General features: G+C 39.9%; 1 protein-coding gene across 1 annotated transcript; it reads right to left on the bottom strand.

Annotated features, from left to right (window-relative positions):
- Positions 1-415: 415 nt before the first annotated feature.
- Positions 416-54,143, bottom strand: IL23R (interleukin 23 receptor). Its single transcript, XM_040978396.1, has 11 exons — positions 54,040-54,143; positions 52,599-52,704; positions 50,760-51,056; positions 44,464-44,587; positions 30,560-30,720; positions 29,052-29,197; positions 22,230-22,386; positions 9,811-9,900; positions 7,433-7,535; positions 4,063-4,153; positions 416-1,634 (listed from the first exon to the last, which is right to left on the bottom strand). Exons 2-11 carry the CDS (start codon positions 52,666-52,668, stop codon positions 999-1,001), a joined length of 1,875 nt encoding a protein of 624 aa, XP_040834330.1. The 5' UTR covers positions 52,669-52,704; positions 54,040-54,143; the 3' UTR covers positions 416-998.
- Positions 54,144-56,791: the final 2,648 nt, after the last annotated feature.

The raw sequence follows: 56,791 nt of genomic DNA on the forward strand, positions 1-56,791 counted from the left end.
AAAACTTTTACAGGATCACAAAAATTCATAAGGCAGAGAACTCTGCTGTGGATCATTTCACAGCTTACAACCTGCGTTGTCTGTCTAAGGCCATTCCTTTCCCACATTGTCCTGGTCGGCACTCTCATCTCCCATCCTAGTTCTTACTGACTATGGCCAACAGCAGCACGGATTGAGAGGTTCTCTGTAGATCTCAGCAGAAAGATATGTGGTAACCAGTTTGTGATGTTTGCAAGAAACGTGGAGTAAAGGCAGGTGGGACAAGCATTTGCCATGCCAGATTTGGACAAGGATCTCTTTTTAGCAGTTTCTGATACATACATAATACATGGTTAATAACAAAGAATAATCACATCTGGATGACCCTGCTACTTCTCACAGATTTTATTACAGTGTAAAAAACCACACCACCTTCACCACAGGAGAAAAGTGCCATCCACTCTTAGCCAGAATAGAAAGAGCAGTGTTAGGCATTCTATATTTCACTGTTTTACAACTCTGCCACACCAAAATCACATTAATGAGAGATCAAATCCCTGATCTGTTCCCTGAATGGAAAACAGTGGGAAAAAATAGCGCAGCAACATATCAATTAGCTGTTTCTCTACCCTTATTTTAGGTCTATATTGTTATCTACCCAAGAGAACTGAAAGTCATAAAATGAAAACTGAGCTTAGTTCTCCCACAGCGTTTTGATTTTAAAGCACTGTTTTCAGTGTTCGATTTCTCACCACATATTTTGTATCACGCGTCCTTACTTTATACAGAATAGAGGGCTTCTCTGCCCATTTTGTGGAGGGATATAAAGAGGAAAAAACCAGTACTTTAAACTCAGATACGGGAACGCTACTTTTCTCCAGATCTTGAAGCATGTTCTTTCTTTGGACCTTAATTCTCTGATGTTTTCAAAAATAAGAATGAATTGCATTTCTCTTGAAGAGGAGATTCAAGTTCCAGCTGCAAGGTAGCTGTTCCATATAGTTTTTGACCACACAATTCTACTTTTCCAAAAGTAAAATTTTCTTGAAATTGTTTTCCAAAATATTTTGTGGAAAATAAGAATGAGGAGAAGGCAACTCCTTGTTCATGATCCCCAAGCAGGAGACAAATTCATCAGGTAGCAAGGTCTGTTCTGGCTCAGTCTCATTGGGTGTACTGTTTCCCAAAAGCATGCTGGCTCCTGTATCTACTGAGTTTTCTATGTCAGGATGACTGCATTCCCCTTGGTTTAAAATCACGCTTAACTCTTCAAAAAGCAGTGTGTTGCTTAGAGAATTCATGCTGGAAATAGAAAAAGCGAAATGTGGTTGTGTTTTAAACCTGAAATCCCTTCCCAGGTCTAAGGTGTTGGCTGGTGTTTCCAGAGTTGAGGAGGCTCTCTCATCACTCTTGGTGAGAATATTTGAAATCTGGGGTTTATATCCAGTGTTGAGGTCAGGAATGTACACGAGTGAACTGGCGGACAGTGAGTCCTGCAGGCAGCCGTGCGTCTCCTGGAATCCTGTGCTCCTTTCCTTCCCGGCACCTGCAGGCTTGCGTTTTTCTGAAAGAATGATTTCTCCTATCTCTGTAATCACAGGATCAGCATATGACACTTGTTCACTCAGGTCAGCATTCATTAATTCACTTTTGTCCTAGAGGGAAAAAAAAAAAAAAAAACATCAGTTTTACAAGAAAAAAAAAAAAAACCCTTTAAAAGACCAAATGAGTAATTAAAAAAGTACTGAAATTCTGCTTTCCCTGAATTTCCTCTTCCCCCTCCTTTATCTGACATTATTTATCTTCTTCTGTGAGCTCCTTTTTTGTCTTCTAAATCCTTATTAAAATCTCCCATGAGGAGACTGCAGGAAACTAATAGTAAAAACAACCCATGCCTTAACAACATTTCTTGTTTTAAAAATTTTTAGAGAGAAAGAAGGATCTCATTTATCATTTGGGGACCTTGCTAAAGTTGGAATGTTTCTTTATTTTATGGAGCCTGTACCAAAAAGATACGTTGCTACTTAAGCCAAAGAAAGCAGGGAGAGGCGTTTTACCTATACACTGGAAATGAGATTGTGGTGTTTTGTGCTGAGTTTTTGTTTTGCTTTATTTTTATTTGAAAAAGGAAGGTACGGAGAGCAGAGAGAGAGGTCTTCCATCTGCTTGTTCACTCCCCAAATGGCCACAATGGCTGGAGTTGGGCTGATTGAAGCCAAGATCTAGGAGATTCTCCTAAGTTTCCAAGGACTTGAGCCATCTGCCGCTGCTTTCCGAGGCCATAAACAGGGAGCTGAACTGGAAATGGAGCAGGTGGGACCGGAATCCATGTCCACATGGCACGCAGGTGTTGCAGGCAGAGGCTTAATGTGCTGCACCACAGTGTCAATTCCTGTGCTGAGGTTTGAAAGGTTGAGCTCTGTTTGTAATGATCAGTACTGGGGTGACAGTTTCAGGCTGATGACTCCCCTCTGGACTGGAAATGGCCTGGAAGAGGCCTTTCAGCAGGTGTCTGCCTTTCCAGGGCAATGACTCCCACATGACATAATTATAAAATTATAGCCACCAGAATGTTTATACGTCCTTTCCAAATTGGTCTGTGGAAATCAGTGTTACAGTATTTGGAGGTGAGGCCTTTGGGAGGTAATTTAGTCATAAGAGTGATAGCCTCATGAACGCATGGGATAAGTGAAAAACGGACATGAGAGATGATCTCTTTCTCGCTCTGCCATGTGGGAAAGCACCCTCTTGCAAGAAAAACCTTGCCAGTAACCCAACTGACTTGCACCTTGATCCCAGATCTCTCCCTGAACTGGGAAGCCATTCAGTCTGTGGCATTCTGCTAAGGCCATCCAAGCAGGCTAAGACACCATTCTTTAGTCTCTTGGGCAGAAAACAACTTCATCAGAAGAAAACCTGAGGCTCACCTCTAATTTCAGGAGCCTGGAAGAGGGAGAGAGGTAGGCACAGGGGAGGAGTTGAATAAGGTGGCAAGGTTATCATGTCTCTAGGCACAGCCTCCACTGGGAACTCAGTGGGCTTTGACAAGAATAGCATGTTGGGTGAGGATTACTGGAACAATACTAGAAAGGTGGTGGGGATCAGACCTAGAAGGCCTTGGGTTGGAGGATACAGACTTTGTTCCATTTTGTTGACCAAACTTTCAAACTTATTTTTAGCCAAGGAATCCTTTGTTCAGATGATATGGGTTTGGGGAAAGATTTGGTTAAAGGCTCACCAAAGCTTTAAGCAGAACCATTTATATTTGTTTTGCCAAATATTCTGTCTTCATACCCAACATGTTGTCCTCATTGCTTTACCTTTGCTCATATTTTCTCCACTTTGAATGTTCCCTTTTTCTGCTGAACAAGTCCTTCTCATCTGTCAGTGTGCTTCTTTCCTCTCCACTCCCACTGTATGTTTTAGGCTCATTTCTGTCTCTGTGTACACAGAACTGCATGGCAATGCCTGGATGTGATGGCTGATGCACTGACTGGATTGTGAGCCCCTTGTTTGCAGAAAAGATAGCAAAAAATAGAAACACTCACAGAGCAGATGCTGCCCCTCCTTGGAAACCAGTGAAAATCCCGTATCCCCAGGTCTTCCTGATGCATGCCCTTCTTTCCTCTGTTCAAATGGAAGCTTGGCATGCAACCCTGGTGACACCATCTTTCACAGGCTTCTGACATTAGTGTTCTTACATGATAAGGAGTCTGAAGAATGAAGCGATACCCTCCTTGGGCTCACCAACTGCTCTATCTCATGTGAAACAGAAGTGCATCTGAGTCATGGAGGCTCCAGCAGGGTGCTTTTCTTCCCCACTCCTTTGTCTCTCTGAAGATATTTACCAATGCTTGCTCACCACGTGACTGCTGCTCCTGTCTCAGAATAGTCCCCTCCATTTTTCTCTTGGAATCTTCCTTCCTTTGATTTGAAATGTGTACAACTTAGTTTGCACATGTATTTATGACTATGTTAGTATGTCTATACACTTACTCGTTTGAATGAGGACATCTGTATTAATAATTAGACCATACTTTCGGTCAAATGTCACTGAGACTTAGTTTGATAGTTTTTGGTTACCTGTAGCAATTTCAGAACATTACTGTTTTCCATATTAGGAATATCTTCGTGGAGCCACTTTGGTATTAGCAGTAAGATTCTTCTTTTAATTCTAAAAAATTAAAATGACACATTAAACTGATATCATTTTAGTATTAGGAGATTACAAAGTCAACTTGACTGGAAAGTATAGAAAAAAAAATCAAATTCCTGAAGTGTAGGTGAGGAATTCATTCCACTGGGGAGATAGTGAGGTGGAGTGTAGATGGCAGGCCCAGCAAAATTCTTGTCCTGTAGTTAAGATATACATACCATTGGACTTCAGGAAGTTAGAAGAAAGTGGGATTAAAAGATGATTGTGTTTTAGTGCAAAAAAAGAGGAAGAAATTTATGCATAGGTGAGATCTTCAAAAAGTTCTTGAAAAAGGTGGGTACTGTGGCACAGCAGACTTAGATCACTGCTTGCGACACCTGCACCTGTATGCAGTGCTTGTGCATCTCCTGGCTGCAGCCCGGGTTGCTGTTGGTATATGGGGAGTGAACTAACAGAGGGACAAATCTCTCTCTCTCTTTCTTTCTTTCTCTCTCTCTCTCTCTCTTTCTTTCTCTCTTTGTGTACTTTTCAAACGCATAGATAAATAAATACCTTTTTAAAAAAGTTCATAAAAACTCACAAGAAAAAAATACGTGGATTTCAAAAAATTTTGCACCAAAAATGAAACTTTCAATTCCACTTTTCTGTAGACTTCATGGAGGACCCTTGTGGAGTCTCTTCTCTACAATTCTAAAGTGGGCAAATCCTGGAAAAGGGCCTATGTGTATGTGGATAGGCACATAAATAATACAAAGTATTAACTTGCTTCTTGCTTGTACTATTGGGTACTTGACAATAAAAACTGACATGAAGCTTCTCATCATTGCTGCTTATCCATTGTGATTTTAAAAATCATGCACTTCGAGGGCAAAGATAAGAAAAAAATTTCCAATTCAAGGACTAAAGTTTCTCTCTCAAAAATAAAAAGCTAAGTGGGAAGCTCGTGGACTACCTTTCAGGTTTTCTTCCTGTTTCTGTTCATCTCCTCCTTCTAATGAGCAATAACAGTTCAGTACACTCACACACGAGTTACGAAAGTGGGAGAACCACCTTGTAAGTGAAGTGGTGCACACGTTAATTTTGGCAGACCACTCTGAGCGGTATGGCATAACTTGAGAAATGTAGAGGGTATTTTTCCAAGGTGTTTACAACTGCATAGTATTAAAGAAGAGAATGTTACTTAGTGAAGTTCTATAATTCAGGTTCCTGTAATTCTCAGTTTCATAACTCTTCCAGATAGGGCTGCAATGGCAGTGTTGATTCCAAACTTGCTTTATGTGGAGGAAGTAGGAGCTTGGGGTGCTTGCCTTGCAATTGTGTAGAACACCAGGACCAGTTCTTCTGTAGCATGTGTGCTTCTTAAGGCTCACTGGAGACAGTACGATGTGCAAAAGGGAGAGAAGCTGTCAGTTCCCACAAACAGTTCCTCAGTGCTGATGTTTTATGCTTTGACTCTACAAACTGATTTGAGCCAGAAGGTTGTGCCAAGAACTTAGAAGGGACTAGACTAATCTCAGGCCCGTTTGCACATGTTGGGACTATACCCAGGAACAACAGATCAGCCTTGTGATCCATTTTACGGGTTCTCTAAGGACGTTGACTAACAACTGAATGGCTAAATGAACTTCACTAGTCCGGCTTGGCTTTGAACTTTAGGGTAAATGATTTCTTTTCACATATTCACATAGTATTTTAAGATTCAGTCCGCTAAACTGATTCACACTTTCTGTATCTCCAATTAGACCAAAATAGTAAGTCTATGCAATAGTAACACAAGTTTGTATAGCATGCTGATACTTTGAGAACATATTTACTTATACTTATCTATTCTTGCTTTCATTATATTTAAAATCTTTTTCCTCTGTTGTCTCATTTAGTTTTGTTTTTGATATAAGGCTTTTACAAGTAGTGTATGGTCTTATTAAGTATTAGCATCTGCTCATAAGTAAAATGATTATATTAGAATTATCTCTAGTTTCTTTCACCTTTTAGAAGCAGTACTTACTTAGATATTAAAATTAGCAAAGGATTATACTGATTTTCTTTGTTATTACCATACCAGGGGAAAGTTTTTAGGTTAAACTTTGTAACAAATTTAATGTTGCTCTGTAAAATTACACTAACCAGGACATCTTTGGATAACTGCAGAAATATTGATATTTTATGCGGCACTGATTGGGAATTAAGATAACCCAAAGGATTTTGTAATCAAGTGTTTTTTAAAATCTAAAATAAATAAATAAAATTCCATGTCAGTTTGTCCACCTTACAATGACATCAGGAACACATTTAATAAAATGTAATCCAAATTTTGCAATATTGCCAAAGTTCTGAGGACGAAGCCTATGTAGACAAGAAATCATGAGTTTGCTTTATTTAGAATAGCTCATTTAAAGTCGTTATTCTGCATATTGATTATAAATTTAAACAAAAGTAATGGAAAGAAAGACTCAGTGTGAGTTTGGCAAAGACTTGCACATATGTGTCAAAATCTGTGACTCATTGGTTATACTGGGAGACTGCCACATGAAACAACTCATCTGTTAACAGATGAGAAATTTCCATCATCCAGAAAATTTTAGAATACCAGAGGCCTTGCTTTTCTTAAAGTTTCATTTTCAACAATAAGGCATATATCTTTGCTGGTACCATATTGGAAACACAAACACACATGCACACACACTCGAATGAAGGAAGCTAAGAAGGGGCTTTGGGCCTATATGATAGAACACCAACACACTTAGTAGCACAGTGACAATTCAAGCCTTGTCTCTTTTCTCTTCTTACACATTTAGTGGATTTATTTGGTAGAACTAAAGGCAAACCGTAACAAGTATTCTACAGAATCTAGTAATAGTATCAGCTATTACTAGAATAGCAGATAGAACAGAATAGAATAGAATAGAAAAGATTAGAATAGAATCCAGTCATAGTGATAAGCTAGAAGCACAGTGAACAGACTGTATAGTGCAGGAGAGAACATGAGTGTTGGTGTCAGTTGGGTCTACACTCCTGGCTTAGTGCTAAGTGGCTGCAGGCAGAGGACCGAGCCTTGCTCTGAGCCTCATGTCAGGCTTCTGGAAAACGAGCCACAGAGCTTGCTGGCAGGGCCATTGAAAGGACCAAATGAAGCACTTTTGAACAGAGTTTGGTGGGGATAGATAGGCTGCTTTTATTTTCCTCCTCCTGAATCAAAATGTTCACTGATTTTTTTTCCAGTAAATACCTGGATTTATTACAATTTGGTGACATGTTTGTATAGCCTAAATGGAAAGTAAAAATTATACAAAAACCTACCGAGTTCGGAGAGATCTGTTAAATATCACAATCAAAGAGAGAATTGACAACAGAACAGCACAGAAGACCATTCCCAACAGAAGTCCAATGTCTTGTCTATTGTCTAATGGAAGGAAAGAAGAATAATTTTAACTATGCATTAGTGTTCATGCGATATTGGGATCACCATCTTCCCTACTCTGCACAAAGTAAAGATCTTGAAGGAAAGGGGGAAGCAGGAAGCAAAGTCACCTTTTACCTTGAGCTGGAAAGTGACTGCTCCTCCAAGCCGTACTCCCATACCTCAGGAAACAGCCACTGGCTTCAGAAAATTGGGCTGCACAATCTAATATCAGTGGGTTTCTAGCAATTCATCTCCAGCAAATGTGGTCAGCTTGTGCATACATATTTTATATAAATATGTTTTGTGGCAAACCTTATTTGTTCTGACACAGGTGAGAATTTCCAATTCCTTGCATTAGGACATCAGGCTGACCACAATCATAACTGAGGTGTTCTTTTTAATCTTTTGTGCACAATAAGCAACTTGTCATCATTCTTCAATATTTATTGTTCATGAATTTTTTTCCTTCTAAGAAAGACATTTACTCTACTTGAATAACATCCCATAAAAAATAACACTTGCTATCTGTCTTGCACATGGACTTTTAATGAAAGTAATGATTTATCGAATTTTCAAGTTCAAGTAATTAGTGTAATTTATTCACTATGGGTTATCCAGCAGGAGCATCACATTTTTTACACGGGATGTGAAAAGCCCTATCTTCAAATATCTGTAGAAGGTAGTTGACACATGGCTTATACATTGGAATTTAGAAGTCATGCTGAGGTTTGGTCCCCTATCCATTACTCCTGCCCACCCCTCCTTCCTGCAAATGTTTATCAGATACTTACCACATGGCAGACACTGCATTGACCCAATCCTATTTATTCCCCATCCGTGCCTACAATGCACTTGCTGGTCTCCAGCCCCTCTTCTAAAGCAGTTGGCTTTAATTCACCCCCAAATCCCAGTGTTTCTCTAAGGGCAAAAGAGCCATTGCTGAATATCTCAAACATAAATGGTGATGGTGGCAGGTGGGGGAGAGGGGAGAAACACCAGCTTGAGTGCCTAGAGGAGGATAGAGCGCTCACAAATTAACATGGCTAACACATAGTCTAGGGAGGAGAGAAAGTGACCACCAGCACCCCTTAAGATACCTGAGTTCAAACTGAGCTCTGTCACAGACCAACCCCGTGACCCCGGGCCATACTTTTAAACTCACCAGGGCTCAGGCTTCCTACTATATAAAAGGAGATCATAGTGCAGACCCAACAGAGCTGCTGCGATTTCTAGAATTCACAGGTCCCACAGAGATATCCAAGCACAGGTCTGTGTAGACATCTGCAGTTAGGGATCCACACAGAACCTAAGCACAGCACGTGGCTTGCAGCTGATGCATGTCTACACATTCAGATTGCCCATACCTGCTCTACACTCCCCTCAGGGACCTACCTCCACCTTACTCACTGTCTTGTCTGTAGCTTTTCTCCCGTTTTCTAGCATAGAAGCCTCATAAAGACGGGGATTTGGACATATCCTTCACTGCTGACCCTCCAGCACCCAGGATGATGCCTGGCACATAGGAGTTGCTGTGTGAATACTTTTTGAAAAAAAAATAACCAAAAATGCAAATAATATCAATTGAACCTGAGAAAGTTCTTGTACTTTCCTTGCTTTATTTCTATGCAAGGAGATGGCTTGATGGCAAAATAGTCATGCCTGAAGATCTTTTTCATGTGTCTTATTTTTCCTTATACAACCTGGTCTAATACATATTTTTAAAGTCTAGAATATTAATATTTGCTTCTCAATAGAAGATGACTTATACTAACAAATGAAATCGGAGCTGATTTTTATAAAAGAACAAGTATAAACTTCAGGATTTAAGAGAACCTGATTTGAATTTTTATGTGTTGCTTAGCAGCGGCATGACCTTGAATAAGTTCCTCGATTCTCTGAGCTTCAGTTTCTCATCTGCAAGTTGGGTATATAATAACTTCCTGGATTGTTTCAAAGATTGAAAAAGATGTTGTATAGGAAACTCCCGGCACATAGTAGATGCATAATGACATTTTAGAAAGAAGTGTTGTGTTTTGAGACACAGCACCTATCAAAATGAAGGGTATCGAACCCATTGTGAAAGCAGTCGTATTCCATCCAAACTAACCAAATTGACATAAGTAGTCGGCAGTTGGTCAATTATCTTCCTATAGAAAGCATTTAATATACCTCATTATCCAGAAACTTAAGAAGAATCAACGATATTGCAACATGGAGGGTTTAAAACAGGCATTTGCTAAAGTGAACCCAAGAAGCCCAAGTGGTGTTCTCTTACCAAAAGTAAGTTGTTCTTTAAAGATGGAAGCCACCAGAAGGCCAGGATTCTGAGTATTGTGGTGAACTGATTTTGGCATGACCTGGGAAACTTAAACAAAAGGAAAAGAATCTCAGCTTGTCACAGTTGGCATTGCAGCTGTCCAGTTTCTCCTCATTTAGAGGTGGCTAAAAGTGAACCTGAAACTTTAATAGTGTTGGAAAGCAAAAAGCAATGGCTCTGTGTGTGTGTGTTCTTATTTAATTGGGTGACTCTCAAAGAAGGAAAAACAGCAAGGACAATGAAAAAGCTACCTAGGGTTTGTGAAATTTCAAGGCGTGTCTCCGAATATCCTGAGGCATGTAGGCAGCAAATGCTAAGCAACGTGGATTCATCGAGCTGGAAAAAATGCACAGTGACTGCTTTGGCTTGATTCTTTTCAACAGATAACCCAATCAATTTTGCATTTCCTTAAGGGCCTCCAGGATGAGTTACTTTCGCCTTTATGCAATCTTTGGGGAGCTGCTCACCATCTTTTGGCTCCCTATGAGAAGCCCAATTTTGATTAGCAGATGCTCTGGGTTGTAACATAGAGGTGGAATGTCATTAAGGACTCCTCTCTGCTTTTCTCCTGCAAAGAGCATGGCCAGCCCTGTCTCATCATCAAGGCCAGCCGGGCCCTGCTAATGAAAGCTTCTGATCAGGGTTGGGAGAGCAGCCTTGGCAGCTAAATTTCTTTCAATCCGAATTCAAAAGAGTCATGCAGTGGTTTTGCAAGTCTCCTCCCTCTGGATCATTAAAAGCGCTCAGAGGTGAATTCAAGGACACAATTCTAGCTGACATTTCTGAAGATGGCTACAAGCTTTGGATGCCTGAAAATGCTTCAAAGCCTATTTATTCAGTCAATCTATTTTCAGGGTTCAATTTGCTCTTTTCAAAAAGTGACTTTTGCAGCCGGGGAGAAAGCTGTGACTTGAGGCATCTGTCACCGAGCTCTCACGGGCTACGTGGACTAGGCACTCTCTTTGAGAAAAGGATCACACGTGTCACAATGAAAAGGGTCCGACAGGTCTTTGGAAATTTTTGAAAAAGTCTAATTTGAGTGCAGGCCCAGGATCACTTGAAGGGTATTTGTATGGGAACAATGGACCGAGGATTGTAGGAGATGAAAACATCAGAAACTGAGAAAGCTCTTTCCTGTGCTTTTATTCTGGCTAATCCAAAGTGAGCAGAGAATGTTTCCTGTGAGTTGTGACAAACCAGAAAGTCTCTGGCTTCTTGATGTTTGGCTAAGTTTCTTTTGCTCCCTGGGTGTGCTCTGTTTCAGATGCTGCGGGAACAGTTATGTCCTAAAGCCAAGGGCCAAGTTGATTTATCTAAATTAGTATTTATGGGTCAATGTTCGCTCTCAGGGAATTCAAGCATATTCTACATTATCCTGAAATTTAAGAATGTAAGTATTACATTAAAATGTAACATAGCTTTCAATTTGTCAGAATTGCGGGATTGTAGCATATGTTGCTATATTATCTTTGTTTTAACTGATTATTTTTAAATTAGTATTTTTTATTTAAAGTTGGTCAATGGTATTACTGACTTTTAATGTAGGTTAATGTTATTCCATTGTATAAACTACAGGTGGTTATTTGGCAATGAAACCTGGCTCAGTTACTAACACTGCATAAAAATAATTTTAGATCTGGAATGGTGCTTTATTAGCCCCCCAAAAGAATAAACACAATCTTTGTGAGTCTGTTATCATAGTTTCAAATCAACCAGGAACATGAATTCAAATTATATCAAGTAAGTCATTTAGAACAAATTCTTAATTAACACAGGGTAATTTCACAAACCATCAGATAGCTGAGCAAGATTACTTACAAACACGATAACCAGAGAAGAATCAAGTCTATGACAACGATTATAGCACAGGACTGAGAAGTCACACAGAGAATATTCTTCAAGGCATACTGCCACCAAGTGGATAGGCCATTTCTTCTTAAATCATACTTACCATACCTCATTATAAAAACAGCACTGTCATAAGGGAAAACAGGAGGAAAAAAGAACTACACCTAAGCCCATCTCCCGGATGTATTTGCTGACAGCATTTTCTAAGATTTTTAAGCATTTTTACATTTTTACAAAAGCATCCATACAGTATGATGTGAACACACCCATCTAACTTTTACTACTGGAAAGCACTGGATATCAACCAGTTGTCATCATCAGTGTATTTCCTAAAGTGCTAGAAGAAAGTGCTGAAGAAGGATGTTTTCATTATTCGTTTAATGTCTGTGGTGTTATGCCCACACGTGACAATTTTATATAGCCTCACAGCAGAGTTTTATGGGACACTGGAGTGCACTCAGCAAATGCACGCCATCTCCATTTTAGGAAGAGTTTTTGTATAGTTTATACACTGACAAGAGATATCAGTCCTACAGGAGACAACGTGTAGGGAATTCATAGTGGTTTCAAACCAGAAAGTCTCTTCTCCTTGATTACATTGTTTGACCCAACCAACCAGGCTAATTTAATCAAATCCGGTTTTAGGAATACTGTAATGTTTTCCTTTTGGGGGAGGGGGCAGGGGTTGGTGCAAAGTTTATCTCCTCAGCTCTGCTCTCTATCTTGGGCAGCATCTTTGTCATCTTTTCTAAGTGAACACTAATGTACTTTAATCATGTTCCAAGTGACTTTAGTTACTTTCTCTCATTTAATAATCACAAGAATCTGGTCATGAAGATAATAATACTATTCTGATTTTATGGACAAGGAAACAAGGATGTAGAAAGAATGAGTAACGTGTCCCAGTGTCTAGGTGGAGACTAAAGAGTGACAATTTCCATTTAGTTCTGATGCAAACTTTGTCCTAGTCATTAATCCCATTAATTAACACCCTCACTTCTGCAATGAGACGGAGTGTGTGCCACGCAGCCAGGCAGCAGGCGATCGCTTTCAGGATGAGGCTAAACCTGGGCCCTCCAGGAGCTGACCATGATGACCTAGAGTTACCTGTCCTTGCTGGGCTAGTTAGCTTCTTCTTAAAGAAAAAACAATTTTCCTTGATTTTGCGAACAATATATGCTAATTCTAGGAAGCTTGAAAAGCAAAGGAAATACAATTTCATGTATGTCCGCAAGCTAGAAACAATCTTTTTTTTTTTTAATGTTGGCTGTTTTTATCTAGGTCTGTACTCTAGCGGGGATGACACTCTTTAATAAATGTTATATCCTATCTTTCTTTTCACTCAATATTACATAGCAAACATTTCTTCATTTTTAAAAAAAAACTGTTCAAAACACCCTAGTGTTTCATTATGCTTCTATTGTACATACTCAATGATACTTCTTCAGTGGTACCCCTCCTGAGAAAGGTCAGGACTAAGTGGTCCCAAACCTTATCACCAAACTCGGATGAAACAATTCTACCATGTGACGTAGCATGGCTCTGGGCAAGCTGCTTAACTCTGTGACTCAGTTTCTTTATTTGTGAAATTGGTTAATAGCAGTGCTGCACTCACAATGTTTGATGAGAGAGTTCACATCAAGCGCTAAATACCGTGTTTCACACAATTTAAAACCTTAAAAGTATCAGTTAATACTGCTGTCAGGCTTTTAGATTGAGTCTGAGTTCTTACATATTATCACTCTGGGTGGACATCTTCACATGTCTTTATTTCCTATGACTAGACTTCTACAGGTGGAATCAATGGGCCATAAGGTATAAATATTTCCAAAGTTTATTTACTCTCATTTTTGCTAAACTTACTGGGAAGGGCACACTAAGTGAGTCTGCATTATGAACACACTGATTGGAGCTAGCAGATGAAGCTGCTTGGACTGTTCCTGCAGGAATTCTAGATATTCACAAAAGAGGAATCATATTACAAAGGGTAAGGGGTGTATTTTTAAAATTATTGAAGCTTTTTCCTCTATTCCTTTTTTCTTAAAGCACAAGATTTCTTTTTTGTTTGTTTCTAATCTTACTTAAATAATTCAGGTTTTGGGGGCTTGGTACAATGGCTCAACTGGCTAACCCTCCATCTACAAGGAACCCATATGGGCAAAAGTTCATGTCACATTTTGGCAGCAACATTTCCCATCCAGCTCCCTGTGTGTGGCCTGGGAAAGCAGTTGAGGATGGCCCAAAGCCTTGGGACTCTGCACGCACACTGGAAGCTCAGAAGAGGCTCCTGGCTTCAGATCAGCTCAGCTCCGATCATTGTAGGGATTTTGGAGAATGAAATAGCAGATGGAAGATCTTCCTCTCTATTTCTCCTTCTTTCTGTATATCTGGCTTTTCAATAAAAATTAAACTAATTCAATAGTTTCACAGTATTTAAGTGTTATTTTTCCAAAGTAGGGTAGTTCAGTTCTATGGTTGGAATTCAACATTACTGGACCAAGGGCAGAGATTTGACCCTAGCCTGTATCAATTAGCAAGGCAAAAACAATGACCACATATAACAGATAGTCCAGAAGCCCAGGACAGAAGAAAGCATATGTAACAGCAGATTTACTACAACATCTTGCAAAACAAGTCAAACAGTGAGTCATTTAGTAGATGATGTTATCAACCATATCAATTAAGGATGTCAGAGTATACATAGCATACTTGACATTGTCTTTAATTTTTATTACTGGATGTTTAAGTATCCCATGCATATAGAGACAAAATAAGAAATATGTATTTGAGCAATAATATTATTAAAGAGAGAAAAAAAACCTGGAATGATGCAGTGGTTCAACAGGCTAATCCTCTACTTGCAAGTGCAAGATCCCCCATGGGAGCTGGTTCATGTCTGAGAGGCTCAGCTTCTGATGCAGCTTCCTGCCTGTGACCTGGGAAAGCAGCAGAGGATGGCCCAAAGCTTTGGGACCCTGCACCCACATGGGAGACCCGGAAGAGGCTCCTGATAAGCTCGGTTCTAGCTGTTGCAGCCATTTGGGGACTGAACCAGCAGATGGAAGATTTTTCTCTCTGTCTCTCCTTCTCTCTGTAAATCTGCCTTTCCAATAAAAATATATTTGAAAAAAGAGAAAGAATAAGGGAAGGAAAAGGGAAAGGCAGCAGCCACCCTGCCCTTGCGTACACGATGGAGAACGGCCCGATGTCACTGCATTGACTTCTACCTGCAAGAATGGTCAGCTGCCATATTTACCTGATGTCAAGAATTCCTCCAAAGTGCAACCTTGCTCTCAACCTCTGTTACTGAGTATGAATAGTCTAACAGACATTTTTTTTTTCTATTCACCTTGTGAGAATATTCTTGCTTATGAGAATTCTAAAACAGGTATGAGGCAAGCAGAACTTCCCCTTGCAGAAGGCGCCAGAAAGCAGAGACCACACAGCCAGCAGTTTGCAGTGATCCAGAAGGCTTAGACCCAGTCAGTCAGATGCTTCTCTCCTCCAACTGTCAGACTCTGAGTGTGAAAAGGGTGACACACAGCTTCAGGAAGCAAGCTAGAATTCAACATGGGTACCGAGAGTCGGATGGTAGCAGCACTGGTGAGTGTGCAGCCCACAGGGGAGGAGAGCCAGCTGCGGGCCTCGCCAGCCGCCTTCCGAGCTGCAGCTGGCCGTGTTACAGCTCCTGCTAGCAGGCGAGTCCCACTCGTGCCATTTGGCCAGTCTCCTTACAGACTTTCAGCTCTCTTTCCAACAATTTCCTTTCTGATGCACGTAACCAGATTTTATTTCTTTTGTTCAGTTATGCCTAGTGATCCTGACTAGTAAAAGTGTGATTGTAGGTGGTAGGAAGTTGATGGGGGAAATGTGGCAGGATAAATAGTGTACTAGGGGGAAATCCTTATACCTGTAAAATTGCATCTTGATAAAATAATAAAAGTTATCTAAAATAAACAAATAAATGTTATAGTCCCAAAGCTGTCCATGTTCTAATCCCTAGAACAGGTGAGTAGGTCACCTTAAATGGCAAAAGGGACTTGAAATAAGACAATTATCCTAGTTTATACGGGTGGATCCAATACAATCACAAGGATCTTTATAAGAAGGAGGCAGAAGGGTGAGAGTCAGAGAAAGCTCTGCTTTCGGCCTGACTCCCGGATGGGGCTGTTGGTCCAGGAATGCTGGCAGCCTCTATTCTGGAAAAGGCAATGACACTGATTGTCAACAGAAACAACACCCTGCTGACATCTTGGTTTTAGCCCAGTGATTCTGATTTTTTTTTCTCACACCCAGAACTATTAAAAAAAAAAAAACTGTATGTGTTGCTTTTAGCTACTAAGCAGCCAGGAAATTGTTTCTTACTTGCAGAAAAACTTAATCCTTATTATCTCATAGTGCAATTTAAAACTCAGAGAGACTACAAAAGCTTCAGAGGTTTTTTTTTTTTTGTAATTTAGGTTTTATTTACTTGAAAGACAGATTGAGAAAGAGACAGGCAGCTGGATCGACAGAGCTCTCCCACCTGTTGCTTCTTTCTGCCAATGGCCTCAGCAATCAAGTAGCCAGGGTTGGGGAAGGCCAAAGTCAGGAGCAGAAAACCAGGTTCAGATCTCCCATGTGGATGGCTGGACACCAGCTACTTGAGCCATCCCAGAAAGTGCATTAGAGGGCCCGGCGCGGTGGCGCAAGTGGTTAAGTCCTCGCCTTGCAACCCTGGGATCCCATATGGGCGCCGGTTCTAATCCCGGCAGCCCCGCTTCCCTTCCAGCTCCCTGCTTGTGGCCTGGGAGAGCAGTGGAGGACGGCCCAAAGCTTTGGGAACCTGCACCCGTGCGGGAGACCCGGAAGAGGCTCCTGGCTTCGGATCGGCATAGTATCGGCCCGTTGCGCTCACTTGGGGAGTGAATCATCGGACGGAAGATCTTCCTCTCTCTCTCTCTCCTCTCTCTGTATATCCGCCTTTCCAATGAAAAAATAATAAAAATAAATCTTTAAAAAAAAGAAAGTGCATTAGAAAGAAGCTGGTATCAGAAGCACAGCCAGAACTCAAGCCCGGGAACTCCAATATGGGATGTATGAACTCCTGTCTTGATAGGCCGGATGCTCACCACTTTGAGATGTTTTATTCTATATAGAAACCTAGTGTTTTTTTGGGGGGGGGGGAAACATGACCTGAAGAAGACTGAGTGGAAATTAAAGAGTTACAGCAGACACATGTAAAGGTTAAGACATTGGATGTCTATATCCCACACTGACTCTAGCTTCCAATTCCAGGTTCCTGTGATTGGAGAGCCTTGGAGGCAATGGTTATGGCTCAAGGAACGAGATCCCTTCCCCCTAGTAGGGAGACCTGGATTGAATTCCCTGCTGCCAGCTTCTGCCCACCTAGCCCTGGCCATTGCAGGCACTTGGACAATGAATTAGTAAGTTGGCAGTGTTATCTCTCTTTTTCCTTCTCTTTTCCTCTTTCCCTCCCTCCCTGTCAAATATATGAAAAATAAAATAAAGTGATTGTTAAGAATCACCATGTGCCTGTATGTCTAATTAGCACAGTCTTATAATGCAGATTCTATATTATAATCCATCTCAATATGGATGAGTCACAAATCACAAAATAATTACAGATGATAGAATTTTTGAGCCACCATCTAATTTGCATTATATTTAGTATCACATTTAGTTCTGATGGCCCAAGATTAACTTTTTCTCTTTTAGTCACTAAAAGTCCTGCAAAATTAATGAGAATCTCTAAGGACTCAGAGGTAATGCAGGAACCAGTAGTGTTTCCTTTGGGAAATGTTTTTCAGACATGTAGCAATGGCAGCAAGTTAATTAGCATGCACTGTGACCACCCTCCCCACAGGCCTCTAACTCCCATTATGGAGAGAAGGGAGCCTGTGCTGCAGTTTCATTCTAGAAGGATCTGCTGTATTGGGCAGAAGTGAGAAAACTGTCCTGTTTCCAAGGCTCCATTTCACCTTTCTCACACGAGCAGTGTCTAGTGTCTAGTGCTCAAGGTTCAGTGTGGGTTTTCCCACTGACTAATGATCTTCCTTGCAGGGTCCTTCTGCCCTGATTTTTTTTTTTTTTTTTTTTTTTTTTGGTATCCAAGACTTTATAGTAACTGTGCAGGCTGGTGGATCAGCTGGTCTCAGCTGCAGCCTGAATCCAGAGGGAGTGCAAGGTCTGGGCACAAGGGGGCACTGTGCAGCAGGGAGATGAGCTGGGGCAGCTGTGCTGCTTGGGACCCTGTGCTGACAAGCTGTGTGAGCAAAGAGGAAGCATGGGGGGATCTCAACATGAGAGACGACTTCCCAAGAGTCTCCCAGCCATCCTCCTCCGGCTCCTACAAACACTTAATGAAGGGTTGGACAACTGGTGTCTCCTTTTCCATCCATGCGCCCTGCCTATATCCTGTATTATCCTTCATGACACTTCTGGCCCCATATAGGGTGTCTGGCCTCTAGAGCAATGGTTCTTTTTAGATTTTTACTTGCTGATTTTTCCATAGTCTTGATTGTCAGTGATGTAGTGTTCAGCCTGCTTGGTCTGTCCACTCACACCCCCACTTCCACAATGGCCAAGAAGAGTAATCTTTGGCAAGTCTTTTACCTCCAGAAAGTTAGAAACCTCAAGACTGGGTGATGGACACAAAAGCCTTCCTGCTTGAGGTCAGGAATGCTGAAATATGCTTTTAGGAATTAACCATTTTCAATAGAATCTGAAGTGGGCAGTTGCTGGCTTTGATTTCCCTTCTGTTTTTTTTTTTATTTTAGGCAAACTTTTTGTCCATTCTGTGATTGTTCAGCCAAAATGGCAGACACTGGCTAAGGATATTTGAGAAATGTTGCATTAAAGGAATAACCTATCATTGTGGTTAAGAGCAGCACTCAGGTACGGCACCGCTGGGCACACCTGCCCCCAGTGCCTCCACTTCTCTTCTGTATTGTGTGAGCAATACCTGCCTTCACTCAGTTCCTCCTGTGTGAGTGGGAAGGTGTTGATAAGCTTGGAGCTGCTCTGATCATTTCAAAAAAATCTTTCTCCATCTGTCACTGGCAGGGGTTCTTGCTCAGCACTGCAGAAGGACCAGCGCCCTGGCACTTCAGGTGACCCAGAGACGTCACCCTGAGCTGTGCTGCTCTCCTGCATCTGGGCTGGTGCGAGAATGCAGCAGATATGCCATGCAGTGGTCCAGCACGTACACTTTTACTTGTATGTCATCCTCATCTCAGATTTGTGCCTCTCAGGGTTCCTAGAGTTGTGGAATTTCAAAGTAAACCAAAACCTTTATAGAAGCAAACCAAAACCTGCTTCTATAATTTGTATTCTGACCAAGGTTGGTATAAGCAAATGGTACTTTTCTGATGTATTCGCATAACAAACCCTCTATTGGAAATGAAGCTGTGCTGGTTCAGTTTTATTACCAGCAACTGCGTACGAGAGGACTAGGCCAGGTGACCGATGGGGTGGAGGCAGACAAGGTAAGACCTGCCTGTATTTCTCAGGAAGAAGATTGGCAGAATAATAAATACTGGGAAAGCGCTGAAATCCCACAGCCTGAGTTATCCCCAGCTCTACCATCTCCAAGTTTGGTAACACTTGACAAAACTGCTGCCTCCTCCAGGCCTCACTGGCTTCACCCACACAGTGGAATAAGGATCATGCTGCTTCTCCAGGGTTGCAGTGAAAAGGGACAATTGAGAAGTGAAATGCACCTTATCCAGCTCCCAGCGCACAGAAAGCATCCAACAAGTGTTGGATCTTACTGACTTCTCCTGAAGCTACCCAATGGTCCAGCCCTTACTGATCCCCTGCTACCATACTAAGATAGAATAAAGTGAGTGCTTGCTTAAAGCCGGATGTTGTATTCTGAAGAACTGATTTTCTTCCTCTCTTTCTCTCTCTATGTTTAGTATAGAGCTAAACTGCAAATATTCTAAGGGGGGAAAAAAGAAAGAATGAATCTGACATGTTATTTCTAGCCTTTCCTGCAAATGAGTTGGTTTGGTTTCTTACTGAGGCCAGGTTTCTAAAGTCTGAGAAAACTAGGAGGAGGATCCGAGGCGGCAGGGACAGCAGTACCGCCCGCCTCTACTTGGCAATTTGTCCCACAGTGCTAGTTGGGTAAGATTTTTGAAGGCACATGATATTGCGATGACTCACAGCAGTAATGCCCACACAGGAATTCTGGAGACTAAAACAGGAGACTTCCGCAGTGGGGGAGCATTCCTGCCTGGGCTCTGTTGGCTCCCACACAAACCTTTCATTGTGGGGACAGTTTGGCTGCCACAAAACCTTTCTATCAAATACGCTGGTCAACCAATATAACATCAGGGAAACTTCACCTTTTTGTTTTTTAGCCATTACCAGAAATTCCAACTTCAGCTGTGACATCTGAATCTTACTGCTTTTATTATACTTTGATTTGCAATGTTGTGTAGTTACGTAATGATTATGCTTGGTGTTTAAGGTTTATTCTCTCTGGAATGAAACTTCCTGAAGGCAGGGATTTTGTTTTGCTCTGCAAGCATCTAGCAAGCGCTTGACGCATGGAGAAGTCTAACTAGGCGTTTCAGGAGTGACTGAGGGAGTGTTGGTCCTTTCATGATGCCTTTTTAAAAAGCAATCAACATTACAGATTTATTATGAAGCATATTTGGCAACAGACATCTGCATTTTAAAACGTGTTTAGCTTTTGAGCAATGATTCTTCTTTAGACATAAAGAAATGAAGCGAGTTCGTAATAAGTCAGATAAGTTCGGTGATAGTGAAAAAAATGGAAGTGACCGAATTTTTATGACTTACTTATTCATGTAATATGATTTAAATAGAAAATGATCAAATTATAATACATTCATAAATTGAAAGGATATGCAGCCTTTAAAATGGTCTTAAAAATGGTCAATAAGGTAGATTAAGTAAGAAAATCAGGATATAAATCAGTATCAATCAGTAGAAAAATCAATACATAGCATCAATCAGTAGAAAAATAAGTGAATAGGAAAAAATTTTAAATGTAATAGCAAGTACTTTACCATAAGCTTGTACTGCTTTTGCAAACCCCAAAAATGAAGAAATATATCTCAAAAAGCTTTAACGTTAGCACTTTCCATAGCATATATTCACTGCTCCTCATTTAGTGTCTTACATAGAAATTTGCATTAAGAAATAGTCTTAGATAAGATGCTAAATCTAGATGAGTCAGAGTTTTCAGGAGGACTGAGCTGATATTTTGCCTTTTAATAACTTTACTCCTTTGGGAAAAATGCCTTTAAATTCAGACAACTGAAGAGCAAGTGTGTTGTTCTTGTTCCCTACCTCCTGACATTTAAGAGCTTTAAACAAAGACCATCCTGGCATACAGCATTGGTGGTCTGAATGGTTGGGTCTCTGCTGCTCACATGGGAGGGATGGATTGGGTTTCAAGTACCCGACTCTGGCCCCAGCCCTGTTGCAGCTGTTGTGTGCACTTGGAGAATGATGCAGCAGGTAGGAGTCCTGTCCACCTGATGTTTCTCTTTTCTGTCTCTGCACCTCTCAAACAAATAATAAATAATTTTAAATGGAAATACTTTGGGAGAAAAAATAAAATTCTTCCTTTAATGTAGTTTTAAGATGTGGACAGTAGGGGGCGCTAAAAGAACCTTTCAGCTCACTTGATTTTTGCTCCCTCTCATTAGCTACTACTAACGATGCCAGAGCATTCCTGTAACATAATCTTAAGATGTTATAATAATAATAATGATATTAACAATACTGTGATTATGCTTAAATCCTTCAGCATTAAGAAGAAAGTTTTAAATCCAGTGCATAAACTACCTATGGTAGGGAGGTGTCTTCATATGAACAAGGTTGTTATTGAAGCATTATGACTGTAATAAAAGATACATTTTATGATTCTTACACTTGGTTAGTGTAACTTGCTAATTACATATTCCATTGGGATCAGATGTTATAGAATTATTTGAGTAAGTGGATATAAAATAAGCCAACAATATTAGGAATACAAAAACGTCTAAAGATAAACAATAGCTAGATACTATGGTTGGGAAAATAATTAATCTCATGTTACACTGTTTCAACTCTTTCAGATTGGTTTACATGCAGTAGCTAATCAATATTTGTTGATACTATTTGTGTTTCCTCTAGCAGAATGTATTTTAAGAGATGGTCTGAAGAAGCTAATGTTTTAAATATTTTTCTTGACAAGATCTTTGATTACTGTATACTCCACATTCACACAGGACATTTGTGGCCGTGTGAATTTTGAGAAACCTTCCCTTCCCACCATGGAGTGGGAATGCTGAACATGAGTTTTAAGCAGACAGCCCCATGTGCTGAATGTATGAGAACTGTTGAATCCACCGCAGTCAGTCTCAGTGAAATCAGGATGAAGTGACAGTTGAAATATTTCCACCTGACCTGTAAAAGTTCTGCCAATTCTACTCTAAGTCAAGAAGGAAAAAAATATGCAGTTAGAAAGGTATAAACAAGCAGAGTAGGAGAATAAAGAGTACACTCACTTGTTTCCGGCATCTTATGAATGAAGGATGAACTCCAGGGCTGCCAGTACTTGTTGCCTGTTTGTTGACATCTCACTTGAAATACGTAAGTAGTGTTTGACTCCAAGTAGAACTCTGACTGCTGCACATATGTAAAGTTGGCGTCAAATTTTCTAACCTAAAATGGATGACAAAACAGTGAAAACACAATGATTGTTCCATCAGCAGATGTGTACAAGCAACTGCACTCTTCCAAGAACTCTTTCAGAACCTGAGGAAGCAAGACAGAACTGACCACTGCCTAAGCAAATGTTCTTCAAAACCTTCATGGTAAGACAGAATCAAAATTATGAGTTCATTTTAGTGCAAAAGCCTCTAGCAAGATCTGAGAAATATCTATCATGAGAAAGCTAAGCATCGATTTCAATTTTTTTGGCACCAAAATAAGACTCATTAATTCAATTTTTTCATGAACATTTTGAAGTATCCTTGTAAGACATGGTCACATAAAATCAAAAACATATTTAAAACACTAAAACTGTATTACACATTGCTTTGAGCTTGACAACTGTTTCAAACTTTTCAATACCAAGGAAGTCCAACCTGTCATATTTTCTTCATAATGAGGGGAAGGAGAGATTTGCTAACAATTGTTAGATTCTTCCCTTTCTGTAGTGGAAATATAGTTAAATAATTCTTCCAGAAAAATGAAACAACTTTACTTCCTAACGATAACTTTTGGAGAGCTCTACTCAGTTAAACTGAGTTTATTATAGGTTAAGGCAGATTACAAGGCCTAATACAGGAAGCCTCCATAAAGTTCAGGGAAAATGTGTGTCATGAATCAATTATGCATAGAATTAAAAGTATTCTTTCAGGAACCTCAACTGAATTTGAATTGTGGTAATGCAACAAGGTGGAGAAATCCACCATGGGGAGAGGGTTCGGGGAGGGGTGGGGGGAATCCCAGTGCCTACAACACTGTGTCACATAATGTAATACAATTAATAATAATAATAAGAAAGCATTCTTTCAGGAAAATAAGCTCATGTTCATTGGTTGTGTTTGAACAGGACTTTGAGACATGATGTTGAAAAGGGCCTCTACCAGAGCATGAATTCTTCACAAATCCAAAGAAGAGAAAAAAATATCAAATGTATGCTAATGTTTGGGTGGAAAAAATGATAATAATTTTGATGTCCTATAAAGTTTATGGAAGCACTCCCCAAGCAAATTTGCTTACAACTGGGTAATTGAAGAAGGGATGAAATCATACTGAAGGTGACTCCCATGGCTACAGTTTTTCCCCCAACCTGTGAAGAAAATAATTATCCCTGCTTAGGCTTCGATTGCAGAGAACAATTCACAGAACAACAGCCAGAACCAGGGACACCTCAACAGCTTCCTCACAATGCTGCCTGAAAACTTAGGGTTGAGCAAAGTTTCCATTTGATGGACACCGAACCTATTGAGCCCGAACTGGCTACAAACACGAATAGAGTTTTCAATGGGGGATTTTTAAACATGGGTCAAGATTCCGAACCTTGTCTTTAAAGAATTGCAACAAGAGGTGAAATTTGGTTTACTAAAACCATGTGAGGACAAAGCACAATGCAAGCAATGGCTACGAAGAGTGCAGGGTCCCAGTCAGAGCAGGTGGAGAAGTCAGGAGCCAGGACTGTGGCAATGGCGTTGGGGACTCAGGGTATGTTGATCACGGACTTGCTGGGGGATACAACGCCATAGAATTTGTTTATTAGCAGTGTTTTGAGAAATGTAGACAAATATTTAGCAGAAAAAATACACAGGGAAAACTTCACAACAGAGTCCTTGTGAGCTACAACAACATTCCTTCTCATTTCCTCTATCAAATAACAACAATTTGGGAAGAATTTTTCTAATTATGAAGATTGATATTCTTTAAATATGTACATATATTGTTATTTATTTGAAAGAGAGGGGAGACAGACAGACAGGAAATTTTCATCCATCGAATACAGCCCCCAAATGGTAGCAGCAGGCAGGTGTCCCTGAAGCCAGGGGTTTGGGTATCCTACCCACACCTCACGGGCGAAGGAGGAGCAGTGAATATTCAGTTTTGTGTGGCATAAGCTAAACTGCTCTTCATATTTTTAAATGGTTGGAAATGGAAGAAAGGCAAAAAAAGAACTTTCCATTATGCATGGAAATTATGTGATATTCAAATTTCATTGCTCTGAATAAAATGTTATTGAAACAACTCTATTTACATATCATGTATAACTGTTTTCACAATACAAATACAGAGTTGGATAGCTGGGACAGAACCTTATATGCTGCAAAGCTTAATATGTTTTTTAAAAAGAAGTTTACCTACACTCTTACCTAGGTTATGTAGAGAAAGAAGTCATTAATCTCATGACTTAATTTATAGTCAAGACTTCCCTGCCTTGCTATCACTGATGCGAGACACTGTGGAAAGCAAGTAATAATAATAGCAAATGCTTCATAAATTATCACACTCTAGATCTTATAAAATCAGTGGAGATACAAAAATTATAATGACACAGCCATGTCTTCTAGAATCTTCTTCTTCTGGCCTGGGGAAACAGAAGTAGGTAAATGCCCTTGAAACAGTGCACAGGAGTGGGCATCATTTGCTGCTGGCAGCTGAGAACTCTACTTTGGATGAGAGTCCATGAAGATGCTTACAAGCAGCTGGCAATGTGGACCGTGGTTTGGCGGGTCTAAAGAGGTATTCAAATTCTAACCTGCAGATGTTGAAGAGGCCTGGGGAGTGAATGAAAATAGCAACAGTGTGACGAGAGAGAAAGTATAAAGGGGATGCCCACATTTAGGAAACAGGCAGGTAAGAGTAACAGCAGGGCTATTCTTTACTGTTAGGAAAGACAGTGCAGTCCTAGCAGGGACTAGTTCTAACCTAGAACTTGTGGTGCAGTGTTTTCTTGATTACATGTTGTGGAACCTGCTACAATGGCTCATCTCTTTTCCTTGTCTTATATCCTTGGCCTTTGCCATGCAGCCTTAAGGATCCTGCCAGACTGACTGCATTTGGCCATGTGGCTTCTATGGGCCAGTGGACTATTGGTCCACACAGGCAAGCAGAAATCACAAATGTGTCGGAAGGACTGGGATCAGGCACTCTTACTCTCTGCCACTGGCATAAATATGACGTAGTTCCAGGAAAGGAGTATTGACACGTGGAGGAGAGCTCATGGTCAGGCCTAGCTGAACTGCAAGCATAGGTCCAATCTCAGCTGTACCAGTAGAACCCTCCTTCCATCCTCCGACCTGGATGGTGAGAAGTGAATGTTTCTTGCATGTCACTTCAGTTCTTTGGCAGACTGTAACCAATGATTTTAGCACTAGAAATCATCTATTTGTGTTGTGTGCAGAGAAAAGCCAGGAAAGGGCCCGGTAGAGTAGCCTAGTGGCTGAAGTCCTCGCCTTGCTTGTGCCAGGATCCCATATGGGTGCCAGTTCTTTTCCCAGATACTCCACTTGCCTTCCAGCTCCCTGCTTGTGGCCTGGGCAAGCAATAGAGGACGGCCCAAAGCTTTGGGACCCTGCACTCATGTGGGAGACCCAGAGGAGGCTCCTGGCTCCTGGTTTCAGGTCAGATTAGCTCCAACCACTTCAGCCACTTGGGGAGTGAACCACTTATCTCTCCTTCTCTCTGTAAATCTGACTTCCAATAAAAATAAATACATACATATTTTTTAAAGCCAGAAAGTCTGTGTAATTGAATGAGGGAAGAGACCTAGATGCCTTGAAAGTAACCCAATGCTTGCACATCAGAAGTCCACCCAACGATGGACTTCCAATGGTGGGGGAGGTTCTGTGCCTGGGAACATTCCTGTCCTGTGTGATAACATAGTAGAGGAGACACAGCACTTGGGAATCTTCCTGGAATTAGTTTCTGTCCTCTCCCCGAGAAATCCCAGGGCAATCTTCTGGCCCAAGACTCCGGGATCTTTCTGGCTGATCGCACTGCGTCACAATCCTCACCCCTCAACCCCAGTCATTGGGCGAGCATTGTTTGTGTGTACAGCCTTCCATATGCCACAAGAAGGGTAGGGGTAGTCACAGTGGGGAGGGTAGTCATAGTGGGGAAGAAATCACCCTACACGCATAAAATCTCCAATGCAGCCGTGGGGGCACTCAGTTTCCTGCTGAGAAACCAACTTGATCTGTTATCAAGCATTCCCGCTTGCTTATCTCCAATCTCTCTCACTGAAATTCTTGTCCTGCAGTAACACAAGGGTTTCCATATCAGCCACCCCGGGAAACAAGGGTAATCCGAGCGACTCCATTGGCAGACTTGAGGAACGTCTTAGGTACGGCTTATTTCTCTAACCTTTCCCACCTGTCTTGCTCAAGGGACAGCCCTGGTCTCTGTTGCACCCTCACGGGCAGGGGGCGAGCAGTTAAATGCTCCGGGGCGCTCTCTGCTTGAAGACGCCCATGCTAGGCTAAGCCAGGCACAGAGTGGGGACGCATGCCGCCGCCCCCAATGTCCATGCTCTGTAGACACACCATAAGTGCACACACGCCACTGCACGTGGTCAGCCCCATTAGCAGGATCTTAACAGACTCCAACGCTTACCTTTTCTTTTATTCTTTCCATCTTTTTTTGTATTTTAGGAGATTTTATTCCAGCGGGGCAGGAACCGGGCAGGGTGGTGGGGAGATGTGGAGGAAGGGGCAGGAGGGGGTGGAAGGAGGCCAGAAGGAGAAGAGAGAGCCCACCTGGGGGCCTTTATGCCATTCAGGTGAGCCTGCAAGGTGTGGGGCTGGGATTGGGAGGGGTTGAGGGCAGGCTTTCTCCGCCCTCTGACCTTCTTCATCTTGCTTATGGCCTGACTGGAAGCTGTTTACTGCCCTCTCCATGTGCTAATTCTAGCCAATGTTTTTCTCTGCTTTTGCTCTAGGAAACCCGGATTTGGATTTTGTGGGCTGCTGGAAAGGTTTCATGTGTTCTGTGCGGTCTTTATGAGTTCCGTTGCTTAAAGAGCACAAGAGTTGGAAGGCAGAGCTGTCCTGATTGCGCAGCCCAAGGCGTTACCCATGCCTTTGCGGTGGGGCTGGGGTTAACAAGCTCACTGTGCTGCCCGTGGAAGTACAGCACACATGATTACAGCCTGCACGTGATGCTCTGGCAGTAAGTGGTTGTGATGCTGGTGTGTGCATCTGCTCCACTGTTTGTGGTGATTTTGGCCTCTCTCCTTTCTGCTTATAAAAGCATGTTGGCTCCGGCGCAGTGTGCCGTGCCTCCCTAGGCTAGCCTCGGGCGGCTCATGTTTACCATGCCTCACGGTTGCGTCAAGTGACTGCGCTAAGTTTGTGTAATCGCAGCTATGATGTTTGCACAATCCAATTGCCTAACAGCACATTTCTCAAGATACATTCCTGTTTTAAGCACAAACAACTGAGATTCCTTTTTGTTTTTAAGCATTCTTATAGCCTATTTCTTCTTCACACCAAATAAAGGGATTTGGCGTTCTTAGTATCTCCCCTTTATTGTGTCATGACAGAAAGGCCTGCAATGGAACATGTCACTTAATGCAGAATCTGACTATTGCATTTGGATTGTTTTTGAAATTTACCCAGATTTTCTACAAGCAAAGGGAGTCCAGCAGGATCTTCACCTGGTTACTGACACAGTGGCACATGAACTGCTACTTCAGTGCAGTCAGACAACTGTAAAATTCACATGTGGGTTAAGTGAGAAAGGTAAAGGAAGCCCTTAGGATGCGTCAGTAAATCAGAGCAGCATCGCCCCCAGTGACCCCCAGCATCTCACTGACATTCAGAACAATGAGGCTGTAGCAACAGAAGCCTTTGGAATCACGTGACTCACCAAAAAAGCACCAAATTACATCTCATGGATGTCTTAGTGTGCCAAATACATATCATTTTATTTAAGCCCCTGTACACTGCTAACTCACAGCTGATAATAACTCTTACATAAATAAAGTCAGAAAATATTTTTCAATTGTGCTATACACCAGTTCGTTGTACTTGAAAACAGTTAAATGGCATTTGTTTTTCCATTATGGTACATCAAATTGGAATTTTTTCCTAAAACCTATTAGTGTTCCTGAACAGGCCAAGCTAATGAGTTTTGATTGCATTGTTATAGATGTTTGATTTTATTAATGAACTTTGCAACCATGCCTCCCCGAAGATACCTATTTCTGTTCATGTTTAGACATGGCCAATTTGTTGGGGTCGTGAATGTCCAGCCCAACCAATCATTTGGTCTGATCCTGCCAAGGCAATTGCAGGCATGGGTCAAACTTCACGTGATTTTCAAGTTGATAATTTGTAAGGACTGAGCTGTATGAATCATGAATACCCAGCGCCCTTGGCAGTAAAACCGATCCCATCCTGGTAGATGTTCACTTTTACTTTAAGTTCTTCTAAGACTAAGATCTGTACTAACAACAAATCTTATGCTTTGAATTGCACATTCTTATTGAAAAAGAGAAATCCATAAATCTAAATTCCCTTTTTTGAACAATTTTTACTTCCCTGGATGCCTGTGGAGTTTTGGCATGGACTACTTAGATTTCATATCCACGATCATTGTGTTTGAAATGCAGTGTAAATTTTGCTGCCATGGATTACAAGGAGCTAAGTGGACAGATTCCCCTGAGCTGAGATTTGTATATTTAGCAGTTTGTAAAAGGCAAGAGGATTTCACAGGAAGCAGTTCTGTGTTTGGAAGTATACGGTAACCACTATGGATCATTCTAAGTCTACTGTTGCCCCCGACAGCTGATTGCTTTTCTTTTTAAATAATGAACACACATATTAAAGAATTATGGAAGTTTAACTTACATTCCAAGTTTGATTTTTTGTAGCCCTGTATCTCATTTCACAGGAAACCTTTTCAATGGTGGTTTGACTATTCCAGTAAACGATAGTCTTAGGCACTGTGGCGTTTATGTTCTCAGCCCTGACAATGATGGATGCAGAAGGTATCACTAGAAAAACAAAACAAAACACAACCTAGCAGTTTAAAACCTGCCTACAAGAAACTGGTGCATTTTTCGTCAGTACATAGACATGCTAAACCTCAAAAACAAAAAAATATATATGATCTGATTAATGATTAACTTTTTATTTGCTAATTTATTATGAAGGAGCCAGTTTGTCATTAAGGAAAATCTATTTCTATCATTCTTCATTTCTATTAATCCTAATTCTAATAGCTCTTTCTTTCCCTTACCTGCCACCTCATCTAATCCTAACAAAATTCCAGGCCTGAACTTATTAACAAAAGGTATATGTAAAAAAAAAAATTTCTCCTCTTTCCTGATTTTGCATCCAGTTCACAAAATCTGGTTTGGCAATATGTTGGATTAACACTCTGCTTTCACAAAAATGTTCCTATTTTATGTAGCAGGGGAATGTATATAAATATAGCAATTGTTTAATGATGGTCACCTGTTGAAATCATTCTTAACAGTAACAGACATCAGTTGTACTTTATCTCCAAAAACAGCGATTATTTACCCTTCATGGCCTCTGAATTTTGATTTTAAGAACTATATGTAGTTGTAAAAGGCTCATGAGTAATTAGGCCTTGGAATTTTTTTTTGCTATCAGTGAGGAACTTATAAAGAAGTTTACCACAAATTTATTTATGTCAATATAATTGCCAGCAGCAAACAAAACAAAACTGAAAACAGTGAAGATTTCCAATGAGAAGGGACTGAATTATTATATACTCAGATCTTAAAACTATTATTCTAAAATAAATATTACAGATTAAATTAATAGAAGTGTTTGTGACTTATTTTAAGTTTTTAAAAAGCAGAAAACCTTAAAATATCTGAAGTAAAAAGGTGATCACCTATTAAATCTGGCTTGTAAACAAAGAGGTGTTCACACAATTCTTTAACATTTTACATGTATTTTTAAAATCTCTCAAAATAAGAAAATGTATATAATATAGTGCTCTGGTATACTGTACTTTCAACAACACAAGACTCATCGCTTTGTTGTAATCCTTATTTCCATCTTTCTGGTAGATTAAAACTTATGTCACAGCAGGTTTCTGCTTTCTTTGATTTTCTCTGGCTCTAAGAACAATGGGTGGAATATAAGAAATTTCCAAAAATTTCTGTCGAAGCACCTACATCTGTGTAAAAAGGGACATAAGTGAAAATGGTGGCAGAACTCATCTCTGAGTCGTCTCTTGCAGGAAGGGTTATGACTAATTTCTGTTTTCTTTATTATGATCTGCAAGAACTTTGAGACCCTGTTTTAGCTCTAGACTTTATTTGAACAGCTCAGCATGAACTAGGTTTACTAAAAATGTTACTGAATTTCTTATACTTTACCTATATCATCCAGGTCAATTTGCAGTGGTTCTGATGTCTCTGTGCCTAGCACATTTGCAGCTTGTACCCAAACTAAATACTTCTTGCCACCTTGTAATGAATCAGTAGAGATGTTAATAAAGCTTGAGGCGAGGTATTGTTGCTCCTCTTCTGTCTCCAAACTTTAAAATAATAATAATAATAATCATAGTTACCATCAGTTTTAATTAAGCATTCCAGGATTACTGTTTTGTTGTTGTTGAAAGCAGAATATCAGAGAGAGAGGAAGAGACACAGAGTGCAGAGATCTTCGTCCACTGCTTCACTGGCCCAAATGCCAGGGCTGGGTCAGACCAAAGCCAGGAACCAGAAACTCCATCTGACCTCCCGTGTGGGTGGAGGGGCCCAAGAGCGTGGGCCGTCTTCTACCACCTTCTCAGGCATAGTAGTAGCAAATTGGATTAGAAGTAGACCAATGGGGAATTGGATCAGCTTTGCAAGCTGTGCCTTAACTCCACTGCCCCATAACAAGAGTAGCTCCAGAATTAGTTTTTGATGCTAACATTTTTTAGCTAGCCTTCTGACATGATATTTTACTGAAAATGAACTCAAACCAACTTGATCTTCAAAACTTTTAAAAAGCCAATTCAGATTTGGCAAGGACTGTAAATATTTTTGCTTTCATAGACCCCTTCCTCAATTGAAAAATGAAATGCTCTCTGTATATGTTATGTAAACATATAAATTTAAATGTATACTGTAACTTATAAATAAATAAATATATGCAGCATGCATATATATAGACATGTACTAACCTACATGTGTTCACATACATTGTTATACAACTATATCGCTCTAAAGGGAAATAAACAAGTATTATATGCTAATTATTATATTTTCTTTAACACTTCATTATCATCTTCTAATTTTAAATAAACATTTTCATGGACTCCTTGGTGTGTTGTAGGGTTGACACTGTGCCTATTTGCATCCAATAGTTAAGTTGGCCTGGAAATAAATGGCTGAAAATAAAGGAGGTGCCTCCAAGAAGAAGCATTGCCCAGGGGTTCAGTAGAAGGAATTTAAAGTCAGACATTTCTCCCAGGAAATAGGGGGAAGGGTGAGGACAAGAGTAAGGGTTGGTACAGAGTGAGAGATCACGATGGGGAAAGATAAGATCAGCTCTTTCAGCAGGGGGGAAAAAACCCCAGCATGGAGCACACATCTTGTCGAAGTGCTGCTTGGGAGATCTGTATTCCACAGGGAAGTGTCTGTTTTGAGCTCCAGCTACACCTGTTAATATGACCCTGGTGATGGCAAAAGGTGATGGTTCAGATACTTGAGCTCTTGTCACCCACATGGGAGTTCCAGGCTCCTGGCTTCAGCCTGTGTAGGCCCTGTTGGAGAGTGACCCAGAGGATAGAAGCTTTGTCTATCTCCCCTCTATCTCTGCCTTTCAAACTATAAAAACAACTAAACTTAAAAAAAAAAAAGCACAAATTTAAGAGAAAGAGCAAAGCAGGATGTTCTACAAGAAGTAAGTGAAAGGCCTTGACATTTCTGAGAAAACTCAACAGTGCAATCCTCTAAGATGAGAGAGTAAAGTAAATACCTTGGAATACAGCAGGCCAGGTCAAAAAACCTCCATGAGCTGCTCATGGGTAGGGATATTGCCATGTGACTGATGGACAGTGCGTAAAACCAAATTCACACTACTCTGAGGGTCCCTGTGATATGGGATAGGTAGGCAGCTAATGGGCTGGCTGAGCTGGAAGTGTCCATAAGCCACCCACTCACTCCCAGCCATACAACTCTATCCTCCTAATTGTTCATCAAAATCTGTCCTTTCCCAGGGTGAATCTACTTTATTTGGAATCGAAAGAAGTAAGTGTTGTGAAGCTCCATGTGGAACTTGAGGAAGTGCCGTATTCCAGGCAGCATCACAGCTACATTCACCACCTCCAACCTTATAAAAGAGACGACAATTGGAAGGGGCTGTCTCTCTTTTGTGCTGCAGGCCATGGCTGCAGGTGTTATGCACACGCTCTGCTGTCTCCCCTTTCCCACGCCTTCTCCTTTCAGCCGGTCTTCTTGCCCATTGCACACTTAATGATGGGTATTTCCCTGTGTAGGGCAACCTGCTGTGTGTCTTTGTGTGTGTGTGTGAACTCACTTTATTACCTTTTAAATAATTTTTATCACATTGTGCATCTCATTGCCAGTACACTTGTCATGAACCTGGAGTAAAATTTGTATATCCCTTGCCACATCACCTGGGGCTGGCCCTGATTCCTAGGGCTGAAGGGCAGTCAGATGGAAAATGAAAGTGGGGTAGGAGAAAAAATAAAATCTGTTAAATAATTAAAAAATTCTTAGTCTGAAGTAAATGGAGATTGTTGGGGATGGACACAAAGGACTTTGAAAGTAAAACTGACTGGAACTGGCAACTGATACTGCTCCAAACACTAAAGATGATAGAAGAGAAAGACCTAGCTTAAACGGAGAATAGAGGGCACGGCCTGATAGCGTAGCAGTTAGAGTCCTTGTCTTGAACGCACCAGGAGCCCATATGGGCACGGGTTCTAATCCTGACAGCCCTGCTTCCCATCCAGCTCCCTGCTTGTGCCCTGGGAAAGCAGTTGAGAATGGCCCAAAGCCTTGGGACCCTGCACCCATGCGGGAGACCCGGAAGAAGCTCCTGGATCCTGGCTTTGGATTGGCTCCGTTCCAGCTGTTGGAGCTTCTTGGGGAGTGAATCATCAGATGGAAGATCTTCCTCTCTTTCTCTCCTCTCTGTATATCTGCCTTTCCAATGAAAATAAAATAAATCTTAAAAAAATTTTTTTGTTAAATGGAAAATAGAGAGAGCTATTAAATACTATTTAAAATTATATCCATGTTTTTGAAGAGATGCAACTAACAAAGACAAAAGCATTAAAATCCATGAGATATTACTTCTGCTGATTTTTGTTGGTGAAATGTGTCTCTTGTAGACAGCAAATAGATGTGTTTTGCTTTTTAATCCAGTCTACTAATCTATGATGTTTGATTGAGCTTAAGCCAATTACTTTCAGGGTTAATATGAATGGGTGGTAATTTGGTCCTGTCATTTTAGCAATGGGTTGTTCATTGCTTTAGTCTTCAAAACATTGATTTAGTCTTCAAAACACCTTTTCTGATTAAATCATAGGTAATAGATTAGCATCATTTTCTTCAAGAAGGTTCTTAATGTTCATTTCTTGAGCTACATGTTAGTCATTTAGTAGCATGTTACTTAACTTCTCGGTGTTGTTAATTTCTTTTTTCTTCCTGATGTTGATTTTGTTTTGTGGCTTTTCATTTAAGGGGATGTATAGTAGCTGTGTAATGGAGACTGTCGTATCTAATAACATGTTATTTAACTTCATGGCAATGTAAATTTCTATTTTTCTTTCTGTTATTGGTTTCGTATTATGACTTTTCATTTGAGGGGATGTACAGTAGCTGTGAAATGGAGACTAAATCCAGATGTGAAGATACAAAGCAGTATGCATTTCTACTTCCAGACAAAGATAGACTTACAATGAAACTATTTACTATATCTTGACAATAGGATTCTGGACTCTCTGCCATTGTCCATGCCCGCAATGATGGACTATGTATGAAGAACTATACTTTAGTAATAATACAGAGTAACTAGACAGGGGGGAGACTGGTGCTGGAATAAGGGAAATACCAGGAGCCTATGAAACTTGTATCATAAAATGATAATAATAAAAATAAAATGTAAAAAAAATTATATCCATGTTTTTATAATTAAATGAGGATTTCTTATTAGCCAATTAAGCTTGAAATTTTTCTCTTTTTTTAAGGATTTATTTATTTTTATTGGAAAGGCGGCTATACAGAGAAGAGGAAATACAGAGAGGAAGATCTTCCATCTGCACCCAAGTGGCTCCAACAGCTGGAGCTGAGCCAATCCAAAGCCAGGAGCCAGGAGCTTCTTCCGGGTCTCCCGCATGGGTGCAGGGTCCCAAGGCTTTGGGCCATTCTTGACTGCTTTTCCAGGCCACAGGCAGAGAACTGGATGGGAAGCAGGGCTGTCGGGATTAAAACCAGCACCCATATGGGCTCCTGGTGTGATAAAGGCGAGGACTTTAACCGTACGCTATCACGCTGGGCCCGAAAAAATTCCAAGTGTTATATATTAATGCTAAAGTTCGCAATTTTATTCATTGACATTGGCTTTGGACAGAAACCTTGTGCTTCTGTTTTAAAATTTCCACCCCCCAGAATAGAGACATGCACAGTTGTTTGGGGAGGATATAGGGTAGGGTAGAGATGAGGATGGAGTTACAAGCACTTACTTCTAGTTCCCTCTCCCCCGGTCCAACCTTATCCCCCTGCCCCCGACCCTGCCCCTAGGAAGATGAGGCACTTCCTCCCCATCCCTGATACATGGATGAAGATGTGTAGCCAGGATGCTTTTCTCTCCCTTTTCTTGGGAGCCAGAAGAATACAGAGACAAGTGATTTTGGTCTGCTTCTCCAATGTGTGGGCTAAGCCCCCATGTACAGCTGTTCAGTGCTGGCTGTGGAGAGGAGCAAGGTACATATGTTTATTCTGGGAGAAAGTTTACCCTCACATTTCAAAGTCATGCTCCACTGTTAATAACTATCATCATACTTAAAATATTTATTTATTTATTTGAACATTTGAAAATAATTGTTTAAATATAAAGTTAACTGCTTACAATTAATCATTAAATTATAACAGTTTGAATGGAAGTCTCTGACTCTGCGGTGTTGCCCATTTGGTTTAGATCACATGAAGGAAGTCTGGAGATACACATCAACGCCCCTGCTGCCCCAAATCACACCCCATTGTCTACAGTCAGGCCCGTCTGTAACACAGCAGTGGTTTCAATGGACTTCGCTAAGTTGACACGTGTCGAACTTTTTGAGCACCCAAATACATTTCCTTTTCTTTAAGTTCTCAGTAGGATTTTCTACATTCTTAAAAAATTCCATCAGATTACTATTCATGTTTAATCTTTTAGCCTCATAGTATGACTTTATTCTTCCCAGGAAACTGTTCTTCTAAAAAAGAGTCCTTCCTCTGGCGAAGGGCTCAGATCTTTGAGCACCTGTCTTTCTTGCCTTGTATGTTGCCTCTGGATTTTCCCCCTGGACTCCCTCCTACTCTTGGCCCCAAGCACTACTCCCTAGTAGGGCTACTATACATTTTGGTTCTCCCTGGGAAATTCCTTAGGTGTCAGACTGGGATTATAACTTTAACATATTAACAACTAAATTATCTTTCCATGCAAGCTAGCGTTTAAAATACCAGTAAGTCCTAAGAATTTATTTCTGTGAATATCTCAATGACATAACATTTATTTTGAAGTTATACCATAAGTGGTATATTTATAAATATAAATATGTTTATAATGGTATACATGGTATATTTATATGGCATATATGGTATATTTATGTAAATATACGGTATATTTATAAATATACCATAAGTGGTATATTTATTGTTTAATTTAAATTTTGGGGGGCATTCTATATGTAAGTTGATGGGATGTGTTTGCTCTTTTAAAAAAATGTCTATCATTTCTAAGAGCAAATCAATTACCAAATAATGACAGGCATTTTAAAAAATGGTATTTTCTTGGTGTGAGTGGTACAGAGGTTGAGACACTACTTGGCGTGCTCATACCCCACATCAGAGTGCCTGGATTTTAGGAACAGCTGCCCTTTGAATTCCGGCTTCCTTCTAATGCAGCCTCTGGAGGCAGTAAATATTGGCCCAAGTATCTGTGTCCCTATTGTGATTGTGTCGGACCTGATTGAATTCCAGGCTCCAGGTTTTGGCTTTGCAATGCCTTGGTTGTTGTGGGCATTTCAGGGAATGACACCGTGGATAGTAGATTCTCTCTCTGTCCTTCCTTGCCTTTCAAATGAATCAAACAATTTCAATAAGTGTAAATTTAAAATTATATCTTTGTCTTTTAGCTTTCCTTACTGTTCTCATATCTAGGGCAATGGTCTAAGCTTTATGTTATCTGTTGCTGTATCATCATAGAGTCCCAAGTTAATGGTACCGCATTGTGAAGTCTAATTTGACAGCCCATCTCCTCATTTACAAGGAAAATAACTCAGAAGTTTAAACAGCGGGGCAAAACTAAGAGGCCTGTATTCTTATCTTGAATGACTGGAAACACGTCACAAATGTACATGTCATCCCTGGTCAGGGTCTTTTCTGTTATCTGTACTATTCCAGTTATGGTATTCAAACTCCTGAGACCAATTCCGACCTGATTTCATTATCTGCCATCATCTCTTCCTGGAGGACTACCTGGGTGGGATTTGTGGCGAGCACAAAGGTAAAGTCATTGCCATTTCCTCCGAGAGTTTGGCTCCAGGTCCTGTTACTACTGTGTCTATTCAGAACCACAATACCCCAGTCAGGCTTTCAACTTGCTGGGACCTAATACTTTCATATGCTTCCTTGCTGAGATACCAAAAAAGGAATCCGTCTAATGATAAGAAGCCATAAATTCACTTAAGAATCAAATACTACAGCAATTACATAGGGATGATAGCATTGTTGCCAGCTTGAATAATTAGGGTAAATGAATCCCTGAGATAAGAAACCAAAATGGCTTCTCACATATTAAAGGATTCCTTGAACAAAAAGCTACCATGGGTTAAAAGGAATTTATGATATGACTTTCATACATTTAATGAATGCAAAGGAAACTTTTTTAATTGTTATATTTCAATCAATGAAATTTCATTCATATTGCATTATCCAAGTATAAATAATGCTGTTAAAATCAGATGCTTACATAGTTGCTTTATATTCTTTCTGAAAGAGAGAGCTTGTCAGAAGGAATGCAAATCTACTGAAAAAGAATTCAAATGTGAAAATAAGAAAAATGGTAATTGTGTGCAAGTGGTAAGTAGGACACCTTTAAGTATTTTCCAGTTAGAGAAAACCACACAGATGTTCTCAATTGGTTTGTGGCTATTTCTTTTACCACACATGCTGAGATCACAAGTCAAAATGGAAACTTCTGTTCAAACCGACATTAGCTATAGTTTCTAGGTAATTTAATTTTGCTTTTTAAGTCTACCCCATATTAGCATTGAGACCACAAAGTGCTAAATCTTTGTAATTGCCAAGGTGTTGAGAAACATTTTTTTAAAACTGATGTGATGATTAAAGGGGGTGGTACTCTTGTGTGGCCTCAGAATGGTGGCTAGTTGCCGGAGGAACCAATCATGTGAAGAAATGTTTGGAACTTTCAGTCCCACACTTTAACCTCCCACCTGTGGAGAAGGGAAAAGGGTTGAAGCTTGAGTAGATCTTCTATTGCCAATGATGAAATCAAACACACCCTCATAATGAAGCCCTTCAAATGAACCAAAAGAGTAGTGTTTGGAACACTGACCACAATGGATACCTGACCACATAAAGATGCCCAAGGATGCTTTTTCCAGAGCGGGCATGGGAGCTCCACACCCTTCCCACATGCCTTGCTCCATGCATTTCTCTCATCTGCTGCTTTTCACTTTGTATCTTCTGTAATATCCTTTATAATAAGTGTCAACATAGATAAAGTGCTTCTCTAAGCTCTGTGTGTCACTCCAGCAGGTCAGGAGGGAGTCCCAGCGACCTCAACTTTTAGCCGGTTGGTCAGAACAAGTCACAACCTTTGGCTTGTGATTGGAGTCTGATGTAGGAGCTGGTGTTGTGAGCCTGAATCTTCAACCTGTAGGAGTGTGAAACCATCTCCTAGTAAACAGCATGCGAAACTAATTGGAGGACCCCTACTTAGTGTGTGAAGTACAATTAGCTGGGGTGTGGGAAAACCTCTCAGCTCACCCACATTTGATGTCAGAAGTATCGTGTTGAAAATATTTCTTACAGAATTGCATATAACAAAGTTTTTTAGTTTATTACTTTTGTATGGGGTCAAAATATAACAAATAATTTGCTGGAAGCGATCTAGGCAAGCAGGTAGCTGATGGATAGAGAGGAGCAAAGGACTGCTGACACCCAAATCACACTACTCAAATCTCATCACTGTCTATGGTTGAAGATTTGGTACACCACCTCTCCACTGCACAAAGTCTTACTTCCCATTATGCACCATGCACCATTACACCTTTCTGGCGGTCACCACACACACCCACCAATCACTCTTTATCCTCTTCAAGGACAATTCTCTTCTGCTATTGTCCACATTTATGTTTGAGTGTGCAATAAAATTTGCCTTTCAATAAATATCCTGCTTTTCTGTTCAGCTCTATCTACATCTCCTGAATGTATTCCTACACAGGGGAGGATAAGAACCTGGAACGGGTTTAACCCACCTGCAGTTCCTGATTCTCTCAACAAAAGCTGGGGGTTCTGACCCTCCATAGAAAAAGGAGTAAGTATGATTTATATTTTCCTGACTTTTTCATGCCCTCAGCCTAAGTCAGTAATTAATAAATTTCTCAAAAAATATCACTGATTGATAGGCGTAATAGTGAATAATATCTTCCATCCATTTAACCACTCGTTTAGCAAATACTTAACACTGACTGTGCTACAGACATATTTGTAGACACTGAGAGTATGATGAATGAGATAGAGAAAGTCCCAATTTTCATTAGGCACAGATTGAGGTGAAAACAAATAAATATATAATATGTCCTATGGTGATAATTATTCAGCAGAAAAATAAAAGCATACAAAGGGAGTTATAGAGTTCTGAGAGTTAGGTGGATGATTTTTTTCCCCTTAGGGAGATTAAAAAAAGGTCTAAACAATAAGGTGACATGAGGGCCAAGAGTAAGCCCTGTAGCTCTCTGGAGGACAGCATTACAGGTGATGTGCAAAAACCCGAGGCAGGACCTTGCTTGGCCTAGTCAAAGAAAAGCAAGATCAATGTGGTTTTAATAGGAGGGAGATAAGCTATAATCACAGACGAGGTCAGAGAGTTTTGGAGGAAAGCATGCAGAGGCAGTAGTGCTCTTAAGGGATGCTGGCTTTGGTTTCTGACTGAAGTAGAAGATGATATGCTCTAACATGCAGGTAAACAAGATTAATGTGACTACTTGTGAATAAGAAACAATAGGAGGCCAAGACGGAGATTCCAGGAGATCCATTAGGAAGTTTTTGTACTAACCCAGAGAAGACATGATGGGGCTCAGGTAGTACAGGTGGAGAGAAGAGGCCAACATTTTAAAATAGATCCAGGTGGTTTGGTTGCCTGGCCAGTTGGACAAAGGACATGATGCAGAGGAGTCTAGGAGCACTGCATCGATTTTGACCTGATTGATGTGATGGAACTGTCACTTTCTTATATTGGGATGCAAACTTGCGGGAGGAAATTCAGCATTTGGTTTTGAAGAATAAACAGGTTAGATGTATGTTATAGACAGAGCTATATAAATGTATAGATGTATAAATGTATGTTAAGACAGAGCTGTAGGTCACCTTTATTTTACTGGAAATGTAGATGAATCAGCAAAAGAGATTGAGGGAAAAAAGCATTCAGAAAGGTAGAAAGAGAAACAAAAAGGAGCAGTGTCCCAGAAACAAGAAGAAGGAAATTAACAGCTGGGTGAAAAATGAATAGAATAAGGACTGACAAATAGGAATAGAACAGAGAGTACTACTGGATTGGACAATGGGCAAATGTTGTCAGTTACTCTGATAACATTTTAGTGGAATAGAGAGGGTAAAAACTGGAATTAAAACAGATTCAAAGGAAGCAAGAAGAAAGTGGAGAGTTTATGACAAAACTTTTGAGGAGTCTAGTCATAAAAAACATACAGAAACATGTGCTTTTCAGAAGGGCAGATGTGGCAGCATGTTTGTGAATGATTCAGTAAATATACATGAGTGACAAAGAGGACAGGAAAACTATTGTAGAGGTGTTCTCCAGTAGGCACGAGGAATAAGATCTAGTATAGACGTAGAGAATTGGCATTAAGAGCAAAGGTAATTTATCTGCAATAATAGATAAGAAGATTGAGTGTATAGAAACAGATGTCTACACATTAGTAAATAAAGTAAATTAGTTAAGCTAGTAAGTGTGGTATTTGTTCAGTAAAATAGGAAGTAGATCATCAATGGAGAATGAGGAGAAAAAGATGCTAGAGAGCAGAAATGGGAGAAGTACTGGCATGATTGCCTGGCTTACTGCGTGCAGGTGTTGGGGATGTTGGAGGTAGGATATGACTTGGCCAGCAAAATGTAAGACTATTGGAAGTTCTCTATATTCATCAATGGTCATGAATATTTGGTGATATTAATCTATAAGGCCAAGAAGAGAAGAAACATTGCAGTATGTCTTTCTTCTCCTGAATGAAAGATGGATTCCCAATGAAATTGTTAAATATGTCTTGACACTGGAATGCTGGACTTTCTACTATTGTCTATACTTACAATGTCATTATACATTTAAATAGAAGACTGGTAGACTTGTGACTGTTGCTGAAGGATTATGCTATTGTAATAAAACAGGGGAAAACAGTTGAGGGGAAGGTAAATGGGGAGAGTGGAAGGGGAAACCTCTGAGCCTGTGGAATTGTATCATGAAAAAAAAAAAGTGATACAAATCAACAAGATTGTGTTTATCTCCCGGAAAAAAATTAGTTGTGAGTGCACAGTTAAGAAATGGATTTTAAGATATGGACTTGTTTATTGAGTCCTAAAAAACTGTTGAAAACTAACATCACGGCCTTGAAAATATTTGCAATCTCTAAGAACTCCTTATGGTTACTGAAATATGCACAAGTAGAGAAGATGTGGTAAAAATGAACAAGCCTTGAATTGGAACTATTGGCAGCTTATTTTAAGAAATCAAAAATAATACCTTATGTAAAAATATTAACCTGATTAGTCTTCCACGTTACCTGATAGCATGCCCATTGTTATTATTCTATAATGTTGATGAGTTTACCGCATAAAGATAGTGTCTTTCTTTCTAATCTACAAAATTTAACACACTGCCAGGAATACGTAATACACTAAACAAGTAATTGTTAAACCAACTCAAATGTAACAGAATGTAAGGCTGTCATTCATTCCTTTTTTGAATCTTCAGCAAGTATTTGTTGAGAAGGCACTGTGCCAGACAGTGGAAGAGCTTCCAACACAGAGACACAGCAGCAGCACCAGTACTAAGCTGTTAAAGATGGTGGAACGACAGTTGTGAGACACTTATTAGCAGAGACGAATTGTTTTTTCTACTCCAGCCCATTGGTCCTAAGCAAAATGTAGGAGGCTGCATGAGTAATCAAGCAGCTCACCCGCTTGAAGAAACACAGGTGTGATGGCTCCACACAACTATAAGCTGACACCAGGAGGACGCTGAAAAGCTAAAGATCGCCATAGAGGGAATACTGACTTTCCACCACTGGTGAAACCAGTGGGTGGCTGAGGTGAAAGGCTTTTCTATCAATGTAGTTTTACTGGAAAACAGCCACATGAGTTGGAAGTGAAACCTTGCAAATGCTGATACCCACCTATCTGCCAAAGTGGAAAATCCCCTGATGGCCCAGGGGATGGAAATGCTTCTTTAAACCTGATTCTTGATACCTCAACCACAACACTCACTGTAAGTCAACTTCTTCCTGGCGGGAAAGAACTTTTTGGTGGAGAAATCAACTTTCCTCTAATTATTTTTACCTCACTAATTTGTTTTTAATTAATTATAAGAAGAATCACATTTGATTCCTTTTCCTACTTGTGTATGCTTAGAGGAGCTCATACACTCAATTTGTTAGAGTAGCACATTCATTTTTAAGCTAATAGCATTATGTCCTCAATGCTGACATCCCATATGGGCACCAGTTTGCGCCCTGGCTGTTGCACTTACGATCCAGCTTATTGCTAAAGGTCTAGGAAAAACAGTGAAAGACTGAAGCGTTTGGGCCCTTGTTACCCATTTGAGAGACCCTGATGAAGTTTCTGGCTCCTAGTTTTGCTCTGGCCCAGTCCTAGCCATTGTTTCCATTTTGAGAGTAAACCAGTAGATGGATGATCCCCTTCTGTCTCCTCCTCTCTTTTTGTAAAACTGACTTTCAAATAAACAATTCTTTAAAAAAGATTCTAAAATTCTATTAGCCTGGACTTCCTCAATTCTAATTTGGGTTAGGTTTGGCAGAGTTTGTTATTGCTTACAGATGCAATATCCCTTCTCCAAAATGTTTGGACCCCAAATTGTTTGGGATCCTATATTTTTTCAGGTTTTAGAATAGTTTCATATACATGGTAGACTATTTTGGAGATAGGATCCAAGTATAAACACAAAATATAGTTATATTTCATATATACATGACCTGAAGGTAATTTCCTATAATATTTTGAATGATTTGTCCATGAAATCGCTCCACAGTATGGAATTTTCCATTTGTGGTGTCAGGCACATAATGAAAAAGTTTTAGATTTTAGGTGTTCAGATAACTGAGATAAGTGAGCTTAACTTATACTCTTGGATTTTAAGAAACAGAATGGAAAAAAAAATTTATGACTGCATGTGACCTTGCATTGTTATTATTTCATTAGACTGTGAACAGAGAATACATTAAGTTAGGGCTGCACTCTTATGAATAAATTTAATATTCTTATAAAAAGAGAGTTGTTTGTTTGGAGAGAGAGAAGCAGAAAAGAGAACTACCATCTGTTGGTTGGTTCATTTCCCAGACACCCACAAGAGCTACAACTGGGTAAGGTTGAAACTAGGAGCAGAGAATTCCATCCAGGTCTCCCACATAGATGACAGGGACTCAAATATTTGAGTCATTATTTGCTGCTTTCCAGTACGTGCCTTAGCAGTAAGCTGGAATCTGAAGTGGAGCTAAGACTTGATCTCGGGAATTTCTTCATGGGATGTGGGCATCCCGAGCTGCAGGTCAACTTCTATGCCAAATGTTCCCTCCTGAAAAGAGTTTGCAGGAAGCCTCCTTTCCCCGTCACCATCCAAGGATGCACAGAAGGCACAGGCTTTACAGAGTGGGTCCTCAGCAGACACTCAGTCTGCTGGCAACTTGCTTCCAGACCTGTGAGCAATGAATGTTTGGTTTTGATAGATTCCCAATCTGTTTTGTTACAGCAGAACAAATGCACTAAGCCATTTATTTTTATTTATGTTGTTTCTCAGCATTTCCTTCATGCAAGCTATTTTCTGTCATTTGCTTCCATTTCCTTTTTTTTTTTTTTCAAGAGATAGAAGCCTAGCAAGCCTAAATAACTTTTCCAAGGTTACACAAGCAACCAGCAACTATGGTAGATGGATGACAGCACTGCATTCCATCATCAGTGTTCTCAGCTCAGGTTCCCATCAAATGGAGAAACAAGACATGTGAGACCTTTTGGCCAATGTCAAGTAGGTATCAAAGTCCCTGGGAGCCTGTTGTTATCCCTTTGCCATTTTTCCGTCCTGGAAGCAGCAACATGAACCTCTGTTAGAGACTGAGATAGCTCCTGGCTCCTGGCAAGGACTAGATAGGGATTGGCTGAAGTCAGGAGCCACGAGCTTCTCCTGGTTCTCCCACATGGGCACAAGTGCCCAGGTTCTAGGGCCATCTTCCACTGCTTGCTCGGCTGCAGTAGCAGTGATCTACATCAGCAGTGGAGCAGCAGGGACTTGAACCTTGCCCATTAAAGACAGTGGCTTAACTTGTTAAGCTGCAATGCTGGCTGCTAAGCAAGGGTTTTGAATTATTGTGCTGTATCATTAGGTTCCTGCTAACAGCCACACAGTAATGCATTCAAAGAACAGAAGGAACATAGAACACATTGCCTCACATCATTAGAAAGTCCAGGATAATTGGAATAAACGTTGAATATGCAAGACTTGGATGTCATTAAGAAGCACAACCTAGGGTGAACTGGAATGGAGAAGTTTAAGTGAAACCTCAAAGGAAGGCACCTACCTCTTCACATGTACCACATACTTTGTGGCTATGTAGGTGAGTTTCCCAGTATTCCAGGTACAAGTCATATTGCCAGAGTATTCATGAATGACACAGGTCACCTCCTTAGGAGCATCTGGTGGATCTGCAACAGAACATGTCACTTAGCAGCCACCATTGGCCTTTATTATTTTTATAACAGCTGAATGTTTTAAAAGAGTTAGGTATTCTTTATTTCCCATTTACCCATGAGCCCCAAACAACCAGGACTTGACTGCCACAAGTCCATGTTTAAAGGTTTTATGTCTATGCATTCTATGGAATATTATCCAGTTGTCAAAAGAAAGGAAATTTCTACACATTACAACATGGGTGAGACTGCATGGCAATATGCTGGGTAAAATAAGACAAACACAAAAGGAAAAATATTGTATGATTATACTTATTGAAGTGCCTGGAATAGTCAGGTTCATGGAAACAGAAACTAGAAAGGCAGGGGCTGGGGAGAAGTGGAAATGGAGAGTTCCTGATTTCAATGAGGGCGGAGTTTCAACTTATAAGTGGAGACAGATAGAAGTGATTGTTTTACAACCTTGATTGCGTGACTGCGTTTAATGCCATGGAACCTGTATACTGTAACTGGCAAAAGGCATACATCATGTTATGTGTATTTTATCACTATCAGTGCAACAAATAGATTTTTTTTTATGTTTGATACTTATAGAATTTTGTTTTATGGCTCTTCGTCTACTCCTTCCTTCTATCCACTCTCAAACACACCATCTATTTTTTTTCCAGGTGGCTAAATTGCAGAGATCTTATGACTTTTTGTCTGCTAACATCTCTCTCCCTTAAGAATCAAGATGCCCCAGTCACTCACCTCCAACCTCGCTCCTGCTCTTATCTACCCAAAGGGGCTGCCCCCCACCTAGGCTGACTAATCAGAGAATTCCCCTTGAGAATAAGCACATGACTCAAGAGAACCAATCAGAATTCTCCAAGGGGCTTATTTTCTCTGGAGACATTGTAAAAGAAGTGATTTATATCTGCGTTCTTGATAATGCCATGTTGTCACAGCCAGTCTTCTTAACTGTGAATATAGGGAGTAGAAAAACTAGGAGAATTCAGACAACATTTATGGAAGAGCATCTGTAGTTTTCAGTCATACTATCCAACAATTAATAAACAAGATCTATACTTACAAAAAGAAATAACTACGAAACACCGAGCGCTAATTATACATCCACATTCCAGCCACAGGTTTTTTGTTTGTTTGTTTGTTTTAACTTGTATGTGGAACTATGAAACACTGCCAAGGATATATAACTGTGACGAGAATGGCCAGTGGTGGCATCCCATATGGGCAACAGTTTGAGTCCTGCCTACCCCACTGTGGTTCTATCTCCCTGCTAATGTGGCTGGGAAATAAGCCGAGGATGGTCAAGAGACTGGGGCCCTTGCACCCACATGGGAAATCCGGAACAAATTCCTGGCTCTTGGCGTTGTATAGCACCAGCCACTGAGCCTTTGGAGAGTGACCCAGAAGATGGAAGATTTCTCTTTTTCTCTTTCTCCCTCTCTTTTTTTTTGTTACTTAGCCAAAATTTATCAAATATACTTTGATATCACCTACATATTATTCTACACTACTTGCAGAATAACAAGTATATTAAAATGTTTCCTCATTGCAAATAAGAAAAATATAATCGAATACAATTTAAACCTGCCAAACTGGCAAAGATTTTGAGAAAGAGAAACGTGTATTATTGGTAATGGACTTGGGGAAGTCCTTTAATGAACTTCTGGTGGGAGCACCAATTAGTACAAGCGCTTTGGAGAGGACTTTATGCATCAGTCTTTTATTATTATTATTATTATTATTATTATTATTTATTGGAAAGGCAGATATACAGAGAGGAGAGACAGAGAGGAGAGACAGAGAGGAGAGACAGAGAGGAAGATATTCCGTCCGATGATTCACTCCCTAAGTGAGCACAACGGCCGATGCTACTATGCCGATCCAAAGCCAGGAGCCTCTTCCGGGTCTCCCACGCGGGTGCAGAGTCCCAAAGCTTTGGGCCGTCCTCGACTGCTTTCCCAGGCCACAGGCAGGGAGCTGGAAGGGAAGCGGGGCTGCCGGGATAGAACCGGCGCCCATATGGGATCCCGTGTGTGCAAGGCGAGGACCTTTAACCACTTGCGCCACCGCACCAGGCCCTATGCATCAGTCTTTAAACATGGAAATAATATCTCACAACCAAGCATGTTACAAATAGGAATACATCTTGAATTAAATGTTCACAGCGAAAGAGACATTCCCTTAAAGCATTGTTCATGATCATGAAAAATTAGAAACTATCTCAAAATGAAAAATAGGATTCAATAAGTTAAAATGCAATCTAAACTCACATTCAAGAAAAAATGCTGTAGAAGACAACTTTGGTACTATTTTGGACAACATTAGAAATATATTTAGCTAACTAATAAAGGAGTGAAACAAAATACTTTGCAGCTCAGAGAAAAAAAGAGATCGAAACCAGAAATATATATTCCAAATCATTGAAGAGAAATTATGGTAACAGTAAAATTCTGAAGTTATGAGATAATGGGCATTTCTTTTTTTTGCTGTTACAACTTTTAAAGCCTTCGATTATGGGTGGATATAGCTGAAAAAACATTTTTATTTCTTTTTTTTAAGATGTATTTTTTTATTGTAAAGTCAGATTTACAGTGAGAAGGAGAGATAGAGAAAAAGATCCTCCATCTGCTGGTTCACTCTCCAAGTGGTTACAACCACTAGAGCTGAGCTGAGCTGAAGCCGTCTCTGGGTCTCCCATGTGGGCAGAGGGTCCCGAAGCTTTGGGCTGACATCTACTACTTTCCCAGCCAGCAGCAGGGAGCTGGATGGGAAGTGGGCCAGCTGGGAGATGCTTATGTTACTTGAAAGTCAGAGTTACTAGAGAGGGAAAAGGAGAGAGAGAGAGAGAGAGAGAGAAATTTCCACCTGCTGTTTCATTGTCCAAATGCCTGCAACAGCCAGAGTCAGGCTCATCTGAAGCTAAGGGCCAGGAACTTCTTTTGGGTCTCCCATGAGGATGCAGGGGAGCCAGCACTTGGGCACTCCTCTGTTGCTTTCCTTAGCTACAAGCAGGGTGCTTGATGGAATATGGAGCAGCCAGGACTTGAAATGGCACCCATATGGAATGCTGGCACCTCCAGCAGAGAATTAGCCTGTGCACCCACCATGCCTGCCCCATGAAGTTGTTTTTAAGTCTAATTTCAGATAAGAAGTAGCATTGATTAGGCCACCACAAAAAATAATCCTCAGTCTTCTGGGTTCTGTGGTTACTCTACAGCCTTCTAGTTGAAGTGAGTGCTGAATGTGGTTAATTTGCAAATGATCAAAAGTATGACTATGTAAAAACACATACAAAGTAGCAAAATGTGAATGTTAATGTGAAGTGGCATAGAGATGGACCTGCCAAGTGATCAAGTGTAATCTTGATTGTTTGTGGTTACTTTAATTTCACATTTTCATTTTATCCCACAAATAATGTGACCTTGTTAGAACAAATATCCATGTATGTGCATTTAATCACTGATAAAACATCAAAGCAGTGCTTAAACTAGAAATTATAATAATATAGTTTATGTGTTATAAACTCCATATTAAAATACATTTGGTTATCTTTTCAGGGAAATCAATGACTCATTTATCTTCTACAATTTATGGATTGGCTTTAGTTTGAAAACGCAGAAACAATGCTTGTGTTCAAAGCAATACGGCCGGTTGATGGAGACCAACAATCCTGTGACCAATGCGGTCCAGTGAAAGCATGTGATTTCTAGAATGCCACAAACCTTCAAGAAACGTGTCTTGACCTACTTATGTAGGAAGTTTTGTTTGTGACACATATAGCTCCGGGCAGCTCATTCACCCTGAATCCGAGAGTCTGAGTAAATCTGTACATGATATGCTTTTATATTCATAACCAGAGCTCTGCACCAGGAGTTACCAAACATATGCAAAATGAATGTGAAGAGTGGAACTCTTTCTAAGCAGCCATCAGCAGAGAATGCATGTCTATCGAATTGTCTTAGAAGGGATTTAAAGTCATCATTCTCTGATACGCAGTTTTACCTGGTATTAGCTTAAAAGGCAGAGGCTCCTGAGCCAACAATGGCAAGGATGTTTGGAGTTATCAATCACACAGCTGTCACACAGGGAAGGAGTTTTCAACAAAAGTCATAAGGGATCTCTGGTTTGGACAGCGCTCCAGTGCTAAATCGTAACAAATGAAATCAAAATGGGATCACTTATGCCAAGTGCTACACGATCACATTGAAACATTAAGGAAGCAGGTAAAGCAAACTAACAGGAAAGACTAGTTTTTCTAGAAAACAGGAGATTTACAACCAGCAGTGGAAAGGGCTGAGGCAGCCTGAATTAAAGAGGTCTCTTCTGCTTTAACCATCACAGGGAATGTAATCTAATGTGAATCAATCTGCTTTTAAAAAACTTATTCTGGGTTCTAGCTTTTGAAAACCAACTGGACTGTCATGCCCATTATAAAACAAAATTTTGCTGGATTCAAGAATAGCAAAGAAAAGCAAATTAGATCTAAAACCCACTTTTATTGAAATTTTGTTTTCTGACAGATGTAATACTTTTTTGTTTTCTTTCCCCCTCTGGCTTCAATGAACAATTAATTACCTTTTTCCATAACTGTGAAAATTACTTATCTGTCTCTTCTCCCCATCCTCGCCCATGCCCAAAAGGATAACAAATAAACTAGGAGGGGTTTCAAAAATTCATGGAAATTGAGCTAAAACATAAGTTTATATTGGTGCATAGAGTTCTTAAAATGCATACTTTTTAAAAATAGGCATTTTCCACGCACTCTTGAAGACCTCTTGAGGGTTGGTTTTGTTTCCTGATGATGTGGACAAGCTAAGGAGATTTCATACATCAGATAAGATATCTACCTGTGGTTTAATTTCCACAATTTAGGGCAAGATGAGCATATTTAAGGCATATGCTTACCCACATTATTCTTGAACTCCAACACTTACTGCTTTCCTAACTCAGTTTCTACCACTTTCCATAAGCATGATCAGATGCCCAGCATGCAGTAGGACAATGGCCTCATTAGAGAATAGGAAGCACCAGGCTCTTCAGGCTGTCACTGGAACAACCAGCTACTGGTGGAACAGTGGCCTGGCTCACATGAGCGAAGGTCTGGAGAAAAGGAATAAGCAAGAATTCGAATCGGATTCTTGGTGGTTAAGGGGGAATGGCACATCACAAAAACTTGAAGCCTTTTGTCTCATTGGAAATGGGCCCAGAGGGTGCATAGAGTGAATTTCTAAGTTTAAGTAGAGCTGAACTTAACGTAGCCTTCATAATGATAGAAACAAGAATTTAATGTACACAATTATAGATCTTACCATAGTAATATGAATACTTTCAGAATGTTATGAACAGAAATTGTATTTAGTATATATTTTTAGGATGAACTTGACTAAGTTTCTTTTTAGTAGTTAAAGTATAAGCACAGTGATTTATAACTGGGGCAGTGAGATTAGAAGCAGAAGGTTATATTAGAATCCATGTTTTTATCAAAAAGATAGATTTTTAAGGATTTAGGCATTGCTATTGCACTTTAAAGCCTATAATACACATTCAAATAAGATGATTAATTTCTGCACTTCACACAACCAAATAGAATTTGCTTCACTTTTACATATGGTTAGAAAACTTACTCAAGGTCACACAGTTGCAACTAACATGTGGGGACTTTTTGGTTAGTTTTTGCAAACCCCTGAATCATGACCTCAAAATTTCTCAGATTAATCTGTGTCAAGGTTGATGCTATCAATGTACAAAACAAGCAAGAACCACAAGTTAAACAAAAAGATAAAAGCAGCAACATTCTAAGTTTGAAGGTTTTGGTCCTTATATGCACATCACACTTGACCAGGTTAGTAATGAAAAACTTGGCATCTTTTAAAAATTTGGAGAGTTCACATTTTAAAAGTTCCTATTTCTGTCTCTATTTGAAGAATGAGACCCTGTAGAAATCTTCATGCCCAGTCTGGGCAATGGCTGCTCCTTCAAGACCATTTGTGGGTTTTCTTACTGCACAGATTCCCCCAAACTCCTCTACTTGTGACAGTTCACCAACCTGGCCCTGGCTCTTCTATTGAATCAATCTGGAGCAAAATGTATCGTTTTGCCTCCATTTTTAGACAAGACTGGTAACGAGTTAATAGATAGATGAGCTTGTGTTTGCATTTTAAACGCCCCCAACACTTACATCCGGAAGAGATGTCCTCTCCACATATCAGGATCATCTTCCTTTGTCCAAGACATTCAGCAATGCAGTACATAGAGGCATGTGGTTCCATAAAGTTTGTATACTGAAGCTGTGCTGTTGTTTCATTAATCCTAGTGATTTGCAATTCTTCTTTGTTGGCATTTTTGTAAAAATGAAATGTCCTTGGTTGGCAATTCCTAATTACTGCTTGGCAATATACAGAGACATTCATACCCATCTTAAAGACTGTGGATGGTTCTACCCAGACGTGACCAGAGCAATTTATATTTGTAATACCTGAAAACAAACATGAGATAATGCATTTTTTGTGTAATGATAAAATAAAATTCAGAAAAAGGGAATGCAGCATTTAAAATTTATTCTTTTCTAGTAATTAATGATTTCATTGGAATAAGGTTTTAAGGTTGAGGTTGTTTTCTGCTGATTAATTTGTGAAAATGTGCTTTAGTCACACTTCTGCTGATATTCAGCAGTATAACTTAAGACCAATATGTTTTAAAGTTAGAGTTACACGCAAAGAGTGATAGACAGACAGGCACAGAGAGGGAATGAGATCTTCCATCTGCTGGTTCACTTGCCAGATGGCCACAATGTTAAGCTCTGAGTCAGTGCAAAACCAGGACCCAGTGGCTTCATCTGGGTTTCCCATGTGTTAGCAATGGCTTTACCAGCTATGTCACAATGATGGACCCGAGAGTGAGGCTTTAATCGTCCCCAAATGTCAAAAGATCAAATATAACTTTACCTGTCGAGCTAAAGTGGAGCATTGAGGAATTACAAAATTATATCATTTTCCAAACATACAATTAGAAGTAACCCTGAGCCCTAAGGAATCCTAATCTATGTCCTTAGCTACTCAACCACGCCTTCTTCCTCTTTTAGATAAAGGTTACTTTTATGAATTATGATCATAACAAATAAAACCATACCCTTGTTGATGACAAAATCCAGGTACTTGATAACTACCTAAATCCATCATTAATGCAGAAAATTTCAGGCTATGTTGTTAAGTAAAAATGCCAGTTGCAACAATGTATCTAGTATGGGCTAAGTGTTAGAAAGAAGTATCTTTTTCCTTTTCTGTGTCCACCTGTCTTTCAAATAAATGAAATAAATCCCAAAGAAATAAAAAGATAGGAATAGGAGCCAGTGTTGCAATCCAGAAGGGGCTTAATCACTACATGCATTGCTGGCTTCTTACATCAGCACCAGCTTCAGTCACAGCTGCTCTGCTGTCCACCCAGGGGCCTGATAATGCACCTGCAGGGACAGTCGACAGTAGCCTAGGTACTTGTTCTCCTGCCACTCATGTGGGAGACCTGCATGAAGTACTGGCCTTCTGGTTTGAGACTGACCCAGCCCCAGACATTGTGTATATTATTTGGGCAGTGGATCAGAACATAGGAGAGATCTCTCTTTTTCTCTCTACTGCTCTGCCTTTCAAATGAATAAAATAGAATTTAAAAAGAAGAGAAGCATATTGATAGTACATAATAGTACTACACACAGTGGCTGTGAGGAATAGAAGACAAGCATAAGCCTGGCATGTCGTGGCCATCACTAAGTGGTTTGTAGGAGTGAATTAAATTTAAACTTTCGGTAAGTTATTATGTAACAGTTGTAATAGGTAAAACATGTCAATTCAAAAATAAGCTCCTTTGTGGAAATATTCATTTATGAAATAAAAGGGCTGTCCAGAAGGAATATCTGAGAAAAGAATCTTGCTTTAGATATTTTAGCCTAACATATTCAAAATAAGAACCACTCAATATTCTACATGGTAAATAAAAGGGGATAAATATATGCAAAGTACCATACCTCCATGACACCAGCTAAAGAGGATATAAAGAGTTATGATCACATCCCACTGAATTGCGATCTGATTCATGCCTTAAAGCAGGGAAAAAAATTATCTTGTTTCTCTCTGGAAAAAATATTAGAATGTTCAAATTTTCATAGTTTAACAAGACAATAAAAAGCATTACATTTTTTTTTTTCTTAACAGCTGTTGATAGAAACCTTCCTAAAGAAGGAAAAGAGAAAGGGAAGAAGGAAGGGAGAAAACAAAGAAACAGAAATGTCACTGGTGTGTGAGAAGGGAAAGGTGGAGGACAAAACAAAGGGTGGAACTTCATGGCCACCAAAAATCACTATAAGACAAGCACTTCACGTAGCAGTTAGGATAAAGGTTACGATGCTCCCTTACCTCGCAGGGAGTGCCTCACTCAGACCCCAGTTCCACCACAATTCCTGCTTCCTCTCAAGTGTACCCTGAGAGGCAGCAAGTGATGGCTCAAGTCCCTGGAACCTTCATGGAACACCCAGGTTCAACTCCAGCCTCCTGGTTTGGCCTGACCCGGTTCCAGATTTTGAAGGCTTTGCTGCCTCTCACATAAACAATTAAACATTTTTTGACAAATCACAATGAATGGTCTTAGCAGAATTTTTGATTAAAATTGATAAAATATAAATTTATCCCAATCATCTTCTTGTTAGATTCATTTACTTTCTGCTCTAATGGCAAATTATTCTCTTGAAAAGAGTTACAAATTTTTGAGCTCAAGAAATAGGAATCTTTCAAGAACAAAATTAGGGGAAAACCAGAAATTTTAGAATTCCCAGAAAAATAGGATGCAAAGAAAATTGAAGTGAGACAAAAGCCTATGTGCCATCTTCAGCTAAAATTGTGGAAAGCTTTTGATCTCTGGTACCTCAAAGGAAATAGAATAGAAGCTTCAAACAGCAGTCTCATTAGTTTACAACTTGAGCTGCCTCGCTCAGTGAATCAGTTACTTACTCCCGAATAACTTACCAAATAAATAATCAACACGATTCCGTTAGTATATATTTTATCAGTTTAATAAAACCCGAGCCTTGAGAGCAATAATGATAATATGAACAATCCACAGCTCATCAAATAGCATCAAATATTTGAAAATATTTATAAACACCTGGGCACCCATGATCAGAAATATAACAAAGCTTTTCCTAATCGGTAAGTAGTAGAAGATCTTTCCTTTAAAAAGAAGAGATAAAACAAGTCCTAAAACGCTCTCAGTTATAAGTTAATAATGATGATTGCATATATCCTATAAGATGGCAGTAATGGTTACTGAAAGGCGTGTGCTGCCTAGCCATATTTCTGATGCAGCTTTCTCAGGCAATTTTCCAGAGAACTATAAGACCTTAGAGACAATTTGGCCCATGTGTTTCCAAAAGGAAATAAAACAGTCTACTTGGATGGTTGTGATCCCTTTACCTTTCAGCTGCTGGAAGCTCATTATTCCACGCAGACGCAGGAGGGTTCTCTCGGCTGTGTCATGTCTCTGTCCCCTCTGTGCTTGTCACTGATCGATTCAGATTTTCAGCTATGAGGCAGATGGAAATGTCAGCACAGCCCTGACCTACATTTACGATTCTTGAAGAGGAACTCAAACTGTCCAACGTGAAATGACTCGTCTCATATCACTATTTGGGAAAACCCAGATAACTGAAAGTGAGTTGCTTTGTCAGCATTTTCTTCCTCAGTTTCATTTAAAATTATATGTCTTATCCAAGAATGCACACAGATATTTGTCAAAGTTTTTGACACCAAAATAGATTTAGTTTTAATTTGCAACTAATGCTGGTATTAATTTTGCCAATTTATTTATATTGAAATTTTTTCAGCTTTGTCTTATAAGAAAGAACATTATAAAATTATATAGTCTTATGGTCTACCCAAGATTATTTAGTATACACATATTTTGTAATGTGGTTACTATAGTCAGGTTAGTTAATGCATTCAAGCTTAATCTAGTTATCCATTGTTCTATTAGATTGTACAATGAAAACATTTAAAGAAATGTCAGGTATACAGCTCTGTGTTACCTAGTCACCATAATGTATATCATAGCCCCTGAATTTATTTAGCTTTTTTTGAAGTTTTACTTTTTATTATTATCATTTTATGATACAGTCCCATAGGTCTTGGGATTTGCCTTACCCACTCCCCAATTCCCTCCCTGCTCACTGAGTTCCCCTATATCATTACCATAGTACAATTCTTCATACGCAGTCATATGTCCATTATTGTGGGCATCGACAATGGCAGAGTGTAACACCCAATTGTCAAGATATAGTAAAAAGTTCCATTGGGAGTCCATCTTTGGTCTGGAAGTAGAGATGCATACTACATTTAATCTTCACATCTGGATATAATAGTCTCCATTACACAGTTACTATATATCCCCTTAAATGAAAACCACAAAAACAAAATCAACAACAAAGGAAAAATAGAAACTTACAATGCCATGAAGTTAAATAGCATGCTATTAGATATGATAGTCTCATTTACACTTAATATACATCCCCTTGAATGAAAGTCACAAAACAGAATCAACAACAGGAAGAAAAACAAAAGAAAAAAATCATCATGAAGTTAAATAACATGCTACTGAATGACTAATGTGAAGCTGAAGAAATGAAAAAGTAAATCAAGAACCTTCTTGAAAAAAGTAATGCTACTGTATGATCTATGAGTCATTGAAGAATTTAATCAGAAGAGTTTTGAAGAGATGAAACTAACAAAAAAAAATCAAAATTCATGAGATACAGTTTCCACTGATCTTTGTTGGTAAAATGTGTCTTCTGCAGGCAACAAATAGATGGATTTTGCTTTTAATACAGTCTACTGTATGGTGCTTGATTGATGAGTTTAAGTCATTTACATTCAGGGTTAATACGAATGGGTGGTAATTTGGTCCTGCCATTTTGGCAATGGGTTGTTTCTTCTGTTGTTACTTTACTGGGATATTCTTCACATTTGTATTTGGTTTTGGTGGGCGCTATTCCTTTTCTCTGTCAAGAGAACATCTTTAAGTATTCTTGGTAGGGCAGGTTTAGATGAGGCATATTATTTTAACTTTTCTTTACTGTGGATGAATTTTATTTCATTTTCAAAGACAAAGGAAAGTTTTGCTGAGTATGTTATCCTGGGCCAACAATTTTTTGCTTTTAGAATCTGAAATATGTCACTCCATTCTCTTCTTGCCTGGAGAGTCTCCTGTGAGAGGTCTCTTGTGAGTTTGACATTCCTTTATATGTCTATTGATTTTTTTCACATGTACATTTAAGAATCTTTTCCTTATGTTCAACTGACAAGAGCTTGATTACCATGTGTCGTGGTGAAGTTTGGTTTTGTTCAACCTTGTTGGTAGTTCTATGCCCCTCCGGGATGTTGTTTCCCAATTCTTTCTCTAGATTAGGGAAATTTTCCCTTATTATTTCATTAAATACATTTATAAGCCAAGTTTATCTTCTGCACCTTCTGAGACTCTCATAACTCTTATATTTGGCCTCTTAATAATGTCTTTCAATTCTTGAATACTCTTGGGCCTGATCTAGCTCTGCTTCCAGTTTTTTGTTTGTTTCCCCCTGGAGACAGGAAATATCTTCCAATCCTGAGATTCTTTCTTCTGCTTGCTTCATTCTATTTTGGAGACTCTCCACTGTACTTCTATTTTGCTCCACTATGTTCTTCATTTCTGATATATCATCTTTCATTTGATTCATTTCCAGTGTGACATTCCTTAAATTCCTTGAACACTTACTTTACATGCTTCTCATTATTGATAAGAAGCTTTATACAAAATATTTTGAATTCTGTATCCCCCATTTTCTTGATGTGTTCCTCAGTTAACTCTGAGGTTGGCAAAGGCTTTTGCTCCTTTGTAGGGGAGTCTTCAGCAGTCATCATTGTGCCTTTCCCTCTTCTTTTGCTCTTGATCATTGCACTTCCAGTTTTCAGATTCTTCTTCTTAGGGCAGGTTTCTAAGCTGTGTCACTCACAGGTCTACAGTTTGATTTTACTTATTGCAGTTGGTACATAGCTCTTTGTTTGCACTCACTTGTGTCAGTCCCTCCAGGGAGGTCTAGGCCTGAGTTCTTATGCTAGATTTCCATCATGTTCTCTGTAGCCTCAGCTGCTTGCTCATCACTCTCCACCTCCTGTGATACCATGCTGAGGCTGC

Source organism: Ochotona curzoniae, unplaced genomic scaffold (genome assembly GCF_017591425.1).
Source record: "Ochotona curzoniae isolate NIBS_2020 unplaced genomic scaffold, NIBS_Ocur_1.0 contig_291, whole genome shotgun sequence".
Lineage (NCBI taxonomy): Eukaryota > Metazoa > Chordata > Mammalia > Lagomorpha > Ochotonidae > Ochotona > Ochotona curzoniae.

Excerpts from the sequence above, each read along its gene's own strand:
- IL23R (XM_040978396.1), bottom strand. The coding sequence starts at position 52,668 with ATGAATCAGATCGCAATTCAGTGGGATGTGATCATAACTCTTTATATC. Across the intron at positions 30,721-44,463 it reads TATGTGGTACATGTGAAGAG|TTTGGAGACAGAAGAGGAGC; the intron begins GTAGGTGCCTTC and ends ATTATTTTAAAG. Across the intron at positions 1,635-4,062 it reads ATGTTCTGAAATTGCTACAG|GACAAAAGTGAATTAATGAA; the intron begins GTAACCAAAAAC and ends TTTTCCCTCTAG.